General features: G+C 35.2%; 4 protein-coding genes across 5 annotated transcripts; 1 reads left to right on the top strand and 3 right to left on the bottom strand.

The window, feature by feature from the left end:
* Window positions 1-1,283: 1,283 nt before the first annotated feature.
* On the bottom strand, window positions 1,284-5,980 carry LOC126817488 (uncharacterized). Its single transcript, XM_050544502.2, has 3 exons — window positions 5,491-5,980; window positions 2,082-2,395; window positions 1,284-1,490 (listed from the first exon to the last, which is right to left on the bottom strand). Exons 2-3 carry the CDS (start codon window positions 2,289-2,291, stop codon window positions 1,371-1,373), a joined length of 330 nt encoding a protein of 109 aa, XP_050400459.1. The 5' UTR covers window positions 2,292-2,395; window positions 5,491-5,980; the 3' UTR covers window positions 1,284-1,370.
* A 4,664-nt stretch (window positions 5,981-10,644) lies between these two features.
* On the bottom strand, window positions 10,645-33,437 carry LOC126817321 (transmembrane protease serine 9). Of its 2 annotated transcripts, none has more exons than XM_050544183.2 (6): window positions 32,223-33,437; window positions 21,032-21,197; window positions 20,244-20,346; window positions 19,173-19,365; window positions 15,087-15,223; window positions 10,645-13,000 (listed from the first exon to the last, which is right to left on the bottom strand). In XM_050544183.2, exons 1-6 carry the CDS (start codon window positions 33,202-33,204, stop codon window positions 12,827-12,829), a joined length of 1,755 nt encoding a protein of 584 aa, XP_050400140.1. In that variant the 5' UTR covers window positions 33,205-33,437; the 3' UTR covers window positions 10,645-12,826. The 2 variants fall into 2 exon arrangements, with proteins under 2 accessions (XP_050400140.1, XP_050400141.1); XM_050544184.2 differs by having other exon boundaries at window positions 19,194-19,365.
* Window positions 33,438-43,233: 9,796 nt separating this feature from the next.
* Window positions 43,234-51,903, top strand: LOC126817318 (F-box only protein 22). Its single transcript, XM_050544181.2, has 5 exons — window positions 43,234-43,403; window positions 44,387-44,525; window positions 45,715-45,916; window positions 46,921-47,263; window positions 48,477-51,903. Exons 1-5 carry the CDS (start codon window positions 43,234-43,236, stop codon window positions 48,910-48,912), a joined length of 1,290 nt encoding a protein of 429 aa, XP_050400138.2. The 3' UTR covers window positions 48,913-51,903.
* A 353-nt stretch (window positions 51,904-52,256) lies between these two features.
* Window positions 52,257-57,673, bottom strand: LOC126817319 (transmembrane protein 18). The gene is made up of 5 exons (XM_050544182.2): window positions 57,245-57,673; window positions 55,399-55,516; window positions 55,121-55,175; window positions 54,132-54,225; window positions 52,257-53,543 (listed from the first exon to the last, which is right to left on the bottom strand). Exons 1-5 carry the CDS (start codon window positions 57,296-57,298, stop codon window positions 53,436-53,438), a joined length of 429 nt encoding a protein of 142 aa, XP_050400139.2. The 5' UTR covers window positions 57,299-57,673; the 3' UTR covers window positions 52,257-53,435.
* Between the last annotated feature and the right edge of the window lie 729 nt (window positions 57,674-58,402).

Genomic DNA, 58,402 nt, shown 5'->3' with positions numbered 1-58,402 from the left:
GTAGTAAAGACAAGTAAAATCGAAATTTTGAACTATAAAAACTAAACGAAATTGGATCTGTGTTTTAATCAGATTGTAAATTCTCTGGATTTTTACTTGGCAACATCATCAATATTACTTTTTGCAAAGAGTGGGGCATTTAGATTGATGCTGTATGATTCTACAACCATGATACCACAAGCATACTATTAATAAGACGATTGAAAAACTAATCTGACATATTCAGGGAAGCCGACTCGACGATAACAATAATGCACACCACTTGCTTTTCAGCAACATTTTATTATATTTCGTCTTATCCAGACACTATTTTTTTTTTTGGGGGGGGGGGGGGCGGCACACTATTAGTGTCTTTAATCAATGCATGTAACTTCCTAGCTTTATTGGTGTGCGATACAAACCATATTTATTTCCAAATATGGTGGGTGCAATTCGTCGATATAAATCTTTTGTCAAGAACTTTTGAATGCGGAAACCAAATACAGATTAAGATAAGACAAAATTCATCTTGTCATCGTACCGTGGATCCTGAAATTAGTGGTAAAATATTTCAAGGTCACCAAATTCAGTAACATTTACTTTATGAACAGCTTTATATTGGTTGCAATTTAGAGTACACTGTCTTTAATCGTTGGTTGAAATTTACAGAGAGAGTGTGAGAGAGAGAGAAATGGGGTTTATCCAGCCCCCCCCCCCAACTAACATTCAGATAGGAACAGGATGTACATAAGCACAGTGTCGGTCTGGTGTGCCCGAATTTCTAATACCATATTAACATCATTGTTTATAATACCAGTTCCGCCGCGAATCTGACGCAGACAATGGCCATACAGATACATCATATATACCGACCATAATAGTGTCCAGCTCATTTCATACTCCCTGAAGAAAAATGCCATATGGATCAAATAGATTCTATATTGCTTAGCCCACGAGTATAGCTTGTCATGCATGACACACGGATCCTACATACCCCACCCCCTGTACCCACACACATACACACACGGCACACATTAGTTATGACATATATAAATCCTGTTTACCGTCCTTTCAGTATCCAGTTGATTGATTCCGATATAAATTATTACCTGACTTAAAGGTATGTCTCCCATCGACCCATAATTTTCTCCCGTTAAGTGACACGTGCTCCCCTCCTCAATATTATGATACCCATTATTAGACCATGTTATCAAACGTGTATCAGAAGTGTTCTTTTTTTTTAGGTGTAAACTTTTGCAGATTGTCGGCAATTTTCATAAAACAAAGAACCCAACAGTCTCAAGTTTTAAACTAATAACAATTTATTCTTTTATAAACACTTCAATGTTTCTCTCATACAAATATTAGCCTCTGTTCTTTATTTAAACAAATCAGTTGTAGCCCTTCCAAGCATACGAAGAAACAACACCCATATCTTTGTAAATAGAACTGGAAATTCTTCGATCGCTGTCAGGAACGTTGATTTCTTCAGTTTGTGCCACTCTATCAAGCTGAAGAAAACAATTTGTTGCATGTCTATTAATTATGGAACGTGAATCGATAGTTTCAGATTTCGTATTTTTCGAACAGTTGGATTCATCTTAATTTTCTAATCTCAAACGAACAAGTAATCTTCCCGATTATACATTTGAGTTTTGAGAATTAAAGGTGAACGCTATTGCATAGAAGGGTTTCTGGCTCAAAATGCGATCCGTAGAAAAAAAAATCAAAAGGTAAAAGATGGAGGGAAGGCAGTTTATTTAGGTATCTAAAAGAAACACATTACTAGAAACATAAAACGTTATGCATTTAATTTGGTAAAAGGTCCATCTTTTCAACTTTAATTCGTCATAATTCTACTTTTCAGCGACACAATTTCTACTTACTATTTTAATTTTCTACTTTAGACTTTCTACTTATGATTTCAAATCTGCGCATTTCCTACAGAAAGATGTTCTTGACGGACGTTCATAAATATATTCGATTATTTATAAGAGGGTGTAGATCGGCGGGTATTGGCTTATTTGCTTTGGAATTTATTTGACAAAAACATATTTGATGTAATTAGACCTATATACTTATTAAGATTAACTGTGTATTACCATAGATTGTATATTTTTCCTTGACATTTCTTTCTTTTGTCGGTCATCTACTCTCTGTTTAGTCGTCGGCACAAAATATAGTCTTTCAACTGTCTGATCTATTTCATATTGTGTTAATTTCTGATATCCCAGACCGAACTCGGGTTTCAATATCGTACCCCATTTTTGTTTACTACTGACTGGACGCACTGAAGATCGGATGGCACTCATTTTGATTTTGATTTATCATGCACGATAGTAATGACACTGGAAGTTGAGATGATTTTGAATTCTTATTTCTTGGATGCTGGAAACCATAAAGAGCTGATTTGTTTCTGTAAAATAGATGTTGTAAAATAAATGTATAAAACAAAATAACATGCTGTGCCTGATTATTTTTGGACTAAATTATTCATCGTTTAATATACAAACACACCATTTCAGGAAATGACAAAGAAATCAGTTTAGATGGGAATACAAGTCGAGATTCCGGGTACTAGTTTTTATACTCCCCCATTTTAGTGTAGGCGTATTAGTTTTAACAATATTTTATTCAATAAACTGAATTGGATTGAACAACAGGCAAAGTCCTATATAAGTTCTGGTCACCCTGCCCGCCGGTCTGTCCGTCAACAATTGGCTTGTGAGCGAGACAGGGACTAGAGTTTTTGACGGATTGTTTTCAAAATTGGTGTGAAGCATTATGGTCACGAGAGGACGAACCCTATCGATTTTCAGCGTTCCGCGACTATTTCCGAAAACTACGTGAACACGATAGAGGCTATAGTTTTCCACGGATTCTTTTCAAATTTGGTGTAAAACATTGTGGTCATAGGACGAATCCTATCGGTATCCATTGTACCATGACTTTCCGTTCAAGAGTTACCCCGCCCCCTACCCCCTTGCCCGAAAACCATGTGATTTGGTGGGAACCATTGGGGCCATGGCAGGATGAACCCTATTGATTTTCAGTATTCCACGACTTTTCGTTACTTAATTATTGTAAAATTTGGTGCAAAGCTTTGCAGTCAATGGAGGATGAACCCTTTCTACATATTTTGTGTTCCGTCACTTTCCGTTCCAGAGTAATGCCCTATTTCCGGAGAAAAAAAACCTTGTGCACGCGATAACGGCTATAGTTTTTGAAAGAAAGAAATGAAATCGGGTTTAACGTCCTACTGTTCTGCTCCTAAACTGGGCTAATGAAGACGGGCATACGCCATACAGTGTGCTATGAGGGAAATTTTGCCTGGGCAGCGCCACTATCGCCTACTCTTATATCGAATTCCAACTGCCAAGGGATCTTTTACGTGCATTCCAATGTATACACGGGGCCTCGGTTTTTCGTATCATCAGAAGGACTAGACAGCTGTCCTTGTCAGGCCCTCCTTCCTGCATCACTGACAAGGGGGAACCACGCCGGAAAATCTGGATGAACTTTCTCGGCCAATGCAGGGATCGAACACCCGACCTCCAGGCTAGCGAGCCAGCGTCTTACCCACTTAGCTATAGTTTTTAATGGATCTTTTTCATATCTAGCTTAAAAAATTGGGTCATTGATCACTACCTATATTCATAATCCGCAACCTTTACACCAAAAATATTTTCTAAACCAGTGCCAATTTTACATAGGTGTTAATCTCATTTACTATTCAGCTTAAGTAGTGTAACTGTTTCAAAATGATATCTTAAATAATCATTTGTAATTCCTATGACATGTATGAAAGAATAAACAACATTATACAATTCCGGTGACATAATATAATAAAATAAACCACATTATGCAAATATAAGTTTTGAGTTGATTATTTAATTGCACTCGGAGATCTGTATTCACTGTATATTTTAGAAAGGTGTTTTATTGCTGTACATTGGTTAAATCTGAATCAGACTGGTGGATATTTGCAAGGTTCAGTAATCAATATTGACCGACGGCGTATGGGATCTAGATCGGGATAAACATCTTTTATAGTTGATTTCAAGTCGTTCGACCTTAGAAGTCGTTTACTTGGGGAAAATGTTGACACTGACTTGTAACTGAATATCGGGTTTACTTGAAGCAATTAATAACAAAATATAACTTAAAGTACAGAAATCCCCCCGCCCCCACCCACCTATAGTTTCTCTGAAATTTACACTCGGCAGTTTAAATCATTGAAACCTACATTTAGGTGTATACTAAAGAAGGGTAAGCTATTTAAATCTGTATCCCGGTATAAAGTCACACTACTTGCAGAGTTAAAGATGGGCTTACCAATAAAAGTATCAAGCGAGCTGTCGACATACGTCCTGTGAGGTTCCAGTTACAGGTAACTAAATGTTCTTGCGACTAAACGTGCGCAGTCCACATAAGCTGTCGACATTTCCAGTTGCACACAATTTCCTCGGATCGCAAGGGCAAGGAGATACATTATTTTCCAGCATATATAGTGCGGATAAACTAAGTTAATTTTAACTGTGCACGTAATGATCTTTGAACGACTTCAGAATCTATTCACCCACGCCCTCACCCCACCCCCCCACCTAATGCGTAGTCATAAAAACTGCCATTATGCTAGTTTTAAGATAAATTGTTTCAATGGCATTTAGTAATTGAACTGGAATTTACAGGTCACAATTCTATGGAAAACAATTGTTACCTGTATAGTGCGGTGACCGGATATTAAACCCCCTTCCTTACCGACTCTGCGTGTAAGTCACTGGCTTGCTAACTAGTAGGTATGAGATCGATCCCGTTTTAGTCGGGTAAGTTCCTCGGGATTTCCAGCCTGGTTTCCTCTTGTTAGTGGCGCAGGACGGTGAACATGGCCAGGAAAAGCATGTAGTTGTTCGGATGGCACGAAAACCCGAGGACCCGTGTACAATTCTAGATATCTAGTTTTAAATTTGTGCCGTGGAATGCAAACACATAGACCTAACAACTAACAAGTGCTTTCGATTATTATATCGCGTGTGTGTGTCTCTCAAATTAGTATTATCTTTTGTTAGCTCTTGGTATAAAAACATAACCCATAGCAACTGGTATATTATACAATACATGCATTTAGGCGTGGGTCCAGTCGTACGGATTTCGGGGAGAAGTCATGCCATTATTCCTTGACATTGTATTGTCAAAAAAAAATAATTTTACACTTTCAACTGACATGCCCATTTACTACTTTTTTTTAAATAGTATCTTGGTATGATTCAACTATACGATTAGTTAGTCTACAGTTTTACTTCTTTGCCTTTTGACTCGAATTTTGTTTAGAAAAACAGCATCTCTTTTGATTTAGGAATAAAATACCGATTTGGTTAATTTTTTTCGGTTTACTTTCAAATCTAAAGACAATTTAAAAGTATCCCCGTTGTTGTAGTATTTGATTTACCAAAAAATAAATATAAGATATATTTTAAAAGTTATCTCAATAACATCAGAACCAGAGCTTACCTTTAACAACTAAATCAAAACTTAGGCATACGGTGGCTCTTTGGGAATCGGTATTCCTATCCTAACTGCTTTACGAAGTTATCCTCTGTTGTGATCACATTCCTTTAAAATGACCCGCGATTATATTGATCAAACCCTTTGAATTACTTAAAACCTACTGGAAACCTGTCACCGCTTACAAATATAGGCTATGATTAATAAGGTGACATGCCACGACTTGTGTCTGCCACTCTTAAACTTTCGAGATTTTGATTTTTCGTCAAGGCTCGTCTCAGTATTAACGATTATCGATCCTTCCTTTGATTATTGTGTGTTAAATAATTTAGTTGGAGAGTCGCACAAATCTAATTCCTGTATGAGAAGATTATCTGTGAATTATTAAGAAAACAATGTTGGCAGCCATTCATTTCATTGCGTCGCCCTAACACGGCTTACAGAAGAGATAACATCGACTTAACTGTAATTATTAGTACATGATTCGGCATTACATCTTAAATGGGAGTGCCTCTCAGATTGTAATCCTGCCTTTAGTTTGGATTAGGATTAACAAAACAGAAATAGCCAAGTATAATATTTCGCCTCTCTGATTTTTATCATGCTTATAATAATGTGATATTATAGTTTATAACAACCATGTTTGGATTAGGATTAACAAAACATTTTATTTTCTTTTTATTTATTTTTTTTTATTTTATTTTTTTAAATTTTTTTTTTGAAGTCTAGCAAAGTATATATTTCGCTAGTTATTACCCCGGAACAAATAAAACCAGACAGACAACTTTAGATGGAGACATTTCTGAGTATTATAGAAATACGAGAGATGTGAAAGATATGAGACAAGAGATTAAGATAAATTTCGAAAACTGAAAAAATAGAACTTGAAAAGGATATGTCTCTGTTTAAAAAAAAACAAAACAAAAAAAAAGCTACACCCGCAGATGACAGGTGAAAAAAAATATACTTTACTTATTTATTAAAAATTTGTTGTCGTAGTCCTGTACGTGTAGATTTTGTATCCTTATCGTCTTATGTATATCCCATTCCATAAATATTGACTTAGAAACCACTTCTTACCACATGTACAAGATTGACACGTTCTAGACAGGTTAATGGAATAATCAATACCGTAATCTATTCTATCACAACAAATATTCAAATTCGGCCAATAAATTGCAGGATTAATCAATAGCCCATCAATATAGACGAGTTGTTATTTAATTGGAAAATTGGATTGTACGGATATTAGCACTCTCTATTCACAAGTTTGTAAATAAGTCAAATATCTAACGATGGTAAAAGCCCACCGAAATGAAATTCACATGGGCAATGGCTGCCAGCCTAGAGCATATTGGTTGGTTGGTTGATTGGTTGGTTGGTGGTGGGGGGGGGGGGCGGGGTCTGTCAGCGTTTTGGTGACTTTCTAAGGAACAAATACGAATATATTTGCAAAAGACATGGCGCGTTGGGGTGGGTTGAGCTGATGTGGTTAAATGTTATTTGTGAGAAACTAAATAGTCAAGCTACGTATACCCGTAGTCTATCATTTGCGTGTTTCATACCAAGTTCCTCGGTTGGAAAGTATTTGCACTGGAACGACCAATGTACCCCCGCCTTCTCCAAAATATTTCCCAATGCAAAACGGGTTTCACTAAATCCATGCCTTTTATAACGTAATATTGTTTTCTCTGGATATCCAAGTCGACCTTAGCCTACCTTAACACTGCAAAGACATTTGCAATGTTAAAAGAAACATTCTTTAACCAGCAAATAAAATAGAACCGTAGACGTACCAACACTTATTTATGTTATGTTGATGAACCCTTGATCACCAAATAATGTTTAAAAGTTTTCAACAGCTTACAGTCTTTGTTAGAAATGTGTACCGGTAATACAGTCACCGAATTTTTAGTTTGCTTGCAAATATGTTTTAATTAATTCTTTCCAACAGTTAAAACTTCAAAACATGTGCTGTCGGGGTTTGCCTAAATTATTTAAAGGCCACATGCACTTACTAATAGTTTGGATCTAACCTATTTTGAACACCGTCGCAAGCCAGGTTCTGTGTTTTTAATTCTTGCCGAGAGAAGCACCGGACGTTCAATTTTAAAGGAGATAAATCGCTTATATTTCGGACCTAAAATTGACACAAGTGGGTCGCAACGCATATAAAAATAATGTTATATGAATGTATATAAACTGATTTATATCCAATCGTTTTCGTGTTTAACCTAATTTCAAATCATATATGTTCGGCGAAATACGCGGGAAGTCTCAATCGAATGACAATCTCTAGCGCCTGGTTAGTTCTAGATAAGAATACGGCGTCACCGTTTGACATGACTTGTGAAATAGGCTAAATCTATTTGTTAAGGCCAGCTCAATTTTCGTCATGGTCGCTGAGATGTAAATAAGAAATGAAATGAAATGGAGTTTAACGTCCTACTCTCTGCACCTAACCTGGGCTAATTGAAGACGGGCATACGCCATACAGTGTGCTATGAGGGTTATTTTGCCCGGGCAGCGGCGCTACGGTCTACTCTTATATCGAATTCCAACTGCCAAGGGATCTTTTACGTGCACGCCAAAGTGTACACGGGTCCTCGGTTTTTCGTCCCATCCGAACGACCAGGCAGCTGTCCTTGTCTGGCCCTGATGTAAATAAGGCTAGGGAACCTGATTGTTGGCAAGATTGTAGGTTAAGGTTAGGGTAAGCATTATGGCTAGGTCCAGGGTTAGGGTTAGGTTTAGGGTTGGGATTGGCGCTAGCCCTGTTTACATCCCGTGATCAATTAGATCTAACCTGTGGAATATGTCTAGCGTCGTTCTTCAAGTCCCTTGAATGGCACTGAAACACATTCTGGTACACGATTCGTGTACCAATGGTAAAATGTTTATTTTGTTTTAAATATTGGATATCAGAAGCCCATCTTTTCCTGGTAATATCACAACATCAATGTTGATTTACATTGACAAATAATTCGTGTTTTCAATGTCGAAGACTGTGGAAGACTTGCTTCTTTAATTACCTGTAATTATTTTACAAACTTTCTAGGTCAAAGCAATTTGAGGACTGAACATTATGTAAAAGGATATACATGACAATGTGTGTGACCACAAGAAATCGTTGCCGGACGACGGATTAGGGTGATGACAACATTCTTCCATATTCAATGTTTCACTAATATCCGATTAGGACTTAACAACCTTAAGCCTTGTTCGAATGTAAATGGGAAGATAACTCTTAGTTGTCGCAGAATTCTCATCTTGGGATATTTTACTGTCCTAGGACCACCACACCTGTAAGTACCCTTTGCTACAACATTTCGCATACATCATTGATTATCAGGAGCTAAATGAGGCGTGCACAATGGCGCGCTTTAATACGGTTTTAAACCCTATAATCATAATCGTATTGCTCGACCAATGTCAAACAAATACCTTGGTTCAGATATGTTGGGCATTTTCCACACAACCCAACATGTCTCCACCCGCCACACAACGATATAAATATTGGGGTTTTGTGCCCCCCCCCCCCCCATGGGATCTTCTTCTGCATGAAAAATTATATACAGTTATATGAAACAAATGCATGCTCGCACCCCTCATCTGAGTTTCATACTCAACTGTACCCCTTGTTTATACCTTTAGCTAATGGCATTTTTAGCTAACATATTCTTGACGGTCGTATTGGTGATAATAATATATATTAAAGTTCAAGTAGAAAGAATATATGCTATAGATAATTGACTGTACAATTCTTCTGCTAGCAATTCTTCTTCATTGACGATTTCAGGGACTGTAGTATCAAGTATGCAATTGGTTCAGGTTCATGGGAATCGTTGACTATGATATTCAATCTGTAAGTTGGCGTCGGGTGAATTGGTTAACAAATTTGGTGGGTCTAGTTCTGGAGCTTCTATATCATGTCCATGTGTCTCCAGAAGGTCTGTCGGTTGTTAGTTGGGTTTGCTTTGCTGCTTTAATTTCAAATAAGAGATACAGAAGCCGTATGCATTCAAAGCACCGATCAGAAGTCCTGGCCCATAAATATGATGTTTCTGTATCGGGAACGCTAAATGAAATAGGTCTAAAATTGCTTGGGATCTCGCCGCTTTTACCCACGATCAACTCTTGTAAAAAAAAGTGTAAACAATTTGAAAAACTTTATTGTTTCTGGTCCAGATAATACCTTTCTGGATGGGTGACGGATTTTGTTTAATAATCTTGCTGCAGATTAGTGTGGCTGCTGTTTTGATAATCTCTTCTAATCGGTTTCCAAATCCCCCTTTCGTGAATTATCATAACATTCTCGAAGAATTGTCCCGGTTCTTCGTTTAATAATTACGTTCTTTCACATTGTCTGCCCATATTACATTTGCATGCTCTAAACTCAACCATTCCCAAGATATTAGAGTTTTAGTTTCCAAAGGCGGCCATATTGGATTTATACTAATGATTGGACGTCACATGGACGTAATTTGGCAATGTTTTTCTGATTCTTTGATAACACTTTACTATCTACCCGCGATACATTTACATCCTCTGAACTCAAATCATTCCCGATATATTGCAGTTTTAGGGTTCCATGGCAGCCATATTGGATTTATGCCAATTGTTGGACGTATGACGTTATGACGCCACAGAGACGTCATGGGTTATGCTCTTTTTGATTCTTTGGTACAACTTTTATATCTACCCCTAATGCATTTACACCCTATAAACTCACATTCACGAAATATTGGAGTTTTAAGGTGCCAATGCGACCATATTGGATTTACGCTAATTACTCGAAAACCTATCTTTTTAATTTGGATTTATGCTAATTGTTGGTCGTAAGACTTGTGACGTCACAAGGACGTCACCTGACATTGTTTTTCCTATCTACCCGTAATACATTTACACCCCAAACTCAGCCATTCCCGAGATATTGGAGTTTTAAGGTGCCAATGGCGACCATATTGGATTTATGCTAATTACTCGAAAACCTATCATTTCATTTTGGGCGATTTTGGTTTGGGAGACCTTCAGGGACCTCTCTGTTGCAATTGTTCTAGGTCATTTATTATATTTACCGAACTAATATTAAAGTTCTAGTAGAAAGAATATATGCTATAGATAATTGAGAAAAACGAACTTTGTACAAAACAACAATTTATACGATATAAATTATACTACATTTCACCAGGAACAACTATGATAATATATACATTCATTATTCAACAATTATATTACATCTATCCATAAACAATTATATATATAAAGGATATTTTACATGTCTCCGTTAATACAGCACTGTTTTTGTACAGTTACAATAAATAATTATTAATTAAAGATACATTATGTAAGATTTAGATAAAGAGCTAGCCATTCTTGCTATATAATAGTTCGAAAATGGATAATGCAAAATAAATATATTAAAAATTTCATTCAAATTACTCTATTGCGATCGAAGATATTAGCCTTTGAAGGTTTGACAAGATGTGTGCATTAATTGTAACCACTATCCTGGCCTCGCTTCCCCATTTTTAAATTAAATCAAAATATGTCGAGAGTTGATTATGGTCTTGTCATATTAATAAATGTCTAATTAATAGTTTATAACATTCCAGGCCTAAAGAAGGACCTATAATAGGCAGATTTAACTTTTGCATAATGTATGTTTAATATATCATCTATTGGTCGCAAATGAACGCAGTAGCAATGCACATTACACATTTTTCTTTTTTTTTTTTATATAAATGTTGGAACATTAATATTCTATTTTCATTTTTTTTATTTGCAAGTAAGGCTCTAAACAGTATTGCTACACGTTTCAAATACATCATTTTTCCAGAAAATCTTAAAATAGTATTAAAAAAATCATAAATAAAACGAAGGTACATAGATCATGTACTTGATGTAATCTGAATAAACATACTTATGCAGTATACCTGACCTTACCATACAAAACTGTTATTTACGTACAAGGGATGGGCTAACTAAGGTGCTAAATCAACCACTTTGATCTTTGAAAATCTATTAACCTAACGTTCATTTAAACACTTGACCAAACAACGACAATTTTTTTAACAGGTTCAAAAAACAATCGCAATTAACACGTAGTCACACACAAAGAAACGAGGGTACATCACGGAGTTTTTATTCTTGTAATTAGCAACGAGACAGTTTCTATACCAGACCTATAGTATCATTTCACCTTTAGGTGGAATATTATCCTTTATAGTATTGTAATAAAATACAGTTTAATACGCATTCATTGGGTGTTTGTTTTCAATTTGACGTAATTTTCCGTTAAATTATACTTATATTGGCGGTGGGATGAGGTTTAAATTAATTTGATTTTATTAAAAAAAATTAGACAACTCTGCCAATCCACGAGACATAAACGCCTTAATTTTCAACTTTCAGGGAATTGACACAAATTCTTACTCTAAATTGTCGCCCAAGGATCAAACACAGATACCATTCGATATTAACTACAACCTAGTTACCAATCTGTTTCACAGATAATTACGAGTCTTCTAATATCTCTGTAAATGATGACTGCCTTTAACAAGTGCCGTCGCAGCACGCGGCGTCAATCATTTACATAAGACGTTACTGCTTCGGGCAGAATACTGTCTTTTAGTCATTTTAATACCCATTTACACTAAATTGGAAATATTTTTTACCTACAAATACGTCAAACGTCTGTATTTATTTTTCTAATACATCAAAAAAATGTTTTAGAATTTAATTTGTCAGTGGAAATAAGTTAATATTTGAGACTCATTAAGTCGCACGGATGTCATCCTTATCAGTGATTGTTGCGGCCTAGCGAATATTCACTGCTGATCAGTGTGCCTAGTTACAACGTCAAAAATACATCCATTTGCTAATCCTATGAAAACGACCAACACCTAAATATTGTCTGCAAAAATAATACCCAAAAAACAAATGAGTATACCCCTTTCAGCACACATTTTGCACATCATTCTGCTTTCATAATAATAGCAACACCTTCAGTCAATTAACTTTTTAAAAAAAAATAATAATACTTATACTGATTACATATTATGTAATAGCACTATATCACTAAAAGAGGTGATAATATCACTATTGGCTATTTCCCTTACTAATAATATTTACAACTACTCCTATAAAAAGAGTAAAATCACAGCTATCTTGGAATTCTCTTCATATTATATCAAATTATTAAACATGTTCACTCGAATCATGTACGTTCCTTTTACACTGTTCTCACATACGTCCACTCTTATCGCGATCTCAACGCATGCGCATATTACATATTCCACTTTCTCCAAACCACTTTGTTTATGGGTCCTTTCTATTTCCATCATCTTTTGGAATAGGTTTGAATGATATCCTCCATCCAATCATGATAAAATGATGTCCGTGTAAACACACTGGGATATCCCGAGGTCTGACAACCGCTGACACCCCATGACGTCACACCTACTAAATAGTAGTAACCTCTTCTAGAACAAACCAACGGTCCACCAGAATCTCCCTAAAAAACGATGAAAATTCATGCTATAGACTTGGACAATTATAAGAATTTTATGATATGTATTCATATTTATTAAAAGCCCCATCTCCAAATCAGAATTTTGTATTCTGATATTCTATTAGTATGGCTAATTTGATATACGATAATGGTATTAATAACGATAATTCAAATAAAGTCATAATAAACAAAGCCGATAATAAGCTTTAGTAGAAATAAATTCCCTCTGATGTTGTAGGTGATAAGCAAGATTTCTAAAGACTAGTCCAAGTCGGTCCATATGTAAAATTTTAAGATTTAACAGGAACTTAATGATACATAATATTAACATCTTTATTATTCCACACTCCTCCAATGTGTGCTATTGTTACATGCAGAGGCTCATTTAAGCTTAGGTTCAGGGTGTGCCCAAGGGATTGTGCGGCCGTTACACAAAATGACATTAACCACGGTAAAACAAGCCACTATTTGACGTCGCTTGTGATGTTGACTAGGTGTAAGCACAACACAATCTTTAACACAAAATGATGACGAAAAACACCTAAAGCACATTTTCATATCATAACCGATCTTATTTCAAGATAAGGAAGGTGATGACACCACCAATTCCCAAGATAAAACTGTTTTTGATACAAAGAACTCATCTACGTGTTGTTTATTCTTCTTCGGGGCAACGCTCTTCCAGAAAAAAAAAACTAAGGTTCCAACAATTCAAGTATGTTGGACATGCTTGTTTCTTAGACAATTGCGCATCGATTGGCGGACTTCTATTTCTAATATGACGAGACGACGTCATGCTCGGTTCCTGGTCCATATAGTTCGCTCGTACTTCTTTTAAAAAATATATTTTCGCACATTGTTTTTTTTTTCAAATTAAAATTTCACAATCCTGAATACAAAAGGGACAGTGGTGAGGTGTCATGCCCTTTCTTATAAAATAAAAAATAACTTAAAAAGCACCATTTACAACATGAAATTTTGAACACCTTTCAGTTCTCCCAACAAAGAGGAGTTAAGTTTTATACTTACTTTTTTTTAAATTAAATAACAAAATTACAACATAACAATCATATAACATAAAAGTATAAATGAACATTTTAATCTGAACAAGCATGCAAGATCCATGTAATATACAGTGGCGTGCAGAGGTTTATTGATGCCTCAAGACTCCAGTATAAGGTGTAGTAGGCTACTCAGAAATGTGAGAAAGTAAGATGTGTCAAAACAGATAAAATAAATTAGGCCAGCATGTATAAGTTAGCGGCGATAATTTCAAATTTTAATAAAACATAATTTAATTTCACTCGTTGATTTGGCCCTTCTATCCCCCTCCCCCGCTAATATGTCAAGACATAGGGTGGGTTGGGTTGTACAACCAAGTTAACAGCAATAATTTCAAACATTAAAACCCCCCATAAATTTCACTCTTTGATTGTACTACCCCCCCCCCCACCCTACCCCACCCCCGCCCACCCCCGCCACTGACGTGTATGCCCTCTGCCCCTTCCCCTCCAATATGTCTAGACACATAAAATAAATAAAGTAGGGCAGGTTAACAGCAATAATTTCAAATTTTAAAATACATAAATTTCGCTCTTTGATTGACCCCCCCCCCCCCTTCTCCTGCCCCTGAAATAGATGCCCTCTGCCCCCCCCCCCCCCCCGCACACCACTAGTAATATATTTAACATAGATGTATTAGTGAAACTTGGCGAGGTTTAGTTAGGGTTTACATGCGCAGGATTGCGATAAAACGTTTCAGTAAAACATGAATATAAAAATGCTGAAATAAGAAGGAATAACCATCTTTAGATGATATAAGAATTGTTCATCAACAAGGACAGAATCGATAACATCGCAGCTGGTTTGTAGGGTATCTCATATTCACATTTGTGAAATACCTTGATATTGGAAGTCAAATGCGCTGAATAATTTTATTAGGTTGGAAATGTAATATAGAAAGATATTCCATAAAGATGCTTATCTTTCCTGTTCCTTGTTACTTAAGTATATAAAAAATAGTATGGTTTATTTTCTGAAAAGAAAAATCTGATTAAAAAGCGAAAGTAGTAAAAACAATTATGCTTACATTACATGCTCCTATGTCGCCATTTCCTACGCATATGTGTGAATTAAGAATTCTTTTCCAGCCCCATCTTGCAGCACAGGCATTATTTTTCCTTACTGTTACTTTGAGTTCCTGAAGAACGCCCTGAGCATGGAACTCTGAAATCCAACAACACCGTACAATGTCTTACCTGATGGCAACGATCGCTTTATCATAGTTCCATCGATATATCAGTTTTCTGTCCGAATGTTGAGATGCTTTACCTTGTGTGTTGACGATTATCCAGCATGCTATAGAGATATCCTATATAAAGCGGCCGCTCCAGTGTCCATATCAGCCATATTTAGTTTCGACAATATCCATCAACCATATCCATGCGGTTAGTAGATTTAGCTATTCTGTTATTTTTAATTCACGCCACCATTCACCTTTCTTCCATGGGAAATTCGTCATGCATGAGCATACAAAGGCACATTAGATGCCATTTATACACACTTGCCATATTAATTATATAACCTGGCAACGATGGTACGCGACTACTTTCTTTGGAAAAAGTTTCTGTAGCTTTCTAATGTATTTGCTTTCCATAAAGCTAGTATGCGAAGAGTAGTTCAATGCTAGTCAAGTCGAGGCCGACATTGTTCTGTTCAGCAGTATTTTAATAAGCTGCCTTCGTTACAGGTTAACGTGTTTTTTGCGGGTCAAGTATCATTATTCAATCTAAATAGAGCTTTCTACGAACCGCGCCATGGTTCGCGTTGATCAAGGGTTGTTGTTTAATTCAAAGTGTAGCCTTTAAGTTTTAGGAACAGCGCCACCACCAGTAGCAACAGCGCCGCTAAACGTGTTATTTTCCTGCAAACCAAATATTCCGTAACTCCCAGCAGTTACTTACCCGTTATTATAGCTACATATACATACATCCATTGGTTAAATAGTGATTATATAGAGATTGGGTTAAAACATAGGTTACCTTTAATACCAATGGCAGCACCGCGGGCATCGAAGAAACACTACCGAACTATTCGAAATCTTAGAAATATAGCATTACTAGTTCGGGGGTGTTTCTTACAATATATAAATAGGCATAATTACTTACTAATAGAGAAAATACAAGAGAGCAAGGAAATATTGTATTAGTTATTTTAGTATCCACCCGTTAGAATTTAGTGTTTGTCCGTCACATTAACAATCATAGCAAATTCCACCTTCCCACCGTCATTATCATCACACAGGCAAGTTTACTCTGTAAAATTTCTGAAGAAACTGGTATTTAACATAAACATCAATAAAAGATACGCCCACAAAGCAGCTTTGTCTCAACTGCAGCTTATCCGAAAGAAATATAGAAAAGACATAGAATCTGTGCAATTGTATTATTGTAAATATGTTCTACAAATTCACAAAAAAACCCAGCTCGACAGCTGGTGCATTGGGCGAGTGTAATCGACATGACCTTGCCGTATTTTACATGACGTCATGTGTTAAATACTGGATCAAGTTTATTCAACTGGCAATTTCCAGATATTCAAAATATGCTAAGTTTATAATATGCTAAGAAAACTTGATTCTGTGAATAGAATAACATGGGCAACAAAAATCAAACTGCTACCGTAGGACTTTAGGCAAGGGTCCAAGGTTGTCGACAATCTTTTATACGATTTTGATGAAACTGACAATGTATGTCTATAACCGACAGACCTCACAGTTGTTATTTGATTGTCAAAACCGTTCAAACATTTCACCGTTACACTAAAATTACTGCTGAGTTCAAATTTCGTGAAATTCGGACCGAAACCGCCCGACAAAATGACCGCTACGCGTAAAAACATGGAATATCCGGGTTGTGGGAGACCCAGAGGTACAAATTTTCATCCAATTTTGATATATCCCAAAGGTCTGGGTTTCTTTCGATAATTGCGCGTATTGGACCGTAACTTTCTGAATTATGACCCCTGATTGTACGAAATATCACGATTTTAGCTTATGGACCCTCTAGAGGTCACCATTTTTTATCTTATTTTCAAAACCGTTCAAATATATCACCGTTACAACTTCAGTATGGTTGAATCCTAATTTCCTAAAATTCGGACCGAAACTTTCCGTCAAATGGCCACTCCTCTTTACGCAAATAGTATAAAAGCATGTAATGCCAAGGTTGTGGACCATCTGGAGGTCAGACTTTTTATCCGATTTAGATGAACTTAAAACGAGTATCACTAGCTCTTAGATGAGTTCAATTTTGGTGCGTGTGTGAAATAGCTTTATTTAAGGCCACCGAAGTGATATCGCAGACAAGTTGGTGTAGATTGGCCCCCAGCCTTTTACGCAAAATGTGAAATATGAATGAAGTTTGTGGACCTTCCTGACGCAACAATTTTTGTCAGATTCATGAGATGAAACTTAAACTATGAGTTAAGCATTACAAGTTCTTGGATGAGTTCGACTTTGGTACGCATCAGACCTTACAATCTAGAGCTATAGACCCTGTTTTTTTACGCAAAATGTGGAATATATATGAATTTTTAGGCCCTCCAGAGAGGATACAATTGTTGTCACATTCTGATGAAACTTAACAAATATGTTAAGGATCAAAAGATCTTGAATGAGACGATGAGCCATATCGATTTTACCTCTCCCCCATACATTTCTCGGAAAATGTGGGCGTGTTTTAACTGGTCATAACTGATAGCAGTGAATTATTTGATAGATAAGGGACACAGGGAAAGAGCGTGAGAAAAACTCTATCCCATAATGTTTTTTTTAATTACCCAAGTTGTCTTAGATACAACGAAAGTGAGATGGGGTTCTCGCAACTGGGAATCTTTTTACATAGGGATCAGTATAGAGCATAGCAGGGTTTTCTTCTGAAAGTCTACGTCCTAGAAGTCTCACTTCTATGTTAAAAACCGACCTCGTTGTATCTAACGGCATAATTACTTGCAAGCAATAACCCAGAGAAAAGAGTACTTGTGCCCCCCCCCCCAGTCGGGCCTGATATTAATGTAAATATGTTTGTTTTTGAATATGTGTAAATGTGTCATCTTTGTATCTATGAGTCTATGACCTAATTGCTGAATGAAATATATTATTATATCCGAAAGGAAACCTTGGACGCTGATAGCAAATTTGATGACTCCGGGAATGGACAATCGAGAACATTGAATATCGATAGGGTTCATCCTCACGTGACCCTAACGCGTCCCATCAAATTTTACAAAAATCCATTAAAACTCACAGCCTCTATCGAGTCCACAAGATTTTCGGCAATGCGCGGGGGATAACTCTAGAACGAAAATCAATAGAGTTCATCCACTCATGACCCAAATGCTTCCCACCAATTTTGAAAAGATTCCGTCAAAAGCTATAGTCTCTATCGCGTTCACGATATTTTAGGTAATGGTGAGATAACTCCGGAACGGAAAGTCGCAGAACGTTGAAAATCACTAGGATTCGTCCTCTCATGACCAAAATTGAAATGAACCCTTCGAAAACTGTAGCCCCTCTCTCGTTCACAAGGTTTTAGGAAAAGGGGGCATAACTCGATCTGGTACAAATGGATGCAAAACGTTCACAATCGATAGGGTTTTTCCTCTCACGGCCACGATGCTTCACATCAAATTTAAAAAGAATCCGTTAACAACTGTAGTCTCTATGGCATTCACAAGCCCAATTGTTGAAGGACCGACGAACAGCTGAAATGTTTGAGTATAAAAATACTTATTGATCTTTAAAATATAATGATTTGTAATACATGGTTGCACCTTTTCAAGTGTACATACTATTGCATACTTTTGGACAAATCGTCCATCGAATTTAGTTTTTGACTACCACTAGTAGCCATTAGACAACATTGTACTATATATAGAACTGTGTATGTCGTGGCATAAATTCACATATTTGCGAAGGGTCTGTGGGCATTCATGATCCTATCCCTAAATCATATTAACCGGTCTTTATTGCAATACCACACACTGGTCCTTTTAACAAGGAAAGATCACAACTACATCAATGGCTCGACTCCTTTCAGAGCCTTGTGTACAGGGGTTTTGTTCCTAAGTCGCCTTCGGCGAATTACATGTACAAAAGATAACGAAAAATCCTCACCTCTCGAATAGACTGACGTACCTTTAGTTTCACCCCATCCCATAATCCAACACGAGTCTTCTGGTTGGAAATTGGCATCTCTTTCCGGTAAACAGGCATGTCTGATATACAGACCTGCTACATCAACAGCTTTATCTAATCTCATCATAGCAATATCATTGGGGTAATTACCTCCGTTTACAAACTCGGGGTGCTGAAATTAGTCATTACATTTAAATGTAATCTAAAAAGTTCCAAACACTACCGAATAGTATTTTATATGTCCAACAAGACATTATAATCCAAGATGAGGATCTAGTGTGACTAACCGAATTTTGAGTCTTTACAGCTCAAAGCATTTAATGTCATACTCTTTCGGTATATTTGATTGCTTCTGTTGAACCTTGAGCCGAATGATGTGGCAAATTCAACATTTTCGTGCAATTTGGACTTCTTCTCCAAATTTAGTATATTATGTTGCTGTGGTGACTGATGCTAAATCAAATTGATTCAAGTGAAGTTGCGAGACTGCATAAACGGGAATCTTTTTCAAAATACGACACACACATATCAATTGTTAAAATCGGTGAAGAGTTGAAACGAGAAAGATGATCACACAATATCATTACTGGTGTTCCAAAACATTTTGAAAGAGTCAGCAAAAAAGTAAGGGCAGCGGGGCAATTGGGGCATTTCCACCCATTGTCCCGCCGTTCAGGCGCCCTTGGATGGGATAGACCGGGGTATCATACAGGATTGAATTTAAACGCCTTAATGAAACCTTGTAGATGTATTTCTCGAGTGATGGTTGTTTAGATGGAAGGGTCACATGGAAAAGGCTAATCTAGGCGCTGTCTCCTAATCGAAAGATTTAGATATACGATGGATAGATTATTAATATATTGATAGACCAGAACCATCAGTTGGGGATTAGACACACTTAGACTCTTGTCACCCTAAACAAATCACCATCCTTCACAAAATACTGGTACAGATATTAGATAGTTATTTCAACCAAAGAATATGCAACTAAACTTCTCGATCAGCCCAGAGAAAAATCCACCGAAGATATGCAACTGAACGGCGACCTACCCGGACAATTAAATCAACTTCCCTCTGCATCTGAGCTCCGGCATTACCAGCGTGTGTCTCTCCTAATATAGCCCTCCAATCAGAAGCTTTTTCAAACTGAGATCTAAAAATATATAATAATCATGGATCAGCATTAAACTCGTTAATAGTAAAATTAGAATTTTTCATTTCATTTCATTTATATATAACCTTCTTTGTAAACGTTTGGCTATAGTAAACGGTGCAATACATTGTGCTAACCTGGAATTTTGAGTCGAGTTTAATAAGGACTGCTTTATTTGCGAATCGTTTGTACATTATGGCCTAATGGGTGGTGGGTTAAAGTGGGCACTTTGTTAGCTATTAACTTAATATTCCTTTTTTTCGGAAAGAGCTAAGCTATCTTCGCTAAGTATTCGCCAAGTAAAGTGCATCTGGTAAAAACCAGTTTGTCAAGATGGTCAACACAGGTATGAATAATTTTGTCTCACTTAACGTAATAACGATACAGTATCCAACACTATGGACCTTAATTATACAAATCATAGACGCCGAATGTCATAGCTCGCACGGTCCTACCACCCTCCAATATTTGATTCGGTTCTGGCTTAATTCTCTTTTGTTTATAGGGTTATGTAATCAAAATGACACTACGTGTATATAATTTTCAGAACACGTCTACTTGTAAATGTTTTTAAAAACACAGTAACAATCTATCACGCAATATCATAAAACAACATTTGAATAATTAGTTTAATTAACTGACAATATTTTGCCAATCTGACAAGAACTGAACATAGATATATTACCCAAATACACAATGAGCGGCTGTGACAACCCATTGTGGATGGACCAGTGTTCCTCCACAAACGTGTCTGTTAGCCCAAGTTAATCTGAGGGAAGCTACCCATGGCCATCGTCCGCCATGGGATGGTGTACCTCCAACAATCATTTTCGATACAGCAACACCACATTCTGAAAAATAATAATTCTCAAAGTTAGCTTCAAATTAAGCGATTGTCGTTCGGGTTTACATGCCAATGTTCGCTCTATTCATTCATCTTGCTTACCACTGTTATACCAACTGTTTACTATAAGACCCGCAGTTCGACACCGGCCTTGGGATATTCAACCTCCGCGACATGACGCAATTCGAATTGGTTTTAATTATATAACAAATACACCTATAACAGAATACCATAACGTCAACGGCACTGTTACTGATAAGTTTTACTTTATTATTATCGAGGCCTTGGGTGATTTAATAGGTAATATGATATTTAATTTTCGAACCCCAAGTTGCGGGTCCTGTGCAACAGGATGGAAGGTCATATCTACATGTACACGACTGGCACGGTGCAGATCTATTTACATTATTAGTTACACATGGTCGTTTTTTTTTATAAAATGAATTTAGATCAAATATTATATCAGAATATTAAAAATGTCGAATTAAATTATTAGAACATAATTATCTTAGACGAAATGAGCAATTTACCAATGAGTTTGCGTGACTTTATCAAAAGTTGGTAGTCAACTATAATATGCGAGAAAGCATTCTTGAAAATGGAAACATATCGCGTGTCTTAATCTTAATAATATTTGTATATTCTTAACTTATATTTCAAGACGAGGATTCCAACGGGAGCTAGAACAGATTTAAGAATAATTCGAGATAGTTTATATTGTGAACCAGGGTGTTTCAAGAGTTAGCTTACAAAGCGAAGCAAGAAAACTCACTCATACCCTATTTACAAGAGTACAACAAGCTATTATATCTGTCACTGCATTGATAATCGTTTGGATTAATCGTTTCTAAAATCCCTTGGCATAGGAATGAGGCATTAAACATCAAGGTGCCCAGCTTTTACTTTAAAGTGCTATTGTTGAAATTTACAAAAACAACCCGATTTCATAAGTATTAGTGAAACCACAAACTACACATATACGCAATGTGGAGACAATATTAGAACGATACTAAGTTGGTCGTTTTTCGTCACCACATATCGAAATTCTCTAAAAACAAGTTTAAATTTTGCAGGAGTTTAGGGTCAAGCTGTCTCGTGTCTTGATGAGCAACCGGTTAATCACGAAGTTTACAAGTGGATTATGACACTGTGTATCTTATCTCTAAACATGGCTTTGCATAATCTCTTCCGATATACTGATTTTGGCAAATAGCAACACAAAAAACCCTGTTAATGGCAGCTAAGAATAGATTAGACAGGGTTAACAAGTAGATGCGATGTGCTTACATGTAACAAATAGATATCGGTAGTTTTCCTAAACGATGATCTTGTGCTAACACAAAAGTGTTAAAAAAATTGAGTACATTATTGTTGCTGTGTTGGTTTAATTTGTTTAATTTGCTAGGTGAGAAGAATGTAATGAAAAAAAGAAAAATAAATCAGTCTCCTTGTTGGTTTATCACTAATACAATGTCCAATTAGTATCAATATATATTGAGTATCAGAAGATAACTTAATGTTGTAAAGTAACCTAGAAGACTTAGCATCACAAGATCATTTGGCATCAGAAGATATTGGACCAGTATCACAAAATATCCAGTAATAGAGTATCCGAAGATGAAATAGTGCCAAACGATAAAGTATTAGAAGATAACATAGTGACAGAAAATAACATAGTAACAGAAGATAATATTGTATCAGAAGATAACATGTAACAGAAAATAATAGAGTATCAGAAAACAACATAATATCAGAAGATAACAGAGTAACATAAAATAACACAGTAAAAATAGTATCGGAAGATAACATAGTATCAGAAAATAACATAGTATCAGAAGATAGCATAGTAACAATAACAGAGGATAATGTATTAGAACCTATTACAGTATTAGTGAGAAGATAACTGGAATATAATTTTGTATCAGAAGATAACTTAGTATCCTGGATAATATAATATCAGAAAATTAGTGAATATAATAGTATCATAACATATTCCCAGGGTATTATATTGGACCTTCGTTAATAGATTGGTCTGGTCGTACCATAAACGTAATATCATTCTCACCTCTCCAAAAGCACAACTACTCTTGTTTCCACCGGATCGTGGACAATGCATAATTGTTTTACCATTTAATATCTACAGCTTTTGAACTCCATTCCAACATTTTTTCAATTAATTAGTATGGGTTTTGAATTTCTAAGGAGTGTGAACAAATGCATTGTTTATTGTCGCTTATATAAAACGAAATATAAGACTCAATACTGTGAACAAGCTATTCGCTTACTTATTCATACACAGATGTTAAATGATACAATGTCCCACGGGGTTCAGTATTTGGCCCTGTGTTGTTGGGGGTTTTTTTGTTGAACGAAGCGCAATTTCTCTCCATTAAAAACATTATTTCTTGTTGTAAGCGACAAGAAACAATATATTTGTTCACACTGCATAGAAATTCAAAACCCATACGGAAGCCCAACGACTGGATAGAATATTTTAAAAAATAAAATAGGTTATGTTTAGCTGTTTACTTATTATAAAAGAACATCGTTGTATTTGTTCCAATCCAATTTTTGCTTTTGTTTTGAGAATCGGAACACTTTAATGCCTCAAAACATCTGTGCAGGAACAAATCACCCGGGGTTTTACAGAAATTGTCGTATTTTTGGAAAACAATACTTTTCTTGTAATATCTTAATGTCATTTATAAAAAAAATATCTAGCATCCAGTACAATTTGAAAATAAATAACAAAAATAGCAAGTTCCAAGTTCCGCAATAATGATGTTTGGTCAAGGCTCATCAAGACGCAAGAGACAATGTGTCGCATTGGCGGAAACAATCTGGCAGGGACAAAACTTGGAAGGGAAACCCAGCTCTCAGCAGATGCAAATATGTCAACAATGGTCGACAGAAAAAAAAGCCTCCACGTATTGATTTTAAATGTAAACAGAGTGAATCCCCTTGATCCGTTCATATACATTGTAAAGGGTTTCAATGTCTGCATATTTAACATGGTTAGCAAATGGTGTCTGTTGATTTGAATTTAATCTAAAAAAAACCTGACCAACTTATGGTTCTACATTTCGCGGATTTGCTGACAATTTTCACACAATTGTTATACCCTTTGACCTTGCCACGGCCTTACATGCAAACACCAACACACTTGCATAACTGTCTTTGGCATTCATGTACATCTAACCATCATGTGGTTTTAATATTTTGCGAATAACCTCTAAGATTCGTGTTACATAAATAAAAAAGATGGCTGGGTGTAGTTGAACCAAACCGAGAATTCCCACACAACAGAGTCTTTATTTTTATAACAAGGCAGCTTTTGAAATGCTGGCGCTTTCTGTTATTCTTGGAATTATTTTCTATTATCGACGTCTTGTAACGTCTGAATATCTTTGCAGCTCTAATACTGATCCTTGAGCATTAGAAAATAACATGTTCTTTTTCTAAGGATTAAAAGAGATTTTACCTTCAACATTTTCTAAAATATAACGGACAAGATAGAAAATGTATTCAGATGTCAGTCAGTAATCAGTTGAACAACATGCTGAATCACCATTTTCGGTCAGTACATGTAGTTTATTTGTTAAAGGAGCCAAACCTCTAACTCAGTATTATCCATTATTCGAAATCAAAATCACGAATTAGAATTCAATTTTTATCCATTTCAACCATTATTCATGTTGTTATTTAAGACACAGTGGACACTTAAAAATCAGTACACGAGTACTCTACGAATATAAAGGTTTCGGGTACCATCTGTAGTAATGCTGGTGTCACACTGTCCCGAAGTTGACACCAGATGGCCATACGAATATGGAATGTTGAATTTCGCGCGATGATGGCCCCGAACATGGTCAAAAACAATCAACAGCCGAAGCAAATACGATGCCTATATAAAGTCACACGATGGCACTCGAACCACACACGAAGGTAATACGAAGATGTAGTTTATACCCACAGGACACAGTCACGAAGAACACACAGTGGCTCTGTATATTTGTTTAAGACTGACTCAGGAAGATGCTTTATCGGGCGTCACAATCTCTCAAAATTGACACTAGATAGTCACACGATAAAATGATTGTGACACTGATCGTAAAAACATCGTGCCATTCGTGAGGGTATCTTAAGCCTTCTTATGACCTGCTGCGAAGTTTTTCAAGCTCCTGCAGCAACTTCATGAGCGTTGGCAAAATCTTTGGCATGCCAAACATTTGCCGAAGAACCTTACGAAGGTTCATTTTCGTGTTGAATTCGTGTGTTCATTTTGCCCTTCACAAGGGTATTGAGAGGGCTTCACATTGTCGTGTTGTCTTGCTAAGCCAATCGGGCAGATTCTTTTTTACTTCGTATTGTGTTCGTATGGGGAACACGCGGTTGTCATGCAAGATACGCCCACATTTTGCAAGTGATGGACAGAGAACAAGCTAAAAAAAAGCGATTTTACGTACAATCAGGAGTAATAATCCAGGAGGTTACTGTCCGATAAGCGCGAACATCGAAAGTCTACGAGGTTGTTGGGTTATAAATTTCAAGTTTCATCAAAATAGGATAAAACTTGTGACCTCTGGAGGGTCAACAACCTTGGTGTTACATACTTTTATACTATTTGTGTACGGGGAGTGGCTATTTTGTCCGGTAGTTTCGATCCGATTTTCACAAAATTCGAACTCAACCGTCATTGTGGTGTAAAAGTGATACATTTAAACGGATTTTGAAATCGGTTAAAAATTGTGACCTCTAGACGGACCATACGCAAAAAACAAGATTTTTTCGTATAATCGGGGGCAATAATCCATGATTATATCGAAAGGAACCGAGATCTTTTGGCTGACAGGGGCTAGGACGATATACGTCTGCCATCCATGCAAAATGTTTATACATAGCCAAAGCAACCACTTGGGGCCATTTTGGTCGATGCAAACGTCCTAACATACATCTAGTTGGGACAATTTCCTTGACTTGATATTATATCGTCATATAATCTGTTTCCAGTTAACATCTCATCTCTTTATTCGATGAAACTACAACCATATTCCCTTTTACAATACGATATCCGAGTTTCCCTTCGTTAAACAGGATTGTTGTCCAGGTTTATACAAGGTCACAAATGTTTGTGCAACTATATTAACAAGGGTTTGAAGTTGGTCGCAGAAGGTAAATGATTTTGACCCGCTAAACCATGTTTACTTGATCTTGGATTGTTACTAAAATCAGTTGTTTGTACGTGGGTATTTTACATTGCGTCGTAACTCTAAGACTAACTTACAACGTTAAACTGCAAATCCCAACTGATACGATATATTTTGCCTCATCGTAAATATCCAGTTATTGTTAGCGATACTTAAGCACTGTATATTCATGTTTAATCTGGGGGGTTTTCATGTCCATAATCATTATTATCATGTTCATATTTTTTTTTACAATAATTCAAATGTGTTTGAAAAGATTGGTAAGTCCACTGAAGTCAAGAAGTTACTTCACTGGACATGGTCTTTGATAATACATGTTTGTTGAGGGTATATCTATTTTATTTATGGTCGAAAAAATTTTCACAGGGGAGGGGGGGGCGAAACTTTTTGCAGGGGGGGCGGGGCGACGCCCCCCTAGTTACGGGCCTGTTCATAATACACCTATTCAATGGCGGATTTACCGCGATGTGACTGCTAATTTTGCATGAAGAACAATTTCCTGTGGGAGCACAAAAACTCAATAGTTATATCGTTAGGAGGGGTACAGAATATCTGAGTCACTGTATATATTTGATACTGTTTAGCAGTATGATTATGAAGTAATGGAGATCAAAATCTGCCAATAGCAGTGGCACCTTATTGAAACCACATGATGTTTTCTATTAGCGAGGTGGCGCAAAATCTCAAGGGAGTGCAAAAACAATTAAACATGAGACAAAACGCGCCATTGCGTGCCCTTCGCTTGGTCCCTATTCTGTTGATTAAAAATTCATACAAAAAAAACATCTCCGCTCAGATTTTCACAGTTGCATACCATAATAATGATTATCCTGCATTGTCTATAAGAGTTGACAAATTCAAACAGAAGAATATGTAATGAAACAATCCGTGCTACGGATGGGTCAAGAAGCACATTAGGGCCTCGTTGCTGGAGGGATATCATTAGAAAAATGAATTTAAAAAAGTGAGCTTTGGTTACGATTACTGATTGGGGGGTTGGATGGCCGACTGGTTAGCACGCGCGCGCTGTATCATACGGTCGGTCACTGAGTCAACTGACGGGGTTTCGATTCCCCGGTTGTACGTGAGTAGGGTCGCCTCATGTCCAACCTAGTGGGTTTTCTCCCGGTCCTCCGGTTTCCTCCCACTGCTATAGACCCCTACGCACAAGCGAATTATTGAAATAAAACTGAACCATGTGTTAGTCCCGAAATGACCTAGTTTGTGTCGAGTGGACGATAAACCCCATTTCTCTCTCTCTCTCTCACGATTACTGATTTGACAAATTATGGTTTTATACATTTTAAGATGTGAAATATATCAACTAGTTTCTAAACCGCAAATGCAGAGTACAAGAGATGATACTGTATCTTAGCAACCATGCATGGTTATTTCCAAAACCATGAATAAATATTTGTTCTTTCTTAACAACAACAAAAAGTTGTTTATGTTTCCATTACAAAGTTCATATGACTGCCATATTTCTTCAAAACCCTATTCAAAAGTTGTAACTAAGCATGTGACTCTAAATATGTATTTCAAACAAAGGATTAGTCTACCCTTGTCATTTATGCTTTCATGTTGTATAAAACATTTAAGAGAGTTTGTTTATTAATGATAAAAATACCTTCCTTCGTACGAACTATATGATTTGATAATATATTTGAACTAAAAACATATTCAAACTAATTAATATATCAAAAATTTGTTTTAAATCCCTCTGAAAACTTTGTATTCGCGGGGAGATACCCAAAGCTATAAATAAACTGTTGTTTAAGTCATGTTTCTCACCTAATTTCATTGAAGGGGGGTTCATGTTTCAGAATGTATTTTTCATTACGTACTGTACATTTACCATACATAATATTGAGGTCTAAGTAAATTCTTAATTATTTTCTGTCAACTTCACTTTATGCCGTTTAAATTTCAGAGTCTTTTGTATGCTGACACCCCCAATGTTCCCCAAACCGCCGACCATTTGATCATCTGATAACAACCGCTCCTTCAGTCAAGCTAGCACACAATAAGCTGGCAGACAACAGGGTTGACAGTTAGTGATACACTGGCATTTTTTCCCAGTGCTTGCCCCGCGCGTGATTTTCGGGTAATCCAGTATTTTTCTAGTAAGATTGAACGTCTACACTTTCCATATATACCAAATTTGCCATACTTTTATTGGAAATGACCACCCGATAAATACCTTCGGGACAATGTATCTTTAACATTAAATAGAGAATATTGCATGCCGAGTGCAACGATTAGAAATTTCTTTTAAAAGAGATTTCAAAATGAAATGTGTACAAACCTCCCACAATTAGAATCAATTCATAAAATGATTTTTGTTTTCTTCTTTTCTTTTTTGTAATATAAAAGACTTTGGACAACACTGACTTTGGTTACACGATATATTTACCAACGTAAAGTGTTTTAATATTGTTTTTTTTTTAAGTAATATTATATTGTCAACATGGTGTGAAGCGATGGTGGGAAGAAATGTCTTATCAATATTCGATTTATAAATAAATGGTTAATTTGAATATTTCAAAGTATTTTTTTTTTTGGATAAAAATTAAAATGATTATTAAGATCTGGCAACCAGTTGCATTTTGGTTATATCGGTGAAAACTATAATTGATTGTTTTCCACCAGTTTCAAAAGCGGAGAACTATAACAAACAAACGAAAAATACAATGGAGTAAATTGTTTCATTGATCCATTTACTAAAACCTCTCAAAACATCCATTAAAAATCATTAGAACTACATTTTCAGACAACATTTAATGTTGGATCTGTCGACCTTATGAAAACATGTTACACACATCATCTTTCATGTTGTAGTTTTTCTTCACAATTGGAACTTGCTATGTATATATACAATGAGATTGTCAAATTTAAAAACTATAATTGTTTTGTTTTTAAAATGAAAATAAATGAACCGTCTTCATTGGACATTTACATTTCCTTACAGGTGGAAAGTGGGATTTGTTTTCTTTATTCTTGCGTTATGTTTTGACACTCTTTTCTGTGCTTTATTTGAAAGTGGGAGTAAGCAATGATTAACTTTTAAGACATATTCTATCTTTGTTGGTAATGTGGGGATTCTCTATTACTAAAGGGGTCTGTGAAATCATCCAAGATGCTGTGAAACAAACTAGCAGAAATTTATCTTTTAAATATAAGACATTCGCGGTATGCCAAGTTGTATATCACCTTTGATGTATGTAATTCTATCACATGTATAAGTATTTACGTCATTCATTCATTGGATATATATCGCGCTAAATCTTTTGAAAATATAGATTATCTGGATTAAAAGCATGGTAAAGACCACGACAGACAAAAAAACGATCCATTTTAAATCGTTTAGACAATTTTCTCAAGTATGCTTTATGAAATGTTATATTTTAATCTTTAGTAAAACATTCCCACGGTTTCAAAAAGAATATATATGCCTTAAGGGTGTGGCTAAGTATTATCTGCTACACATTATTAGAATCAGTAAACACGAAAACATTACATAAAATGCCGTCATATATCTATTCACATCTTCGATAACCAGTTCTTATGCAATGTGCATTCTGTGGTTTAATAGAAATACAAAAACAACTGGACGTTCCATTTCTGCTCATGCTCATCAATGATGTGTTTGCCAGATAGTTTTTATCCATGGTTACCAAAATCCCTCAATATAAGTCAATAGCTACCGGAGGGTTTTATATATTGCTATCAATGATCTATAACAAGAAATATTGTTTGATACTATTCAATATTGTCATGTAAACTGGTTTATAATTTATTATATAAACATGAAGCATAAACTTAACTGATTTTGGTAAAAACTGAGGAAAGCAGCGCATTTTTTGTTATTTTCTGTCGTTTTCAAACTAAATATATCATGTTTATGAAATTGCGTTTAGATAGCATCTTTATTCGTGGCGTGGTTCGCTGAAGTGTACGAAACTTGCAGTCTGATATTGTTTATATTTAAAATGATTTTGCTGTAACCGGTTTATTCTTAACATAACACCGCCACTTGCAATGATTCTTTGACATGAAAATTGATGTTAATTTAAAAATGGGAAAGGGCTCAATACTATTCGCCTTAATTTATGGAACGTAAATTCTTAGTTTTGGATGTGCAAATTCTTTATACAATTTTTTTTTTTTTTTTTTTGCAGTTTTTAAGGAGTATTTAGTTTTTTTCATTACTGAACAAGTTGTGATATTGACCTAAACGTGACTTGAATATTATATGCCATATTTGGGCCATGTTTTTTTCTCTTTTTTTTGTTGTGTATTTCAATGTTTCCAATTCCTAAGCAAACAAGAGAAAATAGGTCACCGTAGGATTAAATTCAAAATAAGTAACGTAAAGTGTATATCAATGTAAATCATTTAGAGCTTTGAGGAAACCCGTACGAATTTGTGACTGGGGGGTTATTTTGGGCGAATATGTATAATCCATTCTAAAAAAAAAATAATCCCAGTTTTTATACTTAGATCTTTAAAAACTGACTTTAAAACATAGACTAAATTGACTAAAGAATGATTAATGATGCTATGCAAAACATCTCTATAATATCTGTGATCTATGGTACTAAGAACACAGAGATACTTTATACGAAACATACTTGAGAACAAGGTTCTCCGACAATTGCTTCTTTTTCATTTTTATTTGTATATAATAACTGTATAGATAATATCATGGCATGGTCCTTCATGGCGCGTATTTTCGGTGCTTAACAAAATATAATAATTCTGTCGCGTAAGCTCATATTTCATTTGTTTTTATTTAATAAACAATTATATAAAACTTCTGTCATTTTCAATTTTAACAAATTATTTATTTTTTAAACCAGAAGATTTTGACCATCTTTTGTCACGAATAAACAACTCTCTTAATTAAATGGTTCCATTATAAACAGTACATCCAAAAAGAAATGCCCCGGTTCTCAATGTTAGCGTTAACAAGGTTTTGCTCATCAGATTGTTTGAATTGGCCTTTATTTACAATGACAAAAATACTGGCAGACTTATCTTTTAACAGCATTGTTTAATGTATACCTTTAAAATCGATGGCCATTCTATCTTTTTTCTCACCTTGTAATTTACGTTATCGAGTTCTTGTTCCTTTTGAAGTCTATTTATGTCAAACTATTTTTTACATGTTGGGTTTGAATTCTTTATAAATGAACTGATTGTGTTTGTCGGATTGGGATATTGAACTGTTTGAAAATAAACTGAATTAGAGTTTTTTTGTGCGTGCTACTTACAGATGAAACGTTTAATTGACTTTTAAATTAATTTATGTGTATGCCAGTCAGTAGTTCCTTCTGCACATTCTTATGAGCCAATTCCCCCCCGCCCCTCCCAGGAACTTCAGTTCTAAAGAGTAACCTAATGCGGTCAATTGCATTTTGAAGAGGATGAATTGCGGAGTTATGTTAATCGACAAAAATTAAAGCTCCTCGACACAAAAACCTGTGAATGATACTGGAATCGCATAAAAAAAATCTCAATGCATGTGATTTACATGGGAGTTTGAAAAGAATGGAAAACGATGTGACTCTCGACCACAGTTCTTGAAAGGACTAGGCGTATGTCTGATAAACTATATGTTGTACTAATCATTTCAATTTCTTTCATTCCACCGTGTTATTGTGTTACACGGTTCAGTATTTCATTATAAGCCTCTCAATGTATTTTTAAGAAAACGAATTTTTAAAAGTATTTGTTGGAAAAAAAAAAAAAACCCCAAAAAAAAATTATATCCATAAGAGGATATATCCCCAGTAAAATCTGCTGGGGAAGTATACAGAACCTACCTGGATTATATTTAATTGGGGGTCGTATCGAAGTCTTATATTCATCCGGTGGCTTAAACGTAGATTCTATAATAATTGGTCGTCTTGGTGTTGCTGGTTGTGGGCTAGGCCAAAACATTGTCGTTGGGGGCGGCTCTGTGGTACTGAGTTGCACATATCTTTGACTCGTGTGTTCGAATCGTCGGGTAATTCCATACGTCGGATAAAAGGTGTGTTTTTTCCAAAACGATGGTGTCCATGGATATTCCGGAATATCATGATTTGTTGGAAACATTGTCTGTAACGCTGTGGTAGGATCACTAACTGTTGTAGACGCTGCAGTAGTCGTGATCAATGTTGTAGTAGACGCTTTTGTAGTAGTTGGTCGAGGTGTTGTAGTCGTTGATGTTTTGGTAGTCGTGGGTGTTGTCGTTATAGTAGTAGTGGTAGGGGTTGTCGTTGTTGTGGTCGGGCGCGGCGTAGTAGTTGTTGAAGGCCGTGGCGTAGTGGTTGTTGACGGCCGTGGCGTAGTCGTTGTTGACGGCCGTGGCGTAGTCGTTGTTGACGGCCGCGGCGTCGTTGTTGTGAACGTAGTCGCAGTTGTAGCGCGTGTAGAGGTAGTAAAACGTTTCCTAGTTATAAAATGTGGCATTCTCCGACGCACTGTTTTGGGGGTTGTCGTAGAGTCTAAGTCACAATCATCCCAACGTGATTTGGACGGCACACAGTTCGTGTATTTTGTTGACCACACATAAGCAAGGGGACACGGTGGTAATAAATGGGGTTTTCCATACCCGCATATATAATATTTAGCACAATTATCCGGATGTCGAATCCACTGAATTCCCATCGATGTACAAGGGTATGTAGGTAAATTCCTAGGTCTCCGTTTCAAACAATCCATCACTTGTAACAAGGAACTAAACAATATCACATAAGTCAACACAACTTTCACACTATAAAGTTTACAAAATATGAAACGTATATTATCACAAATTGCCATATTTGATGGTTTTATGCTGCTAAAACCGAGGGGGGTTTACTAGCTCCCGATACGGGGCTTGAATTCTAGCTCGTTTCCTTTAAGGCAGTCGAGCTTAACTCTTTATCAACCGTCAACGAGAACTGTTTCATCGGGTTTGTTTGAATCCAAGTTAGTTTCAGAGAGAGAGTGAGAGAGAGAAAGACCAGTGAAAGTGTAGGTTTCGAGACCCGACAAACAATACGTTCAGTAGCTCAGGACCAGGAGTTTTTGTCGTGTTTGTTTTTCTTCAACTCTCAAATCAAACAAGTGGCGTTAATGCGCCAGTGGCCATACTTAAAAGATTCTCTAAGCTTAAGGTATATTTGATAAGGAATAACAGATATTTAATGAATTTTTTGCTGGAAAGGTACATGCTATTTATTTATATTAATATTGATGGAATTTTAAATAGTTAATCCTAATACTAACAACTTTTTGCATTAATAAGATGTTTCCAAAACAATCTTCCTGCATATCTCTATTTCTTTCTTGTGTGCATTTGAAGTATTCTGACTTTGAGATCCATAATTGCCCTGATTATTTATATATTGATCGCGTTACATCTAGGGAATATAACTTATAAGATTGCAGTACATGGATATTATTTTGAAAATGTATGGATTGAATAAAAAAGGTGGCGCTATTATTTTTTTTTCAAGAACCGTATTATTTATTCGTCATTCCATGCGAGTAATCTGGAAGAGACGTCGTGCATAAAAATATTTTGTTATATTTTTCTTTTTAATAGCTATAGGAGTCTCCCTCTAACGTGTTTTTCAAGTACGTGGGTTGTCTTTCGTTTGATGTAAAATGTCTTCCTGGCCTCCATTGATTTCTGTCGCTTTCTAGGCCATGAGCAAATGAAAATCCAAGGTTATGGTTACATATCTAAACGAACTGGAATTGGGGTTGGCAGGAAGACTTTTCTAAAATACATAAATTAATAAGTGTGTCGTGTCGTGTCCTGGTCATGATATACTTAATCTTACGAAGTTCTGATTTAGTCGATTGTATTAGATGTGGGTCATTTAATTTGTGTGTCATAATAAAAATGTACATAAGTACATGCTGGCTTACGACGACAACGATGGTAATGTTGATGATGATAATGTTGATAATGAGGTTGATGACGGTGATAAAGATGAAAATAATGTCGTTTTATTTTTTATTCTGTATGTTATGTATGGCATTCTGTCCAAATGACCAGAAAGCTAATATAAATTCAAAGAACCGGAAATTAACGGAATAAACGAGGATAGCCGATTGTAAGAATCGGAAAATATGAATAAAACGAAATTTTAATTAGACTGTGACTTTATCTCGGTTGATGCTGGAATGAGGGTGGTAGTATCGAGATGATGATGACGATGACATTTGGTAACGTTAATGCCAATCATGTTTTCAGCTGGTTCGTTGTTGATTTGGTGGTTAAGGGTGTGTTGAGAAGACGATGACAGTTTGGGCTCCAAATACATTCGTTTACTGCTGGAAACAAACATGTTATTTCTTTAGGCAGATTTACGCCCCGTCTTTTCAAATACACACTGTCCCTATAAACATTGTTCCATCGCCTTATTTTACCGTGACGACACGGAGTTAGATTTCTGCGAGATCCGCTTGTTTCAGTTTCTGTAATAACTAACAATTTTCGTTACAACAGAAATTCGTTGCCTATTTTAAGAGTTTTGCATAGATATTTTATGCCAGCTAGATTAAAGTGGACACATAGAGACAGGAAGATTTATGAGAGTTTCTGTTTGTTTCTGGCGGTGCCGTGTTGAATAACGTGGCAGAAAACCAAAACCAACGAACTCGGGCTTAACAATCAATTGAAAATTGTGCCGCGGAAAGATCACCTTGCCCGAGACAATCCCTTCTATGCAAAAAATGCCGCTTTACTTACAACAAGAGTCTTTTATCTACCTGTAAGCTTTAGTACATTAGTGTTAAAGCTATCTTCCGGGTCCAAACACAAATATGTCAAATTTTGAAGATCCTCTGATCTATAAGTGACTCTGTTATATAGCGAGGAAATAGCTGAGAAAATAGACGTTTCTAAATGAATTAAATATTGTTTACTTACGGGCGGTTTCCCCACTGAACAGTTCTGATTTTTCTGTGATAGTTTTGAGAAAGAATTTGAATGAACACTAGAATAAAGATAGGTAAATAAGATAGATCTCCCAGAAGGATTGACAACAATTTTTGCGTATTTTATTTGCGATTAGCCATGTTTATTTCTAGCTTAGGTAAAAGCAATGAAACTTATCTTTAGATAAATGATGTCAGATATACAATAGATTTAGTATCGGATAATATTAAAGGTCAAATTAGACTTTAGGTTACCTGAAAACATCGTATCATTGCCAGTTTCATATTGTAGCGACCTGAATTAGAATATTGGTGCGGTTGGCTCCCTTCATGCTATATTATAAGCTTTCAAACTTCGAGTTGTAATTGTTATATACAGACTAGGCGTCTATGGATTTGATCAAATTGGGCGATGTTCTGACTTTTTAAAATGTCTTTTTTTTTCTTTTTTAATAATACGCTAGAACATATTCATTATGTTTAACATTAAGTTAATTACTATTCAATATAGCTTTCGACTGAATAAGCATTCACACCAGCCTGATTAACCCCTTACTTTAAATAATATTTTTTACCCTTAGGAGTAACCCTTTTTTTAAAGCCAATATTAGAGTCATTATTATGTCAAAACACAAATTTTGATTTTTGTCATCATCGTTTCATATAAATATGTAGTCATAAATAAAAAGGAAGTTAAATTGAAAGTGTACTTGTTTTTTCCTAATCTGTGGATTATATTCTGTATTTTGATTGCTTTCATGGTTTGTGTCGATTGTTTTACACTTTAAATATTTTACTGTTATTGTCAAGATAACCTTAAAGCCTATTGTTTGAAAGTTACAATGTCAAAAGTTATTTTTATAAAATCCTCTTTTTGAACAACATATGTAGAGAGCTTTGAAGAGCCGGATTTAGAGATTCTAATACAAAATTCAAGATGGTTGCGAACAATCAAGTCTAAATATTGTTTTGTGATCCATTTAATCCGATTTGAAGAATTCTTATCGCCTGAGGTCCGGTACATGCTAATATTGATCAAATAAGTATTGATTTAGTATTAGTGGAAATATTTTACAAAATAACTCACGTTGTTCCATGATATCAATATTTTACTAGATTGAAGATGTAATATTTACCAAGACGTCCTTCAAATATTTAAAGTATATATATACCCATATATCGTGTACAATTAAATGAAATAGGGGTCTAACATCCGACTATTCTGTTCTATTATTCACAGCTGAAAATGATGGAATTTAATAGTTAAAGATACAACAGGTACACATGTATTTAAAAAGCTAACAAATGTGTTTTAACATTATGTAAAGACTGTTATTGTGTAATAAAGAACATCAGGGTATCAAAAAGACTTTCATGAAGAATGGGTTAACTTGAACAAAAAAGACAGCAAAATTATTATTACTTTATTTGTCTAAGAGAGTTAATGAAGGCGGTGTGAAATCGATAGAAATTAATGTAAACTTAAAATGGTCATTGGTGAAATATGTTTTGACTGTGTAAGTTCTTAACCGGGTGAGCAAATTTGATTTAATGATCGGTGTACATCAGGTACACAGAACATATATCAAGTGAGTAGAGTATTGCTAAGATCACTGGTCGCTTACTCCATTCAGATTAGAATTAATTATTGTGAAAATTCCTTGGTTATTATTGGGGACGAACTGTACCATAGTTGTTCTTAGTTCATCTTATTTATTTCTAAATATCATTATCTAACAATCGTCAATACATGACAAATTCTCGAAACAGCAAAGGGAGATAATAAAATAGACACAAGGGCATAGCTAGGGCGAGGGAAAATGTAGTTCGTCTATTGATAGCAATTCTTTGTTTACCGTTTTGTATTTCAATTTGATAGAATTTTTTGAATCGAAGAAGGGTGTTTGAATTTAGATTTTTTTTTCTGTTAGGTGTCAGAGAATATTTATGACTTTAGGTTGAAAGATCAGGACGCGAGCAGATATGCATAGGGAAATCATCTACTAGGCGTAGAAAAAAATCGAAACTTTCGATATTTGTATCAGACGGTTGTGACACGCTGGGTTAGCTCTGCTTATACAAAATTATCAGAATGACTGAGAACGTTTAAGAGGGAGGAATTGGGTTTAACGTCCATCCGACATAAATAAGGTCATTTCAGGATTAACATACGGTCCTTTTTAATTTCAATAATTCGATTGCATATTGTTGACGTTATTAGTGGAGGGAACTTGATTGTCAGGTATACAGTCAGGGGACTGAAACCACGCCACTTGGCTTAATGACAGACCTAATGATCTAAAGCGCACGCAGGGACAACAACGTCGACTCCAAACGCCCACGTCTCGGGTATGGTGCCAAAATTACAAGGAATTAATACATAACGCAGCCAACTCCACAACAACAACAAAAAAGAACGAACAGCAATAAACAGAACAGCTAAATCAAAATTGGATTGCTCACTGACCCTATACGCCTTTTATTAACAAATAAGTAGAGGGTGCTACTGCCATTAATGATAATGGGGATTTTAATTTTTACAGGGATCAGACATTCCGTTAAACTCAGTTGAATAAGAAAAATATTGGTACTGAAAAGCAGCTATCCATCATTTTTGTATGAATATTGAAACTGTTAAATGAATAATGGGTATAACAGATACAGATTCTATCTTTATATTAATTATAGTTTTTTGTACATGTATTGCTTATCAGAGTTTACATAATACAGAAATTATACAATGTTCACAATCCAATGTGCTGAACAGAAATATTTTACTATTGCCTCTATGGTATATTTCCACTGACAAACAAATCACACAGAATTAACATTGGAAATAGAAAAAAAATTCAAAACATCAACCTTAACAAACACAATACCATTAATATACGAACTTTTCATTTTCCTTTCTTAGTTAAATTCTCTATATAAACAAACTAAATTCTAAAATAAACTCTTCAAATAAACTCTTTTATTATTTTATCCCGTGTTCTAGATTTGTTTTTTCTTTGTTTCATATTACATATATGCCATTGATAGTTTGTATTTGTACAGAAGTGGGCCTGGGGGAATGGTTCATTAAAAAATTCCACGCTATTTTTGGGAGAACCGTTTCTTGAAGCCATCAACCAATATTTATTTGCGATAGAGATCATATTTGGTTGTCCCAATGTTTATATTTAATATTCGCTATACAAATAACCAAACACAGTTTCAAAGTAAATTCCAGACCCTCAGAACTTTATTATGCGAATAGCGAAACATTGGTTGACGATAAGACGAAAGCTTGGCTCAAACAATAAATATCCCTGTATTTGCCTGAACTCTGCTGGTTCATTCTTTTAAAATACAAGTAAAAACATGGAGACAAATAAAAAAGACATTTTGAGCATCCTCGAAGATCAGCGACTACTTCGCATATTCAAAATAAAATAGTAGCAATATTATTATTAATTCATTAAACTATGGACCGTATATTAAATGGCTCTATTCTTTGGAACCTTAAAATAGACGACAATGGATCTAAATTCAAATATTAGTTATATAAGAACATATAAACTGATTTATATTCAATTTTTAAAAACTCTATTGCTGTTTCTAATCATTTATGTACGGTGAACATTAAATTATTATATTGTTGTTTGTGAATTAGTCATTATCAATTACTTCCGCATTGTCTTTCAGGACAAATGGCGCCCGAAACCATAGAGTACACGACTGATTTAAAATGTCCAATGTGTCTTAAATATTGGATATTAGGATCCCATATTTTCACTGCAGAATAACAAGATCGAATATTATTAAAATTATTGAGTAGAGGTTTAGCTCCTTTAACAAACGATGGCCAATCTTTGTGGGAAGTAAAACACGTACTAGTTTCTAACCATCTACAATTTACTGTACCCCATATTATTCTTCTTGTCGCAAATACATCTCTAAAATAAGTCAACAAATGGCGTCTGTGTATAGTAATCCAAGAATTCGAGAGAAAAACAAGCGAACTGAATGGAACTAAATGTCTTGTAAACACAGTACTTCGGGGGCGCCATTACTTTGAACTACCAATCGTGTTGAAATCCATGGGAAATAAAAACATCCGATTGTCTAGAGAGTTGATTATGGGATTGCCATGTGAATAATTAATTATTTATATAACATCTGAGGTAAAACGAAATATCTGCATTAGGCAGATTTAGCTCCACGTAATGTATCTTTCATGTAACGTCTCCACTACACCGATGCAGTGGTGCTATGGCTCTGATGAAAGCAATGGATATTATTAAGATAAACACAAGAGTCCTTTGGATAAACATTTACTGTATTTAATCACAGCTACGATTGAACACAATTGCTGACATTTTACGGGCCTTGAAATTCGCTCTTGAATATCTTTAAACATACATTATGCAAGAGCTAAATCTGCCTATTGCAGGTCTTTCGTTAGGCCTGAAATGTTATCTAAATTATTAATTAGACATTAATTAGCTTATCCAGACCATAACTCTCGATGGCATCGCTAGCCTGCGATGTTTATTGGATTAGGTTCCGATTTGCTGTTAGACTTCCATTCATAATTTAAACATTAAATGGATAATCGAGACTATGTGTTTATCATACCGACTTTAGTAATGATGATCGAGTTTAGGCGGAAAATTCAATCGCTAAAATCTCGGTTCATAGTGGATCAATTTGACTGAAATTATTTTCTGCAAATTCCCGTTACAGTATCTAGATTTTAACTATTATAGTGAGAAATGCCAGCTCTTTATCTAATCTCCCATAACGTATCTTTAATATCCCCTGAACTAAAGCCGTCCTTGTAGTACTATGGTCTTTGCGACCATATTGTATCTTTAACTAATTATTGGGTTCATATACAGACATTGTATAGAAATCGTTCAAATAATGAGTGACGGATTTACACATAAAAAGAGTTATAATTTGGTAAACATAGCTGGTTCGGTGGGAATCAGAATATCATGTTTAACACGTGAGTGGATATTTACTAACTGCATCATACACTGTAACCATCCAATCAAATTCATTATTTGCAGAATCTTAAGTCATGACGTAAGCAAATCTGTTAAAAAGCCCAAACCAACAATTTAAGATTTAGATATCGTTGGATTTCGGAGAGAATACTATTTGAGTTCCTAGAACATATGATGTAGCAATTTCTATCAGCAGACTCGCCCCAGCGAGTCGGGTGGATTGGAATTGAGAGAATGACTTTATTGTAATCTATTATGCATTGTACAATATGTATCCAGCTTGATATATAAAATGTAAAAATGAACTGCTGCATTGTTATTCCTGGTAAGACAAACGTCTTAACTAATGAGAAGATAAACGTCTTAACTACTTAGATAAGAAGAAGAAAATACACAACGTGAAAAGGAAGCAAAGAAGACAATTGAAAATACTGGACGATCACAAGGCTATTAAGATATATAGCCTATAGTAAAAAAAGAATGCATGGATCATACGCCGGATGTGGCGATCGGTTTTAGTGCGTATCCGCTTTCTGACAAAAGACCCAGGGTGCTACATATTTGATTTGTTTGCCGTGACTCGGAATCGACCTATAAGGGAAAGAAGCAGTCTCATAGCATATCGTTACATATTTGATTTGGTGTACACGACCAAAAGATCAAGTACCCTGGAAGGAATCTAAAAGCCGTAGAACCAGTATCCAAAAGAAATTTGGTGGAAATATTCTCAATTGGGTAAAAAAAAAAAAATTGAAAATACTAGACGATAAGAAGGCTGTTCCAAAATATATAGTAAGTAAAGATACATGGGTCATACGCCGGATGTGGCGACTGGGTTTAGTAGTAGTACGTGTCCGCTTTCCACGTCTGACAGACGACCCATGTTGCTACATCCTTTCAATTAAACTCCGCTTTCTGCTATAGTTCAGGTAAATGTCGTTGTATTTTAATCTATTATTAACTATTAATCACCTGTTAACTTTTCATACATAACTTTTGTCACGAGCACGGCTTCCCTTTGAAATCCATAGCGAATATGGAATTTTCCAATGGCATAGCCTCAGCGAATCAACGCTTTGAGTTATATTACCGTTTAAAATACTGGTGTGACGTCATCCTTTGATGTTGGCGTACCATTATTTTTCAATAATGTACGGGCGACTTGCCAATCGTACATTATCTACACTAGATGAAATATTGGACTCGTGTGGCGTATTTCATTGAAAAGCATGTGCGGGACAGTGTCTGTATTTTAAGTTGTTTAATGGTCTCGAGTGTAAGACATTGCGTAATATATTGAAACAACACTCGGCTAACGCCTCGTGTAGTATCAATATATTACTTAATGTCTCGCTCTCGACCATTAAACCATACATAAGGTACCGTGTCGTATCAGGTATTGTATACTACACAAATATGTAAAAATGAACTAATGAGAAGATAAACGTTAACTTTTCATACATAGCTTTTGTCACGAGCACGACTTCATTTTGAAATCAATAATGAATATGGAATTTTCCGATTGCACAGCCTCAGCGAATCAACACTTTGAGATATATAACCGTATAAGGTACCGTGTCGTATGAGGTATTGTATACTACACAAACATGTAAAAATATGAAATACCAAGGTTGTGGACCCTTTTTTCTCGATTTTGTTGAAACTTAAAATATGTTTATATTCCTTGGTCCATTTCGATATTCGCGCATATCGGAACGTAACTTCTTGGATTATGGCCCCTGATAGTACGAATAATTTCGTTTTTAGCTTGTGGAACCTCTAGATCAGGTCACAATTTTATTCTTATTTTCTAACAAGAAGTACAATATGAAATGAAAATGAAATGAAATGGGGTTTAACGTCCTACTGTTCTGCTTCTAAACTGGACTAATGAAGACGGGCATACGCCATGCAGTGTGCTATGAGGGAAATTTTGCCCTGGCAGCGGCACTACGGCCTACTCTTATATCGAATACCAACTGTCAAGGGATCTTGTACGTGCACGCCAATGTGTACACGGGGCCTCGGTTTTTCGTCCCTCCCGAACGACTAGACAGCTGTCCTTGTCAGGCCCTCCATCCTGCATCACTGACAAGGGGGAAACCACGCCGAAAAATCTGAATGAACTTTCTCGGCCAATGCAGGGATCAACTTTCAACTTCCGAGACGAGAGTCCCCGTTAAGCCAGAGTGACGGAAAGGTCGCCGAAAAAGGCGCCGATATCATAAAGTAATCGGAGCTTTTTTTTCGGCGATCTTTTCGGCGGGTTGCCGTTAAGCCAGTGCGACTAAAAAGTCGACTATCGTTGCCCTTTTCGTCGTGCTGGCTTAACGCCGACTCTCGCGTTGTATCTAGAAACACGACGATCTAAATGGACGCTTTCACCCACCATACATACTAACGTAGGGTTGGGCGGATAACCGTAAACACGACTTTTATTTTCGTTTTTTTTTTCTTTTCTATTTTGGATTTCTAAGGTTCATAATTTCAACGAATTGTGGTTTATAAATTAGAATAGCACAAGGTGTGAATGCTAGTCTTCAATATTACATGAACTGTTTTCTTATAAATTGGTGTGCCTCCTTCAACCCCATCTCTACACTTTCGCCGAGTGCGGGCGACAACGTTCAACAAGGTAGTTCCGTCGAGTTAAAATAGGTAAGATCCACTTACAAAATTTAGATATACCTGTCTTTGTTGTCGCCCTTTTTAAAAGATTTTGGGTCTGTATTAAATTATCCACGATAATGTTTGCATCAAATTTAGATTTATTAGGCTAAATTTAATTTCATTGATTGGCACTAAGATTATAGTTTTAATTGGAAAACTCCGCAAATAGGTGAGGTTTTTTTTAAAAGAAAACATAACGTATTATGTAGGATCCACGTCCAGCAAGAATATTAGTTTTGATACATTTTCCAGAGCAATGGCGGCTGGCAGATCAAAGAAAATGAAAATGAACAAAATAAATAACTTTCACGGTAGTACAGCAACTGACATTGAGGATAGATCGTGTTATGTTCTTACTAATTTCTCTCAGATTCTGAAGCAAATATTAATAGGATTGCCAGTGAAGTCTTTGAATAGTTGTGCGAGGTATATGCTTACTCATCATTCACAAATTTGACAAATAATCAACGAATGATTATGATTTTCACGTCCACGTACATTAGACTTAGACTGCAAAAACATTGACTTCTTTGCTGAGTGTTTGCCTTTTAATTAGGCCTATCATGTATTGCAGTGTGTTTTAAACCATAGGATAAATAATTTTCACACTTTTTGTCATAATTTGTCCCCAATAATAAATTAGGCTATGTTTAGGTTAGGCCTACAAAAGTCACCATTTGTTGTAATGTGAATCTAATTTAAGATACTATCCCTAACCAAGATAAGGTACCGCAATTCTCAACTCTGCACGTCTCCAGTTGAGGACGCCCAGGACGGGTACTACATAGTTCCTTTTCTAGCAGCTCGCCTCTGTTATTCAAAGTGGTGCACAGACATAATACATCGTAACCTGCATGTAGTATGAATGAAATGTTCAGCGATAGCGAAAAAGAAAAGAATGCTTAGCAGATACATTTTGCAGGAGGCAGTGTATGTTTAATTAGTCATAATAGTATAACATTATCTTATTTGAAAGAGGAACAAAATGAGTTTGGAAGGTGAAACTACATGTATGCAGAATTACTACTTTTTACACATTTTACACATCACATACTATTTTATGTATGCATTTACACTATACAGGAATTTTTTTTATCCAGATGGATATATGCAACACCTTTCTTTTTTTCTGAATAATATAATAAATTGTTTAAGAACTTAATTTGCTGAAGAAAAAAAGTTAATGAGAGCTAATAACTCACCTCAATGTCATCCCTCTCAGTGACAGTAGCAACCGAAGTGAATATTTACTGCTGATCATTTTGTGGTCGACCATGATCACCCAAAGATCTCACTCCCCACATAAACAGATTAAGTTCTAATATTTTGGCAAGCTAAAAGAATTTTAATGTAAAAAAAAAACAACTAACAATATGTCTCTACAGCACATGTTATTTTTCTATTTCTAGAGTTTGTAAAATATGGAATGATGCAGTACAGAAGATAAAAAAATTAAGATGTCCATATTATTGGAATTATTTTGAAGGTGAAGAAGAGAGCCCAGATAGTCAGAAACTATTACTTGAATCAATACAATTAACTATTGAGGTACCAAATATTCATATTTTATTTCTTTAATCATTGAGGATGTCACCGTGAATTGAAATGGGGTTTATTGTCATACTTCTCCTTGTTATTTTGAAAGACCATAGTGACAACAGTGGTACATCCATCCCAAATTATCTGTCCGGATGTTATATATTGTGGATTTCTTCAAGCTTCATCCCATACATACCACTGCAGGTTCTATCACTCTTACCATTCAAAATAACCTTAGACTAGAAATACTAGAATAGTTTTTGAAAACCTGGGAGAGATTGGGTGGAACATTCATAGCGCAGGATTAGTGAACAAACGATTCCAGTTTCAAGAATTAAGTTTCATACAAACAAGACACTTCTACCCTACTGTAAATGAGTCATAGGCTATGCCTTTTCCTCGATCCGTTTCAGAATAAAATATTGTAAAAAAAACAACCCCAAAACTCTGGTACTGGTAGGATGGTCATATTGGTGTATGTATTTACTTAGAAAACTGTGGCACTCTTTGATGAGCAGTAAAAGTTTAGGGCCTCAGCAATAAAGGGAGATAATCAGGATTAACCTGTATTCATGAGACCTGCAGATTTGTCTCATATTTTGTATAAACTTACTATCTTATTTTCTGGATGTAACTGTATCTATGCTCAAATCGTGTACCAATGGTAAAATGTTTATTTTGTCTTAAATATTGGATATCAGAAGCCCATCTTTTCCCGGTAAGATCACAACATCAATGTTGATTTAAATTGACAAATAATTCGTGTTTTCAATGTCAAAGACTTTGGATGATATTGAGTTACAGACTTAGCTACTTTAAGTAGGTGTAATATAGCCAATTGGAGCTGACCTGCTATAAAACTCCATTTTATTATATGCCCACAGTTATCATCTGATATGTATGAAATTTATATGCATTATAATTAGTGAAACAAAGAAGACTGTCGAACCTCATATTACTTCCAGAGTTAAGGCCCGTGTTTCATTTTGTTGCACCTTGTGAACCCTCAAAGGATGAAAATTGTAATCTGACCTGTATGAAATTATCTTGTAAATTCCCCCATTACATGTACCTACAAAAGATTAAATATGTGACAACCCTTGTTAACCATTCAGACGCACACATCACTTCCACTTTCCTTCTTATATAAAGTACATGTAAGAGTGGTTGCTTGATAGTGTTTTTTAATTAATTTTAGAACTTACCAATTGAACCAGAGACAATGTTGGTGTATTATACTAGTGTTCTGTTAGATACAACCTGTACATCAGCTACTGTTTCAACTAAATCTAGATCCAAGAGAAAAATACAAAAGGAATGTTCGGATGTATCTGAGTTCTTTCAGAATTTGCTCCCCAGATCATGTCAGACTACAGCCGTTGCAGCAGACGGTATTATAGGTGAGAAATAGCCTTATAATTTAACAAAAACAAATACATGAACTTTAATGTTGAACGAAAAGTTTTATTTGTCCCATAGCACTATAACCAGAGGGGTCAAAAGTTTCCAGCCCTTCTCGGCATCTGTCTACCTGATACAGTTTTCCATAATTCTGAAATATTAGCTGGAAATTAGTTGACCTACTTTGTGGTTAATTACGATTTAGAACAGTTGAACCTTACTGTATTCAATCATGCTTGATTTAACAGCACTCGAAGCTGCCATTGGCCTCGGTGACCATGGCTTCCGACTTTTAGAATTTAGCATTCGTGACTGATTTTTAACTATCCATGGCCATGTATGGTTGCCGACAATATAGTAATTCTTTCAGCTTTCAATAGGGCTACATGCCGATTTTTTGATATTTTCAGAATAAAAAAATCGTACCAAAAATGGTGTGATGAGAATTCCCCCCTCCCCCTAAACTGTAAACATGTAAGGTTGCATTATTTTTGTAAAAGTAAAAAATAAATATTGAAAATCAAGCTTGATGTGATACTCAGCATAATAAATGATCTCAATTCTTTCTTACCACAACCGTTAATATAATGATTCACGAAATATAAATTATAGAAATTTGTCGCATTGTATAAACTGTGCAGTACTGTCATAGATGATTATAAATACAACATATATCAACGTTGTATTCCTCTACAGCTGACATCGCCATCGATCCCACAAAACGAAAGCCGGTATTTATTACGAAAAACATGTCTGTGAAATAAAAGAAACATCAGAATAGAATAGCCTATTTGGTCATGTGACTTAGATTCGTGGAAAGAAAGTGCATTTCTGCCAGTCAGACCTGCCCACTTTTAACCATTTTGGGAGAATTTGATGGAATTCAGTATATACATGTATATGTCTATATTTATATATCTTTTCTGTACTAATCCATGTTTGATATTCAGACTTAGGAAGGGATTCCACAACCTTGCTATATATGAATAATTTATCATTTCAGGAACAAGTTCAAGTTTGAGGAAAACCAAAGAATTTGAAAACAAGTGTGCTCTATCTTTTATATGTTTTGCTAAACAAAGTACTTTTTCTTTCCACTCAATACAACTTGATGTTAAACAAGGAACTAAATTAGGAGAACTATGGAACTCTAATGAAGAAACATCATTTTCTAATTTTATTCCACCTGAAGAAACAGTTAAATCAGTGTTGTTCTTCTCAGATGATGTTACCTGTCCACAAGAGTTGGGTTTTGCTTTATATAAAGAATATAATCAACCATTAATAGCTGGTGGATTTGTTGATTCCTTAGTTTTTCCTTCATTGTTACATGACATCAATCATAAGTAAGTTTAGAGTTTAATAAAGAGTTGGTCATTCTTGCTAACAATTCAAAAATAGATGATAAAAAAATAAAATAATGAAAGTTTCAATCAAATTACTTTAGTTTGAACTTAGTTATTACTGTTGGAAATTTGGACTAGAAATAGGCATCAGCTGTCTCTGCACCGTCTCGTTTGATTGACAGACGATAACTTTACATATTCTTGATTATCAAGTAGCATTCTCAATGGCTACATGGTGATATGAAGTACTGCTCATGCTCAACCAGATCCTTTGAAAAGACAAAAATAGTACATTTGATAACAAATACGTATATTTGTGCTTATTCAGTAGCTTAAGCCATTTATTATTTATTAATTTACATACATGTACCTTTCAAATTCTGTTTTGCTTCTGTATATAACAAAAAATGAAAAGGTGACTGTTGGAGACCAATGACTGGAGGGTCCCTTCCAGTAAGTGTCACAGCTATATGTAGCGCTTTAGATTCACTGCTTTCAGTGTTCGGGATAGAGTGAGAGGAAATGATAACACAAGATGTTTTAAAAAGTTTATATAAATATAAGTATTATATCACTGAGTTACAAATTTAACAATTCTGTAAAAGCAGTTACAAGTCACTGATGCTGAACCATAGATTACCTACTACCATGTAGGTTATAAAGCCAATAGTAACATGCCCTGAAAAAATAAAAATACATTCCATAAAGTGAAATACAATTCAATTTGTTACACAAACTGGATAATGTTACTTTAAACCCAATAACTTACTATTATAAATTAATTTCATAAAATGTATTTATAATATAATTATGGAAATATTTACTTTGTTGGGGTCGAGTGATCTAACGCATGCACTTTAGATCTTACGGTCTGTCAGTGAGTACATCTTCATTAGCCCAATCGGAGCAGAACAGTAGGACGTTAAACCCAATTTCATTTCTGTCAAGTGGCATGGTTTCCAACTCCAGCTTATATCTGACGAGGAGTAGAGTCCTTCAGTTTCCTCCCCACTGTTAAAGATGCATACAGGCAAGCGAATGATTGAAATAAATTTGTACGATATGTTATTCCTGAAATGACCTAATTTATGTTCAGTGGATGTTAAACTTTCTCTCTCTTTTTGAAGGTAGGTCACATAGCTAAGATTTATATTGTACTTTTTTTACAGTTTGCTTTTCGGGCCATAATTTTAAAAACATTTGTGATTTTCAGACATGATTTACCAACAATATGCTGTGTGGCTTTATGTGGAGAAACGGTTAAAATAGCATCCATTATAATCAGAGATGATGTTTGTGATAAAACAGATGTAGAGGCATGTATGAAAGAACTCAAGTCACACGACTTACCAGAAGAAAGATCATTTGCCTTTATGTTTGCTTGTGTTGGTCGTGGTGAAAATCATTATGGGGAGGCAGATGTTGAATCAATGATGTTTAGAAAATTTTTTCCTAAAACCCCATTACTAGGACTATTTGGTAATGGTGAAGTAGGCTTTAAATATCCACTGCCTCCAATTGTTTCTAAAGAAATTGATGGAACAGAATTACATGACTTTGTGAATGATTCCAGACGATATTTAACTCGACATCCACCTAAATTATATCATGCTTACACGACAGTTCTATGTCTTGTATCATTACCTTGAGATTCAAGTTTAATTTTTATTGTCTGTAGTGAACCCCATCAGGCTAACAGATCATCTGTATTTGAAACCATCAGGTTAACGGATCATCTATATTTGAAAACTGATTATCTGTATTTAACCCCATCAGGTAACAGATCATCTGTATTTAACCCCGCCAGGCTGACAGATCTCTGTAGTTAACCCCATCAGGGCTAACAGACCATGGGGGTTATATCATATTCCCCATCTATATACATGTATCAACAGATTTGTTAAAATGAGATTGCTTGGGTAGTGATTACTGTATATCATTAAATTTATGTATCACAAAATGTATGCGACATGATGAGGGTTGACAGATATGTGTCATGAAACTAATGTCACCTGAAGTAGATTGACACTATAATATGTATTGAGATTAATGTGTCCCACTGTATCCTGCTAAAATAGATGGCTTCTGGTAATTTTAATATATAGGTAAGACATTAGTTTATCAAATAGCTTTATCAACGACATTGATGACCCCATCAACTAATTACTCATTGTTGATTATATTATTGTTAAGTTTGACACAATCTCTTTTTAAAGATTAATTATGTAAGAGATAAAAAGCTGACAGTAATAATAATTAAAAAATAGATAATGAAAAGGGAATATGTTGCGAATTTGATTCAAATTACTTCATTCTTAGCGGCGTTATTGTCATTTGCAGAATAGTGTAGTCTTGATTATCTTGATTATCCATTTTCATATTAAATCATAAACTGCCAATCGTATTTAAATCTATTGAAAATCAAAACCATCTGGCATGTAAATAAATATCTAATTAATGATTATATAACATTTGAGGCCAAACCATAGTGTGTTAGTCAAATTTAGATCTTGAATAATTCATCTTTAATGGAGTAAGTAATACATGTATTACTCCTGATTCTTTTAACATTTGTGGTCAATCATATTTTCAATGACTAAATCTTATGCAGGATTATAATCATGAATTTGTTATGTATAATTAATGTAACCAATTTTATACGCCCACATGTTAGTGTATAATTAATGTAACCAATTTTATACGCCCACATGTTAATGTAGTTGTATACTGTCATATAGCACCGATCTGTCAGTCCATCTGTCTACGTTTTCTTGGGGGTTGGATGTTAGTTAGTGCGTGTGCATTGTATCATAAGGTCTATCATTGTCGTGGTTTTGATTCCCTGGAAGTACGTGACAAGGAGTAGGGTTGCCTGTCCAACCCTGTGGGTTTTCCCCACGCACAAGTGAATTATTTAAATAAAAATGAAACATATGTTAGTCCCAAAATGTCCTAGTTTGTGTTGAGTGGACGTTAAACCCCATTTCTCTCTCTCTGCTTGCATTTCTTCTGATTTGTGTATCAGGATAAAGTAATGACCTGATGTAAGATTTGGGGCCATTTTTTTCCCAATATTTCTGGAACATCGTTAACGAAATCCGGTTTAACTGCAGCTTTTTTCATGACAGTCCCTGAAAGCAATAAAAGAATGTCAGAATCAATAACATCTGTAATAATCATCACATTCTTGTCTGCAAGTACAACTGGCTAACCTTTAGTATGCAAATATTTTTATCATGGATTTAGCTGTTCAAGTTATCAAAAATCAGGGCCAAATGGTTAGGTTTATCATTGAGTCAACTGGTGTGGTTTTGATTCCCCGGTTGTACGTGACAAGGAGTAGGGTCGCCTGGCCAACCTCATAGGTTTTCTCCGGGTCCTCCCACTGCTAAAGACCCCTACGCGCAAGCGAATTATTGAAATAAAATTATTTTCAGAATGTTGTCAAGATTTCATCAATTTGAATGTAAATGAGTGTTAATAGTTTATGAAAATTTTAAACTCTGACAGGGTTATCCCTTATGCACTATTGAACAAAGTTGAAAAAATTTATATTAATAACTTTTTCCTGTATTACATTCATTGACAAGCAACATGTTTCATCTACGGTGACAGGGTTCTCGCTGCTGACCAAATAAACAAAATGAAATGAAATGGGGGTTAACATCCTACTCCAAATAAACAATCACATACAATCCCTGTGAATTTGATCAAATCTGACAAGAACTCTTACAGACCGACGAAAATGTGGGCGTTTAATAAAACTTAATATATATACTATTCAAAAAAAGTAGGGGATATTTGATTTTTAAGTGTTATTAAAGTCACCTAATGAAACTGACGAAGAAACAAATGACAAAATGAAATGAAGTTCACATTCATCGATTTATTCCAAATGATCGTTAGACTAAGTAAGGCACAGACTGACCATTATAAGGGTAAAATGATACCCGGGGTCAAACAGCAAAGTTACCACAGCATCACAACCAAGTCAGTAACGGGTAAATCCTCCTCTGTTTGCCAAACAAGCATTGATCCGACGTGGCATACTCCTAATGAGACGTCTAAGGTTATTTTGGTCCAGATTGTCCCATTCCTGTTGCAACGCAGCAGCAAGTTCTTGGACATTGGCAGGACGTTGTTGACGTAACCTCTGTCCAAGCATGTCCCAGACATGCTCGATGGGGGAGAGGTCGGGACTCAGTGCTGGCCAAGGTAATGTGGTGATGTTCTGTTGTTGGAGGTAACCTGTAACGATCCTGGCCCTGTGAAATCTTGCGTTGTCATCCTGGAAGATGAAACGGCGGCCATGACGTCGTGCGAACGGCACAACATTCACTGCCAAGATGTTGTCCCGGTAGTACTGGCCTGTAACACGCCCTGCAACAACATGTAAAGCCGTTCTTCCAGCAACAGTGATGCCTCCCCACACCATAACAGAACCACCCCCAAATCGATCATGTCTGATGATGTTAACGTCTTGGAAGCGCTCGTTTCGACGACGCCACACCTTCCTACGTCTGTCCAAAAAATCAACAGTGAACCTTGACTCATCTGAAAACATCACATTGCTCCAGCGTCGATTATCCCAGTGTTGACGATCCCTACACCAACGACGTCTTGCCTGAATGTGATGATCTCTCAAACAAGGGATTACGCGAGGACGTCGGGCGCGAAGGTGACCCCTATGCAGTCGATTCCGAATCGTCTGGCCACTCACTCTAACACCAGTGTCTGTTTGAAGACGAGCGCTGATCTGATTTGCTGTGATGACACGATTTCTCAAGGCCAAGGTACGGATAAATCGATCCTGGGCTTGAGTTGTCGCCCTTGGTCGACCTGAGCGTGGTCTGTCCTGTACAGATTGTGTATCACGGTATCTGGACCATAGCCTGCTTATGACAGACTGAGAAACATTCATCACAACCGCCTGTGTTGTGCTGATCTGTAGCATGCCAAGGGCACGTAACCTTTCATTTTGGGTAAGCCGACGCATATCAAAATTTGTTTTCTGGTCACTAAAACAATTAAACTGATCTTTCCACCCTGGAATTCAATGCCACAATGACTGTAACATTCAAAGTCAGAGTCGTGCAAATCTTGGGTTGGACCCCCATGATGATCCCAAGCATCACCTGCATTCCATGCGGTAGCTATTGGTGCGTTTGGGCGTCACATGTAACTGGAAATGTTTCTTCTGTTAGGTTCTATAGTGACTTTTTTTCGTAGTCATTTGCATATTTTAGTATTATGCCCCCAAAATCAAATATCCCCTACTTTTTTTGAATAGTATATGTACATGAATTTTTTTATAACAATGTAATTTATTCAATGATTAAAGATAATAGTACAATTAAGAATTTGTGATTTTGCATCAATCAATGTGGTGTTTGGCTTCCTAGTGGGGAATTAGAGATTGCATTTCATATCTATCAGAATTGATTAGTCATACACAGACCTATGTATGGTGAATTGTGGTGATTGTGTAAATATGTATACATTGGACTTGCAACTTCTTCAATATTCAGGATTTGAAAATCCTTTAAACCCGGTTTCCACTTGTCCGGTTGGGTGGGGCATGCGAGGTAGACCAATAAGTGTGTTTACTTGTTGCTTGGATGGGACAATGCTGCTGTCGTGTAAAAATTGACTTTGCATGTAAGAGATCCCCTGGCAGTTGGAATTTCCAAGAAATAAGTATGCTGAAACCCCCTTACGTAAATATAGAAAAAAGAAAATTACTATATACAGGTACATGTATATGTTAATCTCAAACCAACAAAAATATATTCTCTTGATGAGACAAACAACATTCCATTGTTATAAATAATCAAACAAGATTTGTCTTTAAATAATCATAGTCTGCTTAATTTAAACATACAATCATATCCGGTGTATCTACTAATTCTCATGTCACCTGTAAGAGATTCTAGTTGCAACAAAAAACAAATGATACATGAAGATGCTGAACAAAAAACGATGATATGAATGAACATGGACTTATTCACAAAGTTACAAATAATGGAATGCACTGATGATTTTAATGTCACTTGTATATCCATAGTCAGTCTCATCACACCTGCCGCTAAATGCAACCACTATACAGAACAAATTATCACTCCTAGAATTAACTGTCATATCTTATTGTCTTTAATAAATGGAATACATCATTTTATTTATCTTTTTTATCTTCTTTTTGCTTTGCAGCAGCTGCCATTTTTCTAATTTTCATTCTCTTGATTTCGTTTAACAGAACACCTGTATTCCACAACCATAAAATCTGAAAAATACCAAATGTCTTGAAATTATAAAACATGATTTATCATGAATCTGAAGTGAGTATTAAAGGGAAATAATAATGTCAGTTATCTTTATTTTAATCTCATATAATAATATAGTTATACTAAATCGTTCAGTAGTTGCTGAGATAAACACATTTCTACATAAAGGTGTTACACCATTGGAAAGTGTTATGAATCTGACCTCGCTGCCTAGTCCATGTGCATGAAGTTTGAGCGGTAAGCTTTTGAAAGTTAATATGTCACAAGGTTAATGCTGATGACATGTTTTCAAAAAAGCAACACTTTTTACATCTGTTAATTTCTCTGTTAAACACTTGTTTCTCTGGTACATGATATCTTGATATCAGAATGGGCATATTATGTCTGGTCGGATATTTGCCAACTTGCGTAGAACATGTCCGGCATATACAGACAAAACAGCATCCATGCTATTTTCCCAATCATTATGATGTTAATGCTATTTGATTGTTTAAATATTGGTAATTCTGTTAAGTTTTTAATAGAATTCTGTTCCATTAATGGTTTTACAAGATATTTCAATTTTTATAAAAGATATATATACTTACCACAATTACTAAACAGTTAAATAATATAGGACAAGAATATACTATAGATACAAACATTCCATTACTATCAAAATACTGTTGTTTAGAAAATAACCTGTAAATATATATATAAAGTAATAATGGTAAATTTATTTTACAAACAAGAGGGTTTTTTTTTTTTATAAAAAAGTCATTTGTTTAATCTATTCAAAATAAATGATGACATTTGCAATATATTCTGCTATTTAATTTATATCTGAAAAAAAGTTTTACTGCACAACCATTGTCTAAATGCCAGAATCTGTTCACCACTCACATTATCTTTGAACAAGAATTAAGACTAAGAGTTTAGGTAAGGTATAGTTAAAGGAGCTAAGTCTCTAACTCAATATTTTCCATAATATTTGAAATTAAAAACACAAATTAGAATTCAATATTGATCAATTTCAATCAATATTGATGTTGTTATCTTGCTGTGAAACTATTGGATCCTGATATCCAATATTTAAGACACTTAACATTTTATAATCAGTACACGTTTTGGGTGCCATTTTGTAATGAACAAATAAAAACATATCCTACAAGACAATGTGAAGTAATTAGTAAAGGCTGATTCACAAACAACAAAATAATAATTTTAAAAAACGTGTAGAATGCACTAAGCAGAATTAAACAACTGCTGTTCAATTTGAACTGTTCATGTATTTCACCGAACATAAATGATTAGAAATTAAAATATTTTTTCAAAAACTGAATATAAATCACTTTACATACATTCATATTATATATGTGCTTTTAGAATCATTTTTGTCTATTCCAAGGCTAAAAAAAAAGAGCCATACACCCTTTAACAGTGTTCAAAAAATTAGATTCAAACATGGCTCGAAATCAAACTCATTATATTTTTTTGCTATATTTATGGTACTGTTTCCAAAAAAACTGTAAATATATATTTATAAAATCTATCTTATAGGTTTTTGACATATTATGGAGAAGAAACAAAAACATACTTATAATTAGTGGCTGCCCATTCATTTATATATTCTGCTGAATATATTGCTAATACTGAAAAATAGTAAAAGATAGACAAATATAGGGAATTAGTACTTTTGATTGGATATTTAATGTGTCACTTTCGGGTAGAACGAAGGGATTGTATTGTAGGCTAATTATTTGGTACACATCATAAAGTTTTCTTAAATTTAAAAACAAGAGCCTTTGGCTACATTACATATCAATCTTGAATCATACAATTAATATACCAGTAATAAATAAATTTAATACTCACATAAAAATACAAAATAAAAAGCTTGTATAGTTGTACTATGTCTGGTTAATACAGTTAGAACTATACACAGTAGATGAAATCCTCCCAAATATTTTAACCAATTATCAGACCAATCAATCTATAATCAGAAGCCCAAAAAGCAGGTGATAATAATTGACAATCATGGGATAACTTTTCTTGCTCTATCCTACTCATATATATTTTACAATTAGATTTTTTTGTTGTTAGTAATGAACATGCATATTTTTATTGTCTTCTACCAAACTATGAACTTGCTTTCTCATTATCCCTCACTTTAAGTTAGGGAGGGTTATTGAAACGGGGCTCCATCTTCCATCCATCATTTCGTTTCAGTAGTATTGTGACTAATTGACAGAATCTATGGTCGAGGACTTTGATCCCAGTTTTCTTTGGCAAATTCTTTCTAACCTTTCTTTTAATATATACTATACGACCAAGAATCGGTTTCAAACAAGTTATTTGCCCCTGAATTTGATATCTTGCCTACGAACATGAATGTAACAGATTTTATACATAATTCTTAACCTCAGTTTAAGAGATGCATTATGCAAAAGCTAAATCTGCCAACAGCAGGTCTTTTTTCTCTTATATTAATTATTAGTTGGACATTTATTGACATGATAAGACCATAATCAACTCTCTAAGCCATGTACAGGATGGCTGTGATATTTTAAATGGGTTAGCACTCACAACATTTAATAATTTAACATTAAAATGGATATTCAAGACTTTGTTTATTAATATTATCGTAGCAATGGTATTTGACAATCAAGACTATTCAGTCTAAATTTTATCAAAACTTCAAACATTCCTAATTTCATTAAGAATAAAGTAATTTGACTGAAATTTTCAATGTGTTCATTTTTTATAAGCTGTTTTTAAACTATTATAGCAAGAACGACCATCTCTTTATCTAAATCTTACATATGCTTCTTTGATTGCATAAGCTTAATTATTTCTTGTGTCCCAACAGGTTGAGCAAAGATAAGTACAATTAAACATTTTTGATGTTTATGTAAGATAAGACACAGGAACCTGACCTTCTATCCGTATATATATGCACATATATTGTCTGGTTGGACATGGTGTATGCATATATATACGGATAGAAGGTCAGACTCCTGTGATCTTTTTTATTATATATTGTCTGGTTGGACATGGTGTATGCATATATATACGGATAGTAAGGTCAGCCTCCTGTGGATAAGATAAGATACGATTTTACAAATATGAACAAAACATTATACATAATGAATATAATGACAATGGCTAATACTAATAGTAATACTGTACAAGAAACAATAATAATACATGTAAACAGTGATAATACTAATAATATCTTGGCTGAACGACCAGCTCAGTGAAATCTGTTTATGACGTTCTTCAAATTCTTATTTCTTTTTCATATGTTTGTGCAACATCGTCCATAGGTAGTTTTGATTTCTAACCGATATGGTGAAAGGTCTTTATAAATAAATACCAAATAAAGAAAGAAACGATCGAGCGTACCGGTACTTAATCAAATAATATTCTAGTTCTAGCATAGGCTACCTCTTGTCAAAAACCTTCGCTCCGAATAAAGCGATTTGACTGAAATTTTCAATAGTCATTTTTCATTGTCTTTTTTTTTTTAAATTATTATAACAAGAACAGTCCGCTCTTTATCTAAATTTAAAGAGATTTTACATGTTCCATGTGATTAGATACGCAAGAAACATGGTTACTAACATGGACCAAAAAATAAATATTATGAACATTGCCATTACTATATTATTAGCATTACACTGTTTACAGGTTACCAAGTTGAAACAGTCTTATTACTTACAGTCTTTAGGTATGACCAAACACCTTGAATTTCATTTACTTCAATTGGGTCCATTTTGTTTATAAACAAACAGAAACTTTAGTCGATTTAAAAATGCTTTTTATCAACGTTGAAACTAACTTCGTAGTTGTAAACAAGTCTTCATTGTCCAGACTTTACCACGTACACACAAATAGAGTTATCGGCCCTACGGGCTCCGGATGGACACAGATCACTAAATATTTCCCCATTGACTCCAATGTTAATTCTCATAACTTAGACCGGCTCTAACTTTTCCCCAAATTTTCGTTGGGTAGAACGCTTTCTACCACAGATGGAGCAACATGTGGCAACCACTTGCCCAAAAGCACGTATGAGGTTCTTCATGAAAAACTCGAGATACACAAGCTGGAAGTAGAGATAAGTAAACATGCAATTTCAGGCCCTACATTTCAACCTAACCAACCTCTCAACTCTTGTATCCTTCCGCATCAAAATTATGAATATTCACCAAAACCTGGCAGAAAATGTATTTTCAAAAACTTTTCCTCGATTCTACACCAAAAAGTCAACAAAAATCGCAATGCAAAAGGGGGAAAAAGGGAGAGGAAGACTAAAAATAGCTTTGGCCCTTGTTTCGTGGTGACGGCGTAGGAATATTTGGTGATCTGTGTCCGGATCATTTTATGGGAGATATTACTAATCAAAAGTATTGATGGAATCAGACTAGCAATTATTTACCCATTGACTTCAATGTTAAATGACTGTAACATCACAGACTGTAGCTTTTTGCTCAACATTCCGTTGGTTCCAATCTTTATAAGCACAATGGGGACAACATTTGGCAATCTCCTCATCATAATTTTGTAGGGGGTTGACCATTTAGATTTTTTTGCTAATTTGAAGTTGACTGGGGTGAAATTCTCACTTCCGACACAATGATTGCTCTGCAGAAAGACACTTTACACCCCCTATCCCCCCGCTGTAATATCATCAGTATTACCCAAAACTGCTATGAAATTGCAAATTTGATCCCTTTTCTCCAATTCTAGACCAAAAAGTCAACCAAAAAATGCAGGAAGAGGGGAGAAAAAAATTAAGGGAAAAATTGTCTATTTATAACTTGGAAATAATTACTAGTCTTAGTCCTGATAAGAGACAGAGAGAGATAAGAGTTGT

The sequence above is a fragment of the Patella vulgata genome, chromosome 4, assembly GCF_932274485.2.
Source record: "Patella vulgata chromosome 4, xgPatVulg1.2, whole genome shotgun sequence".
Classification (NCBI taxonomy): Eukaryota; Metazoa; Mollusca; class Gastropoda; family Patellidae; genus Patella; species Patella vulgata.
This window is presented reverse-complemented; position numbering and strand designations above follow the sequence as displayed.

Excerpts from the sequence above, each read along its gene's own strand:
- LOC126817488 (XM_050544502.2), bottom strand. The coding sequence starts at position 2,291 with ATGAGTGCCATCCGATCTTCAGTGCGTCCAGTCAGTAGTAAACAAAAA. Across the intron at positions 1,491-2,081 it reads GGAAAAATATACAATCTATG|CTTGATAGAGTGGCACAAAC; the intron begins GTAATACACAGT and ends TGTTTTCTTCAG.
- LOC126817321 (XM_050544183.2), bottom strand. The coding sequence starts at position 33,204 with ATGGCAATTTGTGATAATATACGTTTCATATTTTGTAAACTTTATAGT. Across the intron at positions 19,366-20,243 it reads AAGTTGATTTAATTGTCCGG|CACCCCGAGTTTGTAAACGG; the intron begins GTAGGTCGCCGT and ends GACTAATTTCAG. Across the intron at positions 13,001-15,086 it reads GCGACATAGGAGCATGTAAT|GGAGATTCTGGTGGACCGTT; the intron begins GTAAGCATAATT and ends ATCGTTTTTTAG.
- LOC126817318 (XM_050544181.2), top strand. The coding sequence starts at position 43,234 with ATGGCGGCTGGCAGATCAAAGAAAATGAAAATGAACAAAATAAATAAC. Across the intron at positions 44,526-45,714 it reads CAATACAATTAACTATTGAG|AACTTACCAATTGAACCAGA; the intron begins GTACCAAATATT and ends AATTAATTTTAG. Across the intron at positions 45,917-46,920 it reads TGCAGCAGACGGTATTATAG|GAACAAGTTCAAGTTTGAGG; the intron begins GTGAGAAATAGC and ends TTATCATTTCAG.
- LOC126817319 (XM_050544182.2), bottom strand. The coding sequence starts at position 57,298 with ATGGACCCAATTGAAGTAAATGAAATTCAAGGTGTTTGGTCATACCTA. Across the intron at positions 55,517-57,244 it reads TTTGGTCATACCTAAAGACT|ATTGATTGGTCTGATAATTG; the intron begins GTAAGTAATAAG and ends TTCTGATTATAG. Across the intron at positions 54,226-55,120 it reads TGGGCAGCCACTAATTATAA|GTTATTTTCTAAACAACAGT; the intron begins GTATGTTTTTGT and ends ATATATTTACAG.